The sequence below is a fragment of the Akebia trifoliata genome, chromosome 7, assembly GCF_017979445.1.
Source record: "Akebia trifoliata isolate Shusen 1 chromosome 7, ASM1797944v1, whole genome shotgun sequence".
NCBI lineage: Eukaryota > Viridiplantae > Streptophyta > Magnoliopsida > Ranunculales > Lardizabalaceae > Akebia > Akebia trifoliata.
Window position 1 is genome coordinate 27,692,583 of NC_141381.1, and position 72,089 is coordinate 27,764,671.

Genomic DNA, 72,089 nt, shown 5'->3' on the forward strand with positions numbered 1-72,089 from the left:
TGACCTTCCTGTATGGGAAACTCCTCGTCGTCTCTTGGCCTCTCTATCTTTTGAGGATTACTGTAACAACAATGCTGACAATACCTCAATGTAATTTTTCATCTTCAGTGAGTTATCTATCTTCCTTTGCCACCAAAGTTTCATTGCTGTTCACTAATCAACACAAACAACCAATGGTTTCCATTGCTGTTCCACCAAAGAATGCTTAAAAACTGAACCTAATCCATCGTAAAGATGGATGTTGCAGTAATGCCGCCAATAAAACTAAAGAATTTAACTAACTTAAGTTGATTCTACTTGTTATGGAATTTAAGTCTTTCTTTTACATGGATTGCAGATAATACAAGTAGATAGATGTTCATTGCCTTGTGTACAACATTGGATATTCTTTCATTTCTCGACTATTTCCAAGAATGATTTTCTAGAAACCAAAATACTAACGAGCAGGAACTGTGAAAACTCTTGTATGGCTAGATGGTAGGCTCAAGCGTGGAGCATTAGAAAATGGTAGACATGACCAACTGCTGAAAGAACTCTGCTCTCTGACTTCTTTCTTGGTAATCCTGTTCTTGATCTTCATCTAATGTAGATACCCTTGTTCTGCATCCACACAAAAAAAAAAAAAGCAACTTGTGTATTTAAATCACCAGGAATTAGTATGCAAGTGTAAGAGATAGTCCCTCATTGCCTAGGTATCAAGACTTTGGACTATATATAAACCTGGGGCAACCCTCACCTTGCAAGCCGGTTTTGTGAGGATGAGTTGGTCCCATGGGCTTCTACAGAAAGCATGTGTTTACATGAGATTGACATGTCTCGGTTGTTGCCAGGGAAAGGTTTTCTTCAAAGGTGCTAACTCTCAACCACTGAAGCATTTTTTTTTTTTTTAATGAAGAGTTGTGATCCAGAGCGGGGCCCATTCCTATAATAACATATGGTGTCTATGAGGCATGTTTTGGTCTGAGATTAAACACAATTGGGTTGCATGCAACGTAGAAAACGGCTTGGTTAGGAGCTCGATGTATTTTAAACTCTTACTAAGGTGTCATGTTCTTGTAGAATAAGTAAGGCGTCTATGTGGCATATTTTGGTTAGAGTGTAGAACACATTGGGCTCCTAACAAGGCCATTTTCTGTTTGGCATGCAGCCGATGTGTTTATTCTCCTATAAAGCTGGAAGGGCATTGTTAGAAAGGAAGAAAAGAAGAAAGAAAATAAACTCAAAAGTTTTCCTTGAGATTTGAAGATTAAATTCCAACCTCTTTATGTGGGGGATATACTTCAGATGCTTGCCTAGACCGAAGCTTTTAAGTCCCTAAATTATGGACATAAAACCTTTTAAGTCCCTAGATTATGGACATAAAACCTCATATAGATAGCCTAGGAACCTTTGTCTTTCTTAGTACCACACTTGCTGTGAATCACTTCTCTCCAATTACCGCAGCAATCAGGCCCAAACCTGCTGTACCAAACCTCAAAAGAGCTATTTCTTCTCTCTCTCTAAATCTCATTTGGCCTGAAGCACTCATATTCCATACAAGTCTCCTTACAATTCCACTTAAGACTAAGACCTGAATTGGTGATTTAAAAAAAAAAAGGTAGCCCATACAGTGTTTGTTTTTTGTTTTTCCTGAAATTATTGTTTCTGAACTAGATATATCATACCATATCAGATCATTACATGTGCTCCACAGACTTTAGTTTTATTCAGTGTGAAACACTGATCACAAAAGCTAGTCGCATAGTTGATAAATTTCACAAATATGAGAAGCATTTGTAGACCACTTTAGAAGAATAACAAGATAATTAAAATATTACATGATCAGATGAATTTTGAATTATATCCTCCGGATATTTGGAAAAGCAATATTATTTGATAAATAGCAATATAAAATTTGTTATCTTCTCCCATATGTTTATTAACAAAATGATAGAAGAAAACCATATATTCAATCATGTTAAACTTCTTGGACAGCTATCATTTGGTAGGAAAATACCTTTTAATGTCTGAAGGAGTTGATGCATCCTTACTGGAGCATGTTTCTTGGGTACCTTTGGTGTCTGGAATACCAACAGTGGAGAGAAATGGTGAGAGCAGTGGATCTGTTGCAGAATCACGTTCGTATCCCCCATCATTTTTCGAAGTTATTCCAAGAAATGAGCATAATTCTCGCAATTCTTTGCCAATCACTGCTGAACTATTAGGCCATAGCCCCAATCTTTGAGATTTTCTCCTTCGCTGCACATAACATAGTAATTAAAAAGGTCAAATGTAAAAAAGTTCTGTTTAGTTGATCCATAAATTTTTAATTTATGATCTCACACTTTTGCTTGACACCTTTAACATATGCGAGTGCTGCCCTATAAAATGTCCAATCATATCCTTGCCTAAATTCGCTGCACACAAAGGGCATACCTGCAAACCGCAACATAACGACAATGTCTTTAGTCTATAAAGCTCAAATCTAAATAACAAAGACACCCAACACCAAAAATACGTAAGTGCATTAGGCGAAGATTTAGGAAGTTAGCTAGAATGCTAGATGAATCAAGGGCATGTATTGACATATATTATAACTATAAGATGAATGTTCTGTTCAGACAATATGCCTCATGCATACAGATAAATAAGATCTTCCACTCATTTAAGGTTTTCAATCTGAATGGCTAACTACATGTTATGCTAGACATGGAAATTTGACACTATAGGTCTGCGGTCTGCCTTACATTCATTCACCATAGCAATACCATTGAATGGACCTGCAGAACAAGAAAGCAACAATCTGCCCATGATATATGCCTGTTGATAGTAATATAGTAATTTATCTTACCAAACCAGGAGGCGATGATGACCGGCATTTCATCAAGTATTACTTCACCACTTACATGTTACAATGGAGTCCTTTTTGAAATTTACCAGATATGGGAGTGCTTTAGAAGTTGGTGAAATATCAATTTTACGTGCTTTGGGAAAAAACTTAAATATAATAGGATGGACTAGTACTTGATGCAAAGCACACAGCCCAGTCAGAGTAGACCAGTATCTTTATTCTGAAATAATTCTTAAGCTCACAAAAATGTGTTTGATTCTTTTGTACAATGTGGTGATTTTGATGAGTGGAATATTTGTTGGTTGTGCTCCACTTAGTGATGGTATTGTGTTGATCCCCTCATGTGTGATAAGTCGCTCAAACACATCAGAATTTGATGATGTTCCGATAAACCTTGCTCCACCTCACATGTGTTTGATGTGAGAGGTGAAGACACTGAAGTCTAACAGAAATAACTATGAGCAACTGTGTTTGTGTTCCTATATGTGCTCCCAAAGTAACTAAAATATGAAGATGAAGAACCGTGATAATATGACACTCCCCTCTGACAAACACCCCCATCACAGAACCGTAGATCAAATGCCTTGGGATACACAAGAAAAATATTTATGGTTCTGTGATGGAGGCGTAGGGGGCATCATATTATCATGACTCTATGAAGAAACCTATCACCTAAAAAGTCCTACAGAGGCCTTACATACAAAGTGGAACATGAACATTTTTTACGTACCGAATTTTTTACATCGAAGCAATGCTCTTCTTGTAGATGGGTACATAGCAATGAAACTTCAATATCCACATAACAGAATGGACATGGGAAGGAAGCTCGGGCAACAACATCTCCTTCAGAATCATCCAAGCTTAAATGATATTCTGTTGGGTATTGAAACATCTCTCAGATGAATAAAATGATTAGAGAGCCTATTAACTACAAACATACACAGCTATGGAACACAGTTTTACACCATTCTCTAAAATAAAAAAATATTTTTAAAATTACAATACCCCTCTACGTTTTTGAGAATATTTGAGATTCCCCTTTATGTTCTTGAATTGAGGACATGTCTCACTTGAACTCAATTTCTGAGTTTGATTAATAGAAAATGACCTGAATGCCCTCATGTTTAACTTGTAGCCAAAATCCCTTGATTTTTTTTTTTTCCTCTCAAAACCAAGTTATCTTCAACTTTAAGATTATATCTACTTCAACCTTCAACCTTCAAACCTCAAGGCAAAGGATAGAAAATAGATAATTTTCTACAAATGGTTAATGCGAGGTTAAAAACAATGGATTAAAGATATGGTTGAATAGATTAAAAGAAATTTACCATAGAGGTATAATAGAGCTTGAAGAAGATGGATTTTGTGAGAATTTTTTTTATTAGGCTAGAGGTTGAAGATAAGGGTAATAGGTCATTTAAGTTAGTCTATAAAGAAGACTGAGGTCAAAGGGGCATGTGATCAGTTTGAAAGGATACATCATATACATGGTTAAAATCTTGGAATGTATTGAAATGCATCGGTCGATACGTATCGGTATCAACCAAGACCTATACGAAACATTAAATGTTTCAGGAATGTATTGGGTATGTATTGGTTTGTATCGAATGTTTCATTTGACACCGTATCTCTTTTTTCATTAACCAAAATATCCAATCGATACGATATTTTAAACCATGATCATATATTAACCAAAATGTTGACAGATGTCTAATCACCCATAAATAAAATAAAATCCCTGGTTTACATTTTTATGAATAACAACCAAATCCCTTGTTCAATTTATGAACTCTTATTGAAGATTATATGATATACATCAAGAAATCCATGATTTCATAGAATCCAGATTGATCAATTATAAGATGACGCATAAGGCATGTATTGAGAGTATCCCCAATTTACAAAAATACCCCTATCAGGAAGCCTTCAATACATGCAACGTCATGTGATTGGTCAATCTGGAATTCTATGAAATCCCAGATAGAAGTTTTTGTGGGTAATTTTTTATATCAATATCTTAAAACCCATGATTGAGCCGAACCACTCAAAAAAGGAAACCATGTTAACTAAAGTTACTCAAAATTTTGAAACCCATACTGAAATTCACTCAATATGAACTGATAATTGAACTTAAAAGTCTCATAAATTCCCCAAAACAGTCACTTAAAGGTCTCATAAATTCCCCAAAACAATCTTTCAAAAATAGCATCTCAAACATTAAATTCACATAAATTCCCCAGAAGAATCTTTCAAAAACAGCATCTCAAACTACGAATTAACTGTTTCTAGTGATTAAAATAATAAATAAATAAAAAACACTACAACTTAGATTTATAAAAAAAAAAAAAAAAATCATTCGAAACAGAGAATTTTAATTTTCTGAAATGGAGTCAATCTTCTAAAAGCAGTAAGAAAAGAGACTGTACCAGAGTTTAGTCTTGTGGCCTCCAAGGAAGTGAAAAGCTTAGCTGAATTAAGCCTTGAAGACAAGAAATCGACGTCCATGGCGTCAGTTTTACGGCAAAAATGTCTCTGTTTCACGGCTATGGAGTCAGTTTCCGGCAAGCGTGTGATGAATAAAAAGCTAAGAACCTCTCTTCGGTGTTGCTTCTTATGTATATTCTGTCTGACAATCTAAAACATTTTCCGACACATAATAGTAGATTTGAAAGACGACACGTGACATACCTGGTTACTAGAGAAGGACTGATTTTACCACACCATTATATTATAAATATACACTAATGAATGATTTTAAGACTATAAAATGAGATTTTATGAGTCTATCAACTACTTACTATAGTGTCATCTTATAATCATGGTTTAAAAATGTGATTTGACGTCCCATCCATGAACAAGACCAAATGAGCATTTCGATACGTTTGAGTTGTCTCGTTCAACAATGAGAAAAATGAATTTGACGTTAATAATTGATTCTCTTTGTTCTTTATTTGTTCCCCTTCAAAGAGGAAAATTATCTTTTTTTTGGATGAAAAAAATTTGAGGTTAATAATTGATATGAGATATATATATATATATATATATATATATATATATATAGAGAAAGCTAATTAAATTAGATTTTATATACAGAAAATTTTCTCAATTTCAAATAAGAATATAAAAAATAATTCATATTTTAAAACAATGTAAAAATATTTGTACATTTGACCAATGTAATCAACTTAGGGTTAAAGACACTAGTTAGCTTAGTTAGTAAAGTATGTGGGTGATGATACCCTAGGCCTAGTTTAAATTTGTATTAACATCAAGTTATTGATGATCTAATTAAAAACAAATTTATCAATATTAGAAAGAAAAAAAAAAAAGGACAAATTACTAATTCATGAACTGAAAATGAGTTATTTACGATTCTTGTTCACTGCTAATTTTAATTACCAAAATGTAAATAATCATGTTTTCTATAAAATAAAATAAAAAAGAAAAATGTTGGAATGACACAACGTATTTACTACAATTCTCACAAGTCTGATGTGAGATGTGCACATAACCATAGATGTGTTTCCTCACGATACAAGTAAAAATCATCTACGATACGTACTCATCTCCACATCAGAATTGTGAGAATCATAGTAAATCTTGTCACCCCAACATGACTAAAAAAAATTTAAAAACGAAATGGCTATTTTACAGATTTAAAATAAAATCTTCACTTTAAAAACCTCTGAATTCATAATTATTAATGTTTTGATAATTAAAATAAACAATGAGCCGAGCCAGAATCATAAATTCGTTAAAAGTTGATCGTTTTTTCGTAAATGTCAAAAAAATAAAAACCAAACAAACAAAGAAATTGAAGAATTTTTCTAATGTTTAAAAGTTTATTATGCGATGATGGTTCCGTAGTAAGAATGTGATCAAACCAGTTAGATTGATCTAAAACTTAGGAAGTGGTCCACGAAAATGACTGGTTGAGAAACCATAGCATGTTAGAAAAAGCCAAAATACAATATGTGAACTAAGCTGTGCATTACACATCAGAATGGTTAGGATGTGACTAGACTAGGGAAATAGAATTATGGACAGCACATTGACCTTTTTTTTTTAATAATGATTCGTGATTTCCGGACTCTCCCCCCCTCTGACATACTAATCATGCTCCCCTGACGTGGTATATACTGGAACCATACAAAAAATTCCTCGGGAAACAGAACATTATATCTCCATAAATATGTGTAGATGTGTATCCCGAGAAAAAAAATCTATGGTTCTAACAGATGCAACATCAGGATAGTATAAGGAGTATGGGTTCGAAATCCTTATTCTTTTTTTTTTTTTTTATCCCAATTTTATTGGCTGGTTGGTTCACGTGATGTGTTGTAGTTGGGTGGGATCAGCTTTTGTCGTGTAGTGGTGGAATGGTGGGTACTTCTACTTTTTTTACTACTTTATTTCATTAATTAAAGGCACCGACTGACGTGGCATCCCAAGAACTTAAGGGGGTGTTGCTCACCTTCCATTGCCTTTCGGCACCCTAATAAATATATTTACAATTTCACCCTTCCCCTTCTCCCCCTATAAATTTATTTAGAAAAATTATATTGCCACACCAACTTTTACTGACAACACACCAATCTTTTTTAAAAGTAGACCGTTTTTATCATATGGATTAGTTTGTTATAAACAAAAGATGGTGTGTTAATAGCAGCGCTTTTTTATATATTACTAATAAGGTATTTTTATTATTTTAAAAGTTTGGGTGGTCTAATATTAAATAAAAGTTGATTTAAAATCACATGGTCAAAACTTTAAAACGATGGAATTTTTTTTCTATGAAGACATGATCATCCTGACAGGCTATAAATGGGCCAGGATGGACGGGCCATAAATGGTCTATGCTAATTGAGCCCGTGGGCTGCGGCAGGTCGACAGGTCAAGCTTCTAAGTTAGAGCCAAGCTCTGATCATGAATCAGGCCTAGCCTAGCCCGATAACTAAACGGGTAAAGCAACACTATGCAAAACCGATCCACAATGGACTAAGCCGAATCAAAACCCGGCCCATTGATAGCCCAGTTGTAATAGATGTTTATTTAAATTTTAGACTAAAACAATTTGTTAAAAAAATATGATGTTGTGGAAAATATTGTGCTGAAATTAAAATTTGAAAGAAAAAAAGTTACGAATAATATCCTTATTAAATTATGAAATTGCCTTTGTATCTTACACGTATATCCAGATTAACGTACACTTATTTTGATTAAAATAATCTTACATCTTAACATAACAAAATATCTTTATATGTAGTAATTTTAAAACGTAAAGGTGGAAAAGTCTTAGTGTGATCTTTTTCTCTCATTTACGATGAACCATGAAAATATGACTACCCCTCGTGGCACACTCAATTGACTCTCCTGACGTGACACATTCGAGAATCGTGGATCTGTATGTCTCAAGATGCAAAACTGCACTTCCCCATATAAATGTGTAACCCGAGGCGTACGAATCCTTCATTCTTGAGAGTGTCACGTCAAGAGAGCCGATTGAGTATGTCACGTGGGGTAGTCAGATTATCACAACTCCTAAATGAGTCGTGATAAACTGACTACCCCATGTGGCATACTCAATCGACTACCTGATGTGACAAGTTCGAGAATCATGGATTTGTGCTCCTTAGGATAGACAGCTCCCTCGAGATACATTTTTTTATGGGGAAGTGCAGCCTTGTATCCCGAGGAGTGCAGATCTACGGTTCCCGAACTTTTCACATCAGGGTAGTTGATTGAGTTTGCCACGTGGGGTAGTCAGATTACCACGATTCTTTTTCAAAATCTGCCTCTTTTTCTTCCACTCTCTTTATATCTCATATCTCACATGTTTAATTACTCTTTCCTTTCTTCCATGAAACTCACCTTATCATTTCTTATCATGGGTGATGAGTATTGTGCTTTGGTCGACTCGACCCTTAATCAATTGAGTCGTACGTGATAATGTGACTCCCCCACGTGGCATACTCAAAATACTCTCCTGACGTGGCATGTGTTAGAACCATAGATTTTATGCATCGGGATACACATCAGCATCTGCATAAATTTGTGTAATTGTGTATCTAGAAGGAAAAAGACCTATGATTCTAGCACATATCACGTCAAGAGAGTATTTTGAGTATGCACATGAGGGAGTCAGAAAAGCATTACTCTAATCAATTATCTTTTAGGTTCAAAAATAAATATTTTGAATTTTTTAATATTCAAATAAAAAACATGTAAGATTCATTGAAGTTTTTAATATTTTTGTTGCATTTTAATTCACATTTCCATTTCGCTCACCTCCACTCTACTAGTTGAAAATAATAACGGTGATAAAACAAGCATTATACCAAAGCTTATAAAACCATGGTATGCCCTAGAATAATTTGAGAAATTTCCCAAAACACAATTAACTCTTGACGAAATTTTAATTAGGGGCTCACTGTTCATTTTAATTCCCAAAAACGTGTACTGCAAGATTGCAAATTTTTCAAGTGACGATCTCGCAGATCAAAGTGACAATCTCGCAGGTTTAATGTGACAATCTCACAGAGTTCAAGTGACCATCTTGTAGGTTCCCTACTTATAGTGAGATCGTCATCATTATATATATATAAACCAGCAATATTGTCACTTTGGAAGGAAAAAGTCAGCGAGATTGTCACTTTAAACCTACGAGATCGTCACTAGAAAAACCTATAATCATGTTGTTCACGTTTTGGGAATTAAAATGAACAGTTAGCCGGATCGGCATTTCGTCCCATTTCATATTTTGATTGAAAGGGTTTGTTGAACGCATGGGATTTCAACTGTTTTAATGGTGATGAGATCTAAATTCCTAAGTGCATGTTCTTAAGAATATAATTATCTTTAAAATTATATTGGCCACTCGACAAGTTAGTGTTGCTTCCATTGATCTATGGACTAATACATTCTAGCTTTAGAAGAGCTTGAGAATGACAAAAAAAAAATTTAGATAATTATTCTTTAAAATAAATAAAAAGAAGAGAGTCATTGTATAGTTGGTGGTCAAGATTGGCTAAAGTCAAACAGTTGAAGGCCACAAGCCCTATAAAGCCAAGGCTTTAGGCCAAAAGTAGCCAACATAAAATTCTCAAATGTATATAAAACTCTCTCTCAAATTTCAAGTATTATTTAAGTATTGTTACAGGACTATTATGCTAATCACTTAGACAACCAACTTACATTATCCACTCAAATGCATGTTTTTTTCTAACATCTTACAAGTACACTTTCTAATAATAAAACAATAATCCTAATAATTAAACATCATAAGCTAGGTGAGTAATAATGATGACTCTAATGACGACGATAATGATAATGGTGATGATACTTTTTCAAAGAAAACATAAATAAGAAACGGCGTGGATCGATCGGACCATGTTGCCTCAATTCCCCCTCCATTGATGATCTTCCTCATAATTTAACTCCTGGAGAACCTTCCAACTTCATTAAAATGAATTTAGAGAAGCTACCCATCTCATGAAAATGAAAGAGAAACCTAAACAACTGCTTTTGGAGAAAAGAAGAAGAGATTGGTGTGATTTGGAAGCTAAGAACAGCAGCCATGTCTGGAGAAGAGAAGTTAGTTTCCAAGTGTTGGTGAGGGTGTAGGGAGATACATATATATACATACAAGAACAAGAATAAATTATAAACGTTAAGAGAGAGAGCGCTTTATGTAGGCAAGTTGAAATATTACGGAGCACGCATACTACTATAGAAAGAGAGAGGGAGGCCCAATCTGATATTCCCGCATGCACGTTTCTTCTCTTTAATGTACAGTCTTTGCACGTTTCCAGAAAGAGAGCAAAGGGAGGGGAAGTGGAAATGTTTAGTGGTTTTGAAGGCAAAGCATGGTATCTTAAAGCTGGGATACTTTTTAAAGCACTCTCTCTCTCTCTCTCAAAAGTGTTGTGTGTGTTTATGTTGTTTGAATTTCTTCTCTTCTTTCTTTTCTTCTTTAGATTTTGCTTGGATGTAGTTTTTGAGCTGCCACGACTCTACTTTAATGATTCTGGGCACACCCACTATCTTACAAATAGCGATTGGTCATATTAAGGCTATCAATGGCTTGGGTTTGGATTGGATCGGTACCAAATTGATTTGGACCAGATAAGGAATTTATTAAACCCAATCCCCAGACATGATCTGATATGATATGTATTCTTCCGGATCCAATCCAAAAAATACAATACTTTAACATGAATCCTATATTTTTCAAACGAATTATACTATGGACCTTACTCAGATGAGATCCTTGATTCGGGCTTATCATTATAGTACCAAAATTCGAGTCTAATCCAATTGATCGAGGGACCTAATTCACATATTAATAAAAAAATTATTCTTTTATTGTTAAAATAGAGTTTGCCCATGCATATGGCAGGAGTCATAAAACAATAGGGGTAAAGACAATAAAATAATAGAGGTATTATTAAAAATAAATAAAAGGGTGAAGACAATAAAATTAGAATGATATTACAGGGAAAGGGTAAAGAGAATAAAGTTACGGAGGTATCATTGAAAATGGAGAGAAGAGAAAAGACAATAAAATTAAAGAGAATGTTCTTGAAAATGGAGGAGAGAAAAAGAAAATAAAATAAAATTATTCCTCGAAATTTGTAAAAAAATTAATCTCGACCCCTACTTATGTGAGGGATAAACATTGGTAAGAGAACCAAATCATCCTCTTTGAATTAATAAGGTAAATGAGAAAGAATAATAAAGTTGGAGGGGTATTTAAAGTTTAAGATAGAACTATCCTCGAGATACGAGATACATTCTTTGTGAGGTATGAAGATTGAGACCAAAGAATAAGGCTCAAATACCACTATGTTTAGTTATATAGATATCTCCATAAAAAGTTTAAAAAAAAAAAAAAAATTAAGTTAATATAATTCTAATATAATATAATCTAAATTTATCCTCATCTTCATGAGAACATGATTGGATGTATAATTCTGCACTTAATTACAATACATCATATACTCTAATATAGATAATGGAATAGAAGAAAAAAAAAATTGGTTGATGGAGTCAAATATGAATATTAATTGTTTAAAATATAATTATAAAAATATTACAACAAATATGGATGTCAACACAGCTTCATTTTTAACAGAAAATTAATTCAGACTCCGTGTGAGGGGACTCAATTTGAGTGGCTGTCCCCATACCATTTGCCAGTTTCTTTACGAGGACCACTCAATTGTCTCCTTCCATCAAATAATTAGTTTCGCCAACTTTCCATAGGAAGATCATGGATGTGTGTTGTGTCGTTAGAGTCGCGGGACCCACGCTCCCTCCGTAATTAGTTCAAACACAACTCAAAATATACAAAAATGCGATACGAAAATAGTTCTAGCATAATTTGAGTTCAGTACTCCAAAATATTTTTAAAAGTTCATGTATATATATCACGACTACCATCTACATAATTAAGAAACTTGACAAAGATACAAGAAGTTTGGTTGATTAGAGTTCACTCTTGCAAAATTTACACTCCAATTAATTATACGAAAGCGTGTTACAAATAAAACAAAGAACGAGTAAGAAATTAAATGCAAATGAAATAAAGAAAAAATAGAAAACAAAGGACACGATTTACGAGATTCGACAAGATATCTATGTCCACGGACAGTAGGGATGATCAATCCACTATTTTCAATAAGATTTTACAAAGTTCATCAGAAATCCTAATCCTTGTTACACACATTATCACTCTTTCTCTAGCGACTTTCTCTTACATTAAAAATGAATCCTAAAAATACCTATTATACAAAAAGCAGAAAAAACGGGTCAGATCAAAATCTAAATAAAATTGCCCAAATTTTCAGTCGGGGGCAAATTAATCAAGTCAAATGGGTCGTTAATGGATCATCAAGAATCCAAATTGAATTCATGACAATTCTCCAACACAATCGAAGTCCATGGATTTTGTATGGGTTTAATCTTGCAAAAATGATTTATTCTCTCTTTCCTTTCGTGAGAAGATTGAAGAAGAAAAGAAGGCGAATAGTTCTCTAGGACCTTGCCAATCAGAAATGTTACCATTGAGGAATTGGTTGATCATGTTCTTTGACTCCTCAAGATCCCAAGAGGGCAAAAGAAATGAAGGTAAACCGCTTGGATGAGGCATTGATAGAGTTTATTGTTCTACATTTTTTTTTTTGTCCAAATTAATTTTGAGCCATTTTGTTTGAGATAACTTGCTCAATTGATGATTATGATTCATCTTTATTATTTTCGACTTTGTAATTATATTTTTTTTTTGTCTATCATTTTAATAAATTTTTAAATCATTGATTTCCATTGTATTATTCTTTTTAATTAATTGTTAAGAAATCATTTATTTCATGTATGGCTTTTATCAAAACGTTGTTGATTGGATACTTAACAAGTCCATCCCAAACCCATGATCCACTAAAATAGGCCCAAGATGACCTAGGTCTTGAAAATTGAAACATGAGCAGAACTCCTAAAACCCTCCATCTCTTCCCACCAGTCACCAAATCCTCATTTCTCCCAGAGCGATCTAACCATGAAGAGAGCAAATGGAATCCTGAGGGCGTCTCTCAGACTCGTCAACTCGCTCCTCCTAACTCGTTCTCTTCACTACCAGGTGACTCAATACTCTCACCTCTCTCCATGTTTCTCTTCTTCTCTTGCAAAGCAAACTCATATCTATGATGCTTATAAAACCCATCAAAAGCTATACTTCTCATCAAAACCCAACTCACTTGTAGAACTCGTTTTAACCAACGAATGGTCTGAAGAGGTTGAACATGAACTAAGAAAATTCCAACCATCACCACTAACCCATGAAACTGTTGTTTACGTTTTGAAAAAACTCGATAAAAACCCACAAAAAGCTTCGGATTTCTTCAATTGGGTTTCGAATAAAAATGGGTTTAATCCCAGTTCTATGGTTTATAGCCTAATGCTCCGAATTTTGGGTCACAAGGATTCCATGAAGGAGTTTTGGATCATAATGAAGAAAATGTTGGACGAGGGGCACAATATCGATGAAGAAACTTACTTGACTCTTTTGGGTACCTTTGGAAAGGAGAAAATGACTACCGATGCCACAGCTCTGGCCCAAGCCTTCTCTAAGATGGTTCAAGAGAGTACCACAGATGCCATTGTGAAAGGTGTGGTTGAGATCGTTTTAGAGTCAGATTGGAATGATGGGGTCGAGAAGAAATTGAGCGAGCTCAAGCTTTCTTTATCAGAAAATTTCATATTAAAGATCTTAAAGGAACTTCGTAAATACCCTTGGAGGGCTTTAAGGTTCTTCCGTTGGGTTGAGGAGAATCATGATTATAAACACAATGCCGTTACGTATAATATGATTGTTAGGGTTCTTGGGAGGGAGGAATCGATAGAGGAATTTTGGAATATGGTCGAGGATATTAAGAATGCGGGTCATGATATGGATATCGACACGTATATAAAGGTCTCAAGACAGTTCCAAAGGAATAAGATGATGAAGGATGCGGTGAGGCTTTACGAGTTCATGATGGATGGCCCGTATAAGCCCTCGGTTCAGGATTGTAGCATACTTTTACGGCAGATCCCATTGTGTGCCACCCCGGATTTGACTTTGGTGCATAGAGTGGTTAGGAAGTTTGAAAAAACAGGGTTTTCCCTCTCGAAAGCGGTTTATGATGGGATTCACAGGTCTTTGACTAGTGTGGGGAGTTTTGATGCAGCGGAAAGAATGTTGGAGACCATGAGAAACGCGGGTTATGAACCCGACAACATCACGTATAGTCAGGTTGTGTTTGGACTCTGTAAAGCTGGTAGGTTGGAGGAAGCTTGTAAGATGTTGGACGATATGGAAGTGAAGGGATGCGTTCCTGATATCAAGACGTGGACCATTTTGATTCAAGGACACTGCATGGCTGGTGAAGTTGACACGGCGTTAACATGTTTGACGAAGATGATGGAGAAGAATTGTAGTGCCGATGCTGATTTGTTGGAAGTGTTGGTAAGTGGTTTGTGTGGTAAGAGGAGGGTTGGTAGTGCATACACTTTGGTGGTTGAGATGGTAGACAAGGCCCATTTGAGACCTTGGCAAGCTACATACAAACACTTAATTCAGAGGTTATTGGATGAGGAGAAGCTCGAAGAAGCAATGAACCTTCTTCGTTTGATGAAAAAACACAACTTTCCTCCTTTTCCAGAACCCTTTATTTATTATATATCAAAGCTTGGGACGGTGGATGATGCATTGGAACTCTTGAAGGCATTGAGTGTAAAGCAGAACCCATCTTCTTCGTCTTACCTTCATATTTTCCAATCCTTCTTCAGGGAAGGTAGGCATTCTGAGGCCCAAGATTTGCTTTATAAATGTCCCCATCATATCCGCAACAATGCAGAAATTTTGAAACTTTTTGGTTCTTTAAAACCTGGCAGTGCTTCAGCTTGAACTTGAATGGAAGTAATTAACGTGGAACTCATGACTGTTTTTTAATATGTTATTTTCGACATTCATTCTAGATACCTCTGGATGAAGGTTTTGATTCCAGTCATTTGAATACTGATTTATTGGGGGAAATGATAGGTGGTTGAAGAAAAATTATTGATATGTTAGTGAATGCTTCATATACTTCACTTTCTTCTCGTGTACTAGATTTAATAAGGCCTTTTACAATGATATTTAACATAAGTTTCATGGTTTAACATTATAGTTTGTTTTATGATTGTTGAATGGACAACTCTGTCTAACAGATATCAATGCTCTTTAATCTTCATTGAACTTGGTGTTTACAGTTAGCACACCTTTGAAATTTAAATTTTCTCAGCATTTCAAACATATATATATATATATATATATATATGGGTCACGTTCAATGGCAAACTTTTTGGCAAAACATTTTTCAAAACATGAGTTAGAAGTTTTGGAATGGGCTGATTTTTTGTGAGGATGATCTCTACGGTGAGGAGATCATCATCACCAAAAATCAGCCCATTCCAAAACTTCTAACCCCACCACAAACAGTTTACAAAAAATGGACGGTCCACGATTTTTCAACTTGTAAACATGGGTTAGAAGTTTTGGAATGGGCTGATTTTTGGTGAGGATGATCTTCTCACCGTAGAGATCATCCTCACCAAAAATCAGCCCATTCCAAAACTTCTAACTCATGTTTTGAAAAATGTTTTGCCAAAAAGTTAGTCATTGAACGCTACCCTATATATATATATTATTTTTTTTATAAGTAGTAAATTTACTAAAGAGTGGGAGGGGTGCAACACGAGGATTTTCCAAGAGGTCACCCATCCTAGTACTATCCTCACCCAAACACGTTTAGCATTTCAAATCTTAGTTCAAAATAATATAAATCACTTAACGGTGGCCACTATTTATTTATAATGGGAAATAATCCCCTAGTCAACTGGATGGTACAAAAATTCCTCAGATAAACTTGCATTGTTTAGTGTACCCTTTTTCGTATTTCAACCATACCCTTGTTTGACTTCCAAGATCATATTTCACTCATAACTCCTCAGATTGTTTTAGGACTTATATTCCACACATGTTCCCTGTATGGGTGCTATATATAATAAAGGACATTCATTAGTGAAGCTTTTAAGGAGCTTAGCTTACAAATATATGTTTTTTATATTATAAGCATCTTACATCTGGATCTATAGGTCACTCTGAGACAGACAAAATTTTCTTTTGACTTTTTGCATTCGTTAGAATGATGATCAAGGACAAATACTTAATGCAATAGTCTCCTTGAAGTTTGTTTGGTGATGTATGCAACTTGTGTAAGAGCCATGTCGGTTTGGAGTTTTTTTTTTATTTTTGATGGATAATGTCGGTTCGGAATTGTGAAACTATGTTTTATTTTTCTTATAGTAATCAATCTTATTTGAAACCTACCACATAACAAGAATGGATAGCAATGCACAATGTCTTACTGTATTTTGTGATTATATGTTTTTCTGTCCAATTCAGGATTGAAATTTTATCTGTTTAGTAATTACATTAAAAGAAACGTACATTTTTTTACAAGTGGAATCTTAGATAAGTAAGAAACATTAGTCATTTATAGACCAATCAATGCTAGAAGTGGAGCAGCTATAGCTGGCAGTGGGAGGTCCTTTGGAATTGTAGATGGCCGATGTAGTCAAGGGCTTTGAAGGGGTTTTCTTCAAGGATTTACTTTTAGATGGGTTGATCTTTGTTCTTAGTTGGTGTTCTTAGTTGAGGGCGTTGTTTTATTTTCTTCTTTTCCTTTTCCCTTTTCGTTTTTTCTTTGATCTTGGTGTTTATCCTCAAAATCATAAATCTTTTTCTTGTGTCTCCCAAGCAAATGTTCTATGATTTTGTGATGGGGCCGTATGTCAGAGGGGAGTGTCAGATTATCATGACTTTTATTAATTGAATTTTTTACTTAAAAAAATAAAAATCCTGCAACTAAACACGGATTGAAAACTTGATGTTTGGTTGGTTAGCTACTAATGCTTTAGTGACAACATGCTGAGACAAATGATAAGCTGAAGATAACATATATTTGCATTCATATTGTAGATTGGTAGATACAAGACATTACTTTAGATGAAGAAACTCACACATATCACATTCTCTAGGACCATGAAAAACTAGATTTATTGCGAGATCAAGCAACTTTCATGTCACATTCTTCCTTCTTTAATTGAATCTTTTTATATCGAAGTGTTCTTCTCTTGGTTGGTGGCTCTTGGAAAAATTCTTACCTTAGATCATTTAAGGGTAGGGGAGTGTCATTTTTTGTTTTCTTTGCAAATCAACTAGGGAGTCTGTTAATCACACTCTTATTCACTACTCATTTGCTACTGATGTTTGTAGATTTTTCTTGATTAACTGGTCCAATGTGATGAATCTCTCCAACGATGCTTGCCACACAAAAACAAAAATCTTAGAGGGAACTTTTACACCCTAACATAAGAGACTGGGAAGGTGAAATTGGGAGAGCAACGCTCTGATACATACATAGACCTCACCGAGTAAACCCCATCTCTCATGCCATCCCAATGCATAACATCATCCATGTCCTTGCCTATAATAGTATTCTCGACCAATTCCAAAAGCCTTCTCACACCAATTCCGAGAGCCTTTATAAATAAAGAAATTTGATATCTAACGGCAGAATAATTAGTTAAGTTGAAGGAGATGTTTTTTTAATATGAAATTTGTAGTGTTGTAGTCTTATTGGCAGAATAATTCGATATCTACAGCGCCTCACCATCTCATCAACCCAATCATTTGGAATGATCTCAAATTCTAACTGCTTATAGGCCAAGCTTCCAAGTTTTCGCCTGATTTGTTGAAGATACTATGTAGTAATGTATGACAAAAGAAAGGGACGTGATGTTTTATGTGCTTATTGGTGACTCTCATCGTAACATGACTTCACACCACCTCATCGTTATCAAGTAATAATTAATTAAAAGTATTGGAGACGCATGGCTTGGCTGAAGATATGGGATAAAAATGGAACCTGACTCATCATCACCTGTGCTGTCAAATGGGTCATGAACTTAAGATGCTTACATCAAATGTATATGCGCACCATAATTCCTAGTGGATGATCATAAAATGAAAACTGTTGAAGGCTCGAAAGAATACCAAGTGCCACAAGGCGCCCTATGAGTAGAATAACGAGAGTTTGACCATTCATCGGCAATTCAATGCCACATGGCATTGTTGTTATTCTCTTTAATATGATAGTACACTTTCTCTTCTTGAATAAACAAATAAACTATACCTAATGAAAATTAAATTAAAATAAAATTCACAAACACTTATATATACGAAAAAAATAGAATTTTTTTTTTTAGAATGAAATCAAGACTAGAATTTGACTCTATGTCCTCAAGACAATATTCGCCCCGCACTGATGTTCTCGGTCTTTGACGACTGTCTCTCAAGATATAATGATCTTCTTCTTGTGATAGTTGCACTTCAAACCACAAGAACAACAAAATAATAATGATTTGCACACACTCTCTATGAAACTAGTATAAAGAATAATCAAGAAAATTTCTATTAAAATGCAATGAATGATGGATTATAAATAGAAGAAATAAGACATTTAAACACATATTCATGGAAGGACATGATTGTTGGAAATGATACTACACTTATTAACATTTAATACACCTCTTAGAAGAGGTACATAACTCTTTGAAAATGTATTGAAACTATTACCATTTTATACACTTCTTTGAAGAGATATATATAACTCTTGAAAATGGTACATTTAACATACATATTTGAAGATGTACATAATTCTCGGAAAAAATATTGCTACTCTTAACAATTTTTTCTACACATGACTGTTATGAATAGGTTTTGTAACTACCCATGTGACTATTGCTATGAACCTAGATTTTGAGAGAAACTCAAACTCTAATTTATCATTTATTATTCTAACAATCCCGGTCACTGGAATGACACTAAGATGAATAGAGAACGTGGCGAAGACCAGGTTGTCAAGACTACGTCTTAACAAGTTGGAGTACTGCGGTTAAGATGTTATAAGGTGATTTTGGATCGTTAAAGATGAGACAAAAAGGAATGATTAGCGCATACAGACACGATAAGAGATAGTTGGAGGCCACCTTATTACTGAATGACACGTGAAAATAAACCAATTCGACTAACAAGGAGAAACTGGACCAATAAAAGGACACCAACTGCGCTTGCCACCTGATGGCATCGACGTGGATTATGATTTATTTTTGACAATTGCCAAGATGTAATTGGTGGAAAACCTTTATAAAAGGAAAGGAAAAAAAAAATTATGATTAAGGGGACCTTATCCAATTCTAGGGACCACTTGTGTGAGTGATTCTACTCCCGATTCCATTTTTTGAGGAAATCTATCACGTAAAGGTACTGATCCCGGCTCATTTTGCTTAGTCCTCAGAATCAGAATATGTCCATAAACCCATGACTGATGGAACAATCGAGTTGTAGGAGTCCATGTGTATCTGTTGAGAAGCTCGTGACCCCATCATATATTTCCTCTATTTATGTCATGATTTTAAATCTCATTCGAGACCAAAACGACTTGCCTGATACATTTTGTTATCGTCCACCTATGAGACAAATAAACAAGTTGATGTATCGGACGAGATTTAATACCCAATTTCATTTTTCTCATTGTTGAACGAGACATCTCAAACGTATCCAAAAACTCGTTCGAGACAACTCGATCTCATTCACAGATGAGACAAGACATTAAAATGAGTCTTACAACCATGATTTATGATCACCAATTTCTCATAAATGACAACGATGCTTTAATTTATCAAAGATTGACTATATTTTTTTCTTAGTAGTACCAAACTTCCCCTTAGTCATCATTAAACTGCCTAACTTGTGGATCTCATCTATAAGATTTTATTAATGGATTCAGTACTATGAAATGATCTTAACCATCAAATTTATAATACTATTTTTCAATGGCCAAGAAATAATAATAATAAAAGAATGAGTATAATATTGGACGGTTAGGATTATCCAATGAAGTTGATATTTGATTAAATAAATCTCTTTAATGGGTCCTTAAGTCCTTCAATACATTTTAAGAAGTAAGATGTACACAAAGTACTAATGTCCTCTGCTAAACTTAAGGGTCAGTGTACCAATCCTAACACCTGTACATGCAAACAAAACAATTTTGATCAGACCCATGAGATAATCAGAACCGTAGATTTGGATTAAGCAGTCTGATTTTGGACCATCTCTGGTTGAACAAGACGATGGTGGTCCACAATCATCCAACGTTAGACACGTGTGTAACATAAAAAAAAAAAGGAGAGAGAAACTAATGTCCACAGATCATGACGTTACGCGGTTCCAGGGAATCAAGAAACTTCGACAAAACTGACAGGTAGTGTTGCCTTCCACACGGCTTCATCTAATAGGCTTGAAATAAAGCATTAGTGATACGTGTCAACTGTAAAATGAACTTCGTTTTTAAAATAAGCCAAGTCAGTTCCACCAGATTCAATCATGAATGTTACACGTGGCTCTATGCGTAAACCCTAACCCAACCAAGGTTAGTTTCTTGACCATGGTTACATCTAGATCTCTAGTTAGGGCTAGGACCTATATTTAATAGGTGCTGCAAGTAGGTGATGACATTGAGCTGCTTGTGTTCTATTCTCTTATATTGACTCATCATTTCGGCTAATTTAGCTAAGATTCTCTGCTAAATCTAGCAGAAAGATTAAACCTTTGTGAGGGGATTCTGAGGAAAAAGTGACGAAGATGGGGCTCTCACACTACCCCAGTGCAGCTGAAGGAATGCTTCCAATAATAGTGATCAACACAGTTATAACTGTAAATCTAATCAAGAGTGTGGTGCGAACAGTGCTTCAATCAATGGGTTATGTTGAAAATCCTCCAGATTTGGAGGAATATCGTCCAAATGAAGAGGAAGATGTGGGTTCAGAGAACATGAGAGAGAGGAGAATATCGGTCACTATGTTTAAATCTCTTTGTAACAATAGTCCAGTGGAGTGTTGTGTGTGTCTACATGGATTTGAAGGTGATGAGGAGGTGAGTGAATTGTCTTGTAAGCATTTCTTCCACAAAGGTTGCTTGGAGAAATGGTTGGATCACAAACACACTACTTGCCCTCTTTGTAGATCAACCCTTTAATAGAGTTAAATTGTTGTATTTTTTTTCTACCCTTTTTAGCAAATATATGAGTGGGGGATTTGTGTTGTCATATTGTCAAAATTTTTCTTTTGTTGAAGTTCATGATAGATTTATATCCAAATAAAGCTAGACATGGAGATTAAATTAGGTTTGATAATTCCCTCATCTCTGCAAATTCAATAGAGTTTTGAACCTTTCATCTCTAACAAAATTATACCCAATTTTGCAATTTTGCAATCTAATCCAAAATCATCATTAGAGAATCTGATCCATGTGTGTATGATCCAAAATTATACCCAATTCCCAACTTGTATTTTTCTTATAGTGTTTGCAGTTATAATCACAAACATGTGATAGAAGATCTCACTTGTAATATTGGAGATACTTCACATGGAAATTAAAGGAGTTGTTATATTAAAAGAACAGAGGTCAGTTAGGTAACTCAGACACCTCTCTCCTGGCAGTCTCTATCAATGTGTGCAAGAACTTGTTAGGGTCACAACTGTAAGGGTTGGCAAGGCCTGCATGAGCTAAGAAAGGAAGCTTTCTCAAAGTCCTTCCACTCAATCCCTGGATAAGAATGGGTGTGAGTATCAAAATTTTGTTTATTGAAATAATTACTAGTAAAGTATTGTGCATCTAAGGAACAAAGTTTCTTACCTCACATATTTTTGCAGCTTCAAGTAGTTGTTTAGGCAGATGAAGTGAATCCTGAGACTCTTGAGCCTCGGGCGTGTTAAGCTTCTCTTTTAAGCTTGCATAGTTAGAGAGAGAGAGGTGGTCCTAGACAAATACATAATGATAGATTAGGATTTCAAGTAAGATTGAACCATTCATTAGAGCTAGACCGTAATGGAGCATTAATTTTCAGAAATACCCGAGAATCTGCTAAGATTCCAGTTCGTATAAGTTCTTGTAAGCAAGACCGTAATATTTCATAGCGTGCCTGAAGAGTAGGAGGGCCTACATAAGCCTTGATATCTGCTCGATCGACAAATGCAATATCTACATTCTAACACAATTGTGAGTGTACACTCTTATAAAATGGAGAATTATCAGCACAAAATATTATTGTCAAACATATAATTTAACGGATGTCTTGTCATGGAGATAATAACTTGTATTATAAGTGCAAACCAAGAGTCATGAAATCGTCAGTACAACCCTATTTGAAGAACACTTATGAGATAGATTAACAAATACTGGTGGCAAGTTCCGCGGCACATCAATTCATAAATCAAGATAGGGAACACACTTAGGAGGAAGGAACATTCAAAGGTTTTGGAAAAATTAAAATAATAGAACATTAGCAATCTGAGTTTAAAGGGACTGATAAATAATTATAAGTTGGAGAATTACTTTGAGCAATATTGGAAATGATATAAAATTTTCAGAATCTGAAATTCGTCGTAGGCGTACCAATTGCAGCTGTTATATTTGAAGTTGTTAGGATGATGACGTTAGGTGAGGATTTTAATTTGTCCATCTGAGTAAGTAGAGCATTAACAACCTGAAAAATACGACAATCAAGTTGCATAATGCGTCAAACTCCTTGACCATCAATTTATGCAACATGGAAGTGATTATATTGTATTTAGTTCAGAGGTGCAAAAGCACAATACTCGAATAGAGTCTGATGGTTCAGATCCTGACAAAGCAGCCTTTCTAGCAGCAGCGAGGCTTTCGACTTCATCTGCAGTGTCAGATTTCAATGTTAGAGTAAGAAATGTTGCTAAGATGAGTTGATATTTTAGATCAGAATTCCCATATTAGAGGCATATCTTTTGTGACGATGAGATCATATTCACCAAAAACCATACCATGATGAAGTTGTTACCCAGTAAAAAACAGTCAGAAATGATGGTGGAAAAGACAGCCCACGAGTGTTTTAACTTGTGAACCAATGTCGTTAGTGTTTCAAATTTCAGAATAGAAAGATTTTCACTGTAGATGATCTCCAATTCTCCATAATAAATAGATGCAGAAGCTCTGATACCAAAACCTAAACCAGGACAGCGTTATCTGTCACACAACTGATGTCATGGAACTGTGTCCATATTTTTTGAATAATGAAAAAAGAATAGAATAGGAGAGAAGAAAACAAAGAGAGAGTAGAGGAAAAGAAAAGAAGATAATAAAGAAATGGGGAATTGGAGTGTCACCAATTAACTTGGATGGACTAAGTACAAAGGTATTTATTTATTGCAATGAGGCAACAATTAAGGACAAGAGCCCAAGAGAAAAAAATGGGAGGCTTCACAACTTACTGAAAGGCTTCAAAACCCTTACAAGTTACAACATATAACTGAACTGCTCAACATTCTCAAAACTCTCTACTGTAAGTATGAGTATTTATAGTGGATGCAAAACAGCATCCCCAAAAATTAGACACTACTTCCAAAAATAGGTTAAAGGACTTCATCCACCAATAAACCCTTTAATTGGTAGCAAGGAACACAAATAAAGAAATAACGTCTGTTAACAATAAAAACTCTCCTAAGTGACATGCCAATTTTAGGGAACAACAGAACAGGCAAAATTGTGGCACCAAATTTAGATATGCATTCAATCTATTAATGCATACTTGTAAAGCACAACCAAGGCTTTGGAATTGATAGGCCACAAATGAACATTGTAAGTTCAGAGGCCCAAAGAGGAGCATATGATAAATTATTTAAAAAACTAAGCTTACCAATCAAAACAAATACCAGGTTGTTTTCTTCCTCTACCATCTCTTGAATTTTTTGGAAAAGTTTAGCAACCTAGATCAACAAAGAAAAAACATTAGAGTAAATAGTATGACTCATACATATTTGATTGTATATGAACATGTACATTGTGTACAAACCATTAAAGTTAAGGTAATAGCATAATTATAATGTGCCTTGGCAAAATTGCATCTTAGCTATGTATCAATGACATGGACACTTGTCGATGTTCAACATAGATACGAGTTGACTAGCGTGACGCCCTTGACAAGTCAGAATGTAAATGTCCATGCAGATGCATTACAATATAATATCTTCCTAGAAAAAGTTAAATTACTTCATAATTAAAAAGGGAAGAAAAAGAAAAAAATTCCATAAAATATAGAGGTATGCAATAACTTAATAAATATGAGTACCTATATAAGAGGGAAGATGTATGCTTATACTGGAAAGCATATTTATAGTCAAGGCAGGGATTGAATGGTGATGGGTTAAATGGGCAAAAAAAAAAAAAAACCTCTAAATCGAATTTCACAATTTGACTTTTCCACTTATGCTGTATTTAAAATCTCATTACATATACCTCAATTACGGATCATTCAACAGTGACAGCATGCTAGAGGCATATTGCATGTTACTTTAGTGTTATGGTTACAATTAAGTTCATGTGATGAGTTATTGTGTATGCGATTTGATGAAGAGTTATATCTTTCGGGAACATAATTGTGCTAAAGGATATAAGAAAATATATGTACATACAAGTCTCGACTGAAGATATGGCTCCAGATAGACTGGAATGGCAAAATAGGACTCATATTCCTTTCCCCAATTTTGGGGATGAGGAGACATGGATCATGCACTTTGTAAATACATGAACATCAATTTTTTACATGATCATTCAAGTCTATGATAATAAAATAACCTAAATGTGAAATTATTTCAGAAAATTTCAAAATGTAAATTCTTCAATGGAGCATGCACCATTAAGCATACTGAGAATTCTAACTGTACAAGCATATACTCATATTAAGGCATGTCCCTCTGAAAAATGGTTTTTGAACCTATGCTGAGACTAGACTGAAGTTCAGATTTTTCTAGGTTTTCAGGCCCAAAACATAAAATCTGCAAAAAATTTAAGTTTTTGATGTATCCCACAAGTGGCCCATTCTAGAGGCCATTGCTGTTGTCCAACAAGCCTCGAAGTTTAGCCGATTCAAAAGAATTTTGAGATATTAAAATAGTATTATATTGTATACCATATTACCATTTGCTAGGAAGTTTTAGTATTTATGGTGACTTTGTATTTTAAGAAAAAAATCAAGTTAATGCTGGTTTTTCTTCTGTGCTGTCTCCACCTTAAATTTCATTGCGTCAAAGATTGTCAAACCAGATTTAAAGCCATCCTTACATTCAGATATGTCTTTTTGGAGATATGTCGGTTCATTTCTTAGCCCTTAAAGTCCTATATAGTTTTCTGATTTTTGTCTGTAAAATCTAACCTTTAAATCAATAAATCTAGCTCCTCGTTCAAACCCTATTTCAAATGAAACTAGTTGTCCTACAACAGTTTGCTAACATTATTGTCCTGCATCAAACCATCTCCCTATGGTTACAGGTTCCTGAACCAAGCTGAGATGAATTACAAATTTCTTAACTTACAAAAAATAAATTATAAATTTCTTGACAGAGAAAAGCTCACTTCCATGAGGTGAAAAACGAGCAATTGTGGAAAATGAACAAGTAAATTAATTGATTAAGCACGCTTATTTACAAAAGAACGAAAGACAATAACTGAAAAACATATTGCAAGAGTTTATAGTACAGTAGTACATACCAATTTGCCGCTCTCCGAAAACCATTTACTGAATAAAGAATGTGCATTAACCTCAACCAATTGGCACTGTGGGTATCTGCTTTTGAAATCAGCAACCGAAGAAAATCAAATCAAGAATGTGAGAATTCATATGACATCAAGATATGATTAACCACCAAGCAAATTCTTTAAACAAACCTTGTGCTAAAACGTATGGAAAGCTTTTGAGCCAATGCTTTACATAAAGATGTTTTTCCAGTCCCTGGAGGTCCATGTAATAGGATGATACTGTAAAAAATAGAATAGTGCATCAGAGCTCTTGGAGATAACATACAGACTCTTAAGCCAATGCTTTACATAAAGGTGTTTTCCAGTCCCTGGGGATCCACATAACAGGATGATACTGAAAAACAAATAATAGGGCATAAAAATTAAATTAATATATAAAAAAAAATAGCTCTTGTAGTTGTGGAGTAAAACAAGGAAAATTAAACTATAATCTGTGTATTTTGACTGAAACACACACAAAAGATTTAAGGGTTTTGGATGCCATTGAAATATGCTCATGCTTACTTCTCTCTTTTAATTAAGATTTGAAATCAAGGCCGCCTGCTTACCAAACAGGTGCCATAACTGTCATAGTTATGAAAGATTTGTACATCCTCATGGAAAATCAAGCCCAGAAAAATAAGTAAGAAAAGCTCTGTGGTTAATTTCTACCACCTATATGGCCTGTCATATTTCTTGTGATAGATTTTGAATTCTATCTATATTCCCAGCCTCTTCTCTGGATCTCTCTCATCTCATAAGAGCATAATGAAATACAGCATCAGTTAGTATCTATAAAGTAAAACATGCATAGCAATGTCTAAGGCTTGTAGAGAGATTTCTAAAGGTTCATTCTTGTCTTGCAAACCCTTTCCATATGACTGCCTTGACCAATGTCAGTATGACCAACACAATTTAAATAACTTCAAATCAAACAATTTAGTGTCATGAGAAGTATATTGAAGATGACTGTTTTCATATTTTAATAACACTGCAAGATGGCATAATAAATCTTCTTCATTCCCAAAGTCTACCAAAAATGCCACTGCAAGCAAAGAAACCCTTACAGATTTTTTGGCCACCGGCTCTGGGGCCTTTTAGCGAGGGCATACATCTTTCATCCTTCCATGTTACGTACATCACAAGTATAAAGAATGACGTAGAGAAACTAGTGCAATTGGTTGTACATGAAGGGAGTACAAACCAAGTTCATAAGCATGTTGACAATAGAAGCAAAACAATAATGTGTTTGGTGTATCATACAAATACTTAATCAAGTTCCCACAATGAAGAAATTCAATCTTATTGAAAATCAAAATTTCTCAACAAAAACCTTCTTTTCTCATGCGTTAGTACTAATCCTTAAGTAGAGAAAGTAACGTTGTGTTTGGATTGGGGGAAATGGAAAGAAAAGAAAAACTGTGAGTTTCTCTCATTTGAATTGTTAAGTGAGGAGAGAAGAGAAAAGTAATGGAGAGCGAAATGGGTCAGTTTTTCCTCTCTCCTTTTCTCTCCAAATCGGAGAGAAATGGAGGGAAAAAAATGTTCATGATTAAAAAAAAGATTAAAAATTACAACCCTACCCTTTTTTTCTCTCCAAACTTTAAGTTTTTCTGTTGTTAAACCAAACAAGATGGAGAGAAACTGGATTTCTTTTATCATTCTTTTCTTTTCTTTTTCTTTAATGAGTTTCTTTTCTCTTCATTACTCTCAATGCAAACAAAGCATTAATGTCACTAGTCCTGTGAATAATATGCTTACCGGTTCCATGACACAAGGTAAGGATCAACGCCTTTCTCAGTAAAGAGTAAAGCACTTGCAGCATATCGCAATAACCTTTGCTTGAGACCAGTTTCATAAATTAAGCTGCATAAGTAAATATAATGCTTAACCAATAGTTATATTTATCAGCAACAAAATCCAAAAACTAAGATAGATATTGTTGTGCAACAAACCTCTCCCACATGCCATCAAATTCTTTTGCAGGAAGAGTCCATTCATTAAAGCTAGAAAGCTGCCCATCCCCACTTAATTCTTCACCTGGACCTTCCTCATTGAGCTGTCCCACAAATTCCAATATTAGAAAAGAAAAATAAGCCATCAGTTAATGCTAGGCAAAAAAATTAAAATAAAATCACCTGGAAGACATATACAACAGGTCTGACTTGCCAGAACAAGAGAATATCATGTTTCTCCACCCATTCGTCTACAAAACCAGTATCTTAAACATTACAAATTAGACAAACAACAAAGCAAATTAATATGTTTGCAAAGAATGAACACAAACCTGTGTCACAAATACGGATTCTTTGTACATTTTCTAGGAGAAAAGAATCATCAAAGGGCACTGGAATAGGACCATCAATGTAGCTCAAGCTCCTCTTTTCAAGCATTCTAATCTTCAATAAAATCATAGAAATCTAAAGGACTTAGAAGAAATAAAGAGGTGTAAAGGTTGACAACGAAAATCAACAAATGAAGAAGCCAACACTATGCACATTTAATTTTCCATTAGCAAATGCTCAAGAAGAATAAACTATATAAGCACTACTGCCTTGAGAATACAGATGAAGAAACCTAAATGGATCAAAGAACAGAGTATTCTTAGCTCTGTCGTAGAAGTATTTGATGTTTTTAAAATCTCTCAATAATTCTAAGAATCTTCAAAAACTAATAAATCCAATTTCTCATATAAAATCAAGGCTCATACTCATCTAATCATAATTCTGTCCCCAAAAGGATATTTTCAAAAAAATTTGGGGAAGAAATCCATTTTGTCACAAAAAACGACAATCCAATCTAGCTCTACACAAATTACCCGAAACTGGTAACTTTTTCTTTTCTTTCCTCATTATAAGACCTGGAAAAGGCTCAATGGAGCACAATAGTTGATTTCCCTAATAATTTTTTGTAAATTTTCTACGATTTTATTAAAACTTCCTAATTTACTTTACTTTTTTTATTATTTATTTTACTGATAAATTACTCCCATATATCTAAAGGTTATCTTCCTCCAAATAAACTTCAAAGATCCAGCTTTTCCATACTGTTCTCATTATTACTAATTAAAATTTCAATCTGTCGAAAATTAAAACAAATATCTTTCAAAGCTTCCACTAAGGAATTGAAACAAACAGAAAAGAGAAAAAAAAAATTGAAATGAAAGAGAAAAATTCAAAGCTGGACCTCTCAACAGCTTCCTGGACATCTCCGATCCGAGCTGTGCTCGAGGAGCTCAAGCAGACTTCAACTGCAACTCCATACCGAAAACCTCGAATCAAAAGCATGAAACCAGAAGAAAATTAAAAAACCAAACAAAATGGACAAAGTGATTCATACCAGAAACTTGAATCTTTTCCTCAGAAAAGAGAGGTGAAGGAACCGAAACAGAAACTCCATTCGGCTTACTAGTCTCTGCATCAGTGGCATTTTCCAGAGAGATCTCCATGGGAGCACTAATATTTTCAAGAAATCTGGGACAATTTTCTGGAACTCCATTCGGCTTACTGGTCTCTGCATCAGTGGCATTTTGCAGAGACATCTCCATGGGAGCACTCATATTTTTTCAAGAAATTTGAGATAATTTCATGTAATTTAGGGATTAAAATCAGAAGAGATCTCTGGAAGAGAATCAATCCAAAGAGGAACCAATTTTTCAAGTTCTAATATCCTAAACTCTGTGTCTCTGCTCCCAAAGCTGGAAGTTGAAACCCTAGAAAAGGACCAGACCGGTCTCCCTTTTGAAAACAAGCGGGAAGAAAGGAAAAGAGGGTTACTATTACCACACCAACCTTTACTAACGCCACACCAACTGTGTGCATCCTTACGTGATTTGCATAGGAATCGGTGTGGCATTAGTAAAATTTGGTGTGGAATTAGTAAATTTTGGTGTGGCAATAGCATCTCTCATGGGAAAACAGGGCTGTGCGTTGGATGTTTTACTATTCCTATTTGCCCCTGCTCATATTATATAAATGATAATTGATGATTTGTGAAATCTACAATTTTTATAAAATATAATCAATTATCAACATTTTTTGAAGAAAAATTTCTTTGTAGATAAGTCATTTCTAAAATTAAAAAAGTCATTGACTCAACTCTATGTTTTTTTATTTTAGTGAGGTAATAATATCAATTCTCGTATCTCGAGGTGGCACATGTGTTTTGAAAGTCGGTCACAGTAAGATAATACACCATTGTAACAATCCCAGACATGACGCCTAACGTAGCCCTACACTGCTATAACGGATCTTCTTTCTAACGGAAATACATAACGGACCCCATAAACCTTGGAAGAATCTTTTCTCTCTCTCTCTCTCTCTCTCTCTCTCTCTCTCTCAAACCATTAATATGGACTCCCCAATGAGACAAAAATAATCTAAATGATTTTGGTGTAAACTATTTAGAAAAAACAAACAAATTCATCTCCATCCAAGTCCAACCCACCTTTGGCCCTTATCCCAGGCCAGGCCTAGTGTTCCTCAATTTCATCAACAAATACAGAGAGATGCAAAAGGCTTATCTATCCAGAAGAGAAAGCTAACATGGGCCTCTCATTTACCAAACACAACATATGGCCACTTTTGGCCTTTGTCTCTAGACCAAAACAATGAAGAAAAAACAAGAGCTTGAAGAGCATCAAGAACTTGAAATTCTCAAGGCTGTGGCACAAGCCTGGTATGGGCACTCAGGCACCACTAGACCCACCAATGAATTTGATGCATATAGAAGCCATTACAAGCCGAAACCTACTCGTTTCAAGCTCGAAGCCATGAACAAGTTGTCAAAGGAAGTTCGTAGTGCCAATTGGGATTTTGCACAGTCCTTATGGGATTCTTACGAGATCGTGACCTTATCAAAGAGGTTGGAAGCTGGACTCGTTTTGGATAACCCGGTGTATGGATCAGAAGGTTCTAGTCGGGTTATTAGGAGACGCAAAGAGGGTAAGAATAGTTTAAGAAATTTATTTCATCGAATGTCTTCAAAGAGATGTACATCTGATGATAATTTCCCGCGAAAAGATGATGTTCAATTTTAATACAAAATGAAATGAAGTTTTAGTTGCCTTTTGATTTGAATTACTGTAAATGACTCCAATTAATTTGCTGCAAGGCTATTGATCCACACCACCAGAACACATTTTAATTTTGTTTTCTAAATTTGTACTTATGCTTAGATCATAAGGTATGGTAATTTTAGTCTTGTGTATATCGAGGAGTAAAGATAGGTACATAAGAAACACTAGTATTCATTAGTAAATATGGCGTAGTTTTACATGTAGTAGGCGTAACGAAGACATTATTTAGTAAGGTACTTAAGCCTGCATAGCATTCAACCTACATAATTAATGGTCTGACATAAGTGTCACTTAATGCGATTTCATTGTCATCCATTTACATAGTGCAAATCCCTTATGCTTTTGCTCAATGTACTCCGCAGCGTCAACATCAATGTTTTCTTCATGAACTTCATTGTTAACTTGCTTTGGTTCTTCGATATTGTGAGTAACCTTGTTGTTGAAGAGCATGTGAAGGTTTGGGTAGTGAGGTGCATCAATGGTACTCGGCATACGTTCCATCTTAGAAACGTGACCATGGAAGTCGTCCTTAGAGGTTTGCGAACCCTGAGACATGTTGTTTCTACAGCCCTTGTTTGCCTGTTCAAGTAAAATTTGTGGGAATTTTGGGACACACTATGACTAGTAATCCTAAGTGCATTTTATAGACCGATGTTTATTCCCAATCGATGAGATTGAATCTAATGCCCTTTACTTTTACAATTTGCAACATCACATCTTCTCGACTTTTCTTGGATGAATGACATACAGTAAGACATAAGGGCTTATAGATTTCTAGATATATGGGCATCGAATTTTCAAGAAGAATATTTTGATCTTTAAAGCAATCAAACTTTATTCTTTACCAAAGATCCTGAGAAGATTCTCCATAATGATCATCAAAGAGGGACGATTCAGGACTTGTTTGGTAACAAGTATTAAGTTGCACTCCAAAAAACCAACCTGTGTAAGTTGTGCAAGAAAATTTGTGTTTTGTGTGAGATTTCTCTGAAGTGTCCTAATGTTCAAACTGATCTGTGGACGTAAGCACACTGCCGAACCGTGTTGTCTTGACAGTGGTTGTTGCATATAGACTTCTTCATGAAGTGTGTTCAAATGTAGAAAAATGTTCTTTAGCATCGAGTTGCTGAAACTGCAAGAGAAGGTTTCCTTGTAGTGATGCAACCTATCAATGAAAGCCTTTGGCCACAAGCCAAGCTTTATGACGTGTAAGTGTTACATTAACTTGACATCTTACCTTGTAGACCCATTTGCAGCCGAACACACTCATGTTGTCATCAAAGGGAACCGATGACCAATCTTGTTCCGTAGCAAAGCATCAAATTCATCAGTCATAGCCACACACCTTCTTGAATTTTGGACAGCCGGTGAATAGAATTTAGGTTCGTGATAAGAGGTATTGGCCATGGAAGCTTGGATGTAAAGCAAGAGAAAATGTCAGCTAGAGAGCTAAATTTTAACTTTTCGGGTGCCGTCACGTGACCAAGTGATCATGTGATGAGTAGATTTAGGAGATTAGTGGGTCAAGGAAGACAGAGGTGCTGAAGTAAGGGACTGTTGATCACTACAAAGGGGGGTGAAGGATTGGGGGCAGGTGGTCATCAAGAAGTGAGGACGGAGCATAAGAAAGTGGTAAGTGTGAAAGATAAACAACAAGATAGACAAACAAAAAATGCACCCAAGAATTTACGTGGTTCAGCAGTGTGCCTACATCCACAGATCAGAACAATAACAATCACTATTTTCTCATAAATTTTACAGCCCTAGAGATCTCTATTTATAAAATCAGGAGTTGTTAAAACGCGCCTATCTCCCAGACTTGCGCTTCGCCCTGCACCCTCTCAACTCTGCATAGCGCCAACAGAATGCAAGACATCTCATACACAACAGTAAGGCCATCATTTCAACAATATCCGTGCTTGCATTTGGCAACCCCATTTTGCTAGGAAGCATGAGGACACAAGAAGTGGTAGTGAATCCCTACATGTTCAAACAATTGTAGGAGTGCCTTATTGTCATATTCGTGGCTGGAGTCACTCTGAAAATTTTGATCCATATTTCATATAGGCTCCTAACCATAGCTTTAAAGCCATTAAACAATTGAAAAGACATCATCATCCATACATAAGAATGAATGACCTCAAAGGTATTACTTGAAGTTTACTTTTTTCCAAATTTGTTCGTAGAAATTTATAGGAAAATAAAAATGCCAAGTTTGAGGCACGGTATGGCCAAGTCGCTGGTGCCAAACATCTGAAGACACCACTTGTACTCACTGTTCACAAAATTCAAATCGATAACATACGTTTTAGAGTTAACATATTCTTATGCCGCTAGCGTATGCCATACGAAGATTGTCTTAAATAATGTAAGCAGTCCATGAGTTTTAATAATGGAGAGACCATCCTCATAAAAAATCAGTCCATGCTAGTCTGGAAAAATTGGCTCAGAATTGAGAAGTTTGAATCATTCAATTAAAGGTCATCTCTTCATATGGTATTAATAACTTGAATTTTACATCTTGAGGCAATTTTAATCCTTCATAGTTCTAAACAATCAAAATAAAACATCACAGAACACAATCTAACACTTCACTTTGAAAGAGAAGTTTATTAGTAACAAGCAACTTTATGTATTTGTTAAGCAACATACTTATAACAGGCATTTTCTGCCATTATTTAGCAGCATATATATGTGATAAACTACTTTTCTGCCATTTTCTCACCAAGGGCACCTTTACTTTCATTGGAGGAAACTATATTTCGGGTCTCCTTAAACTTTCATTGGACGAAATGATAAGTTACCATCTCACTATTTTTTTCTTTATGATTCTGGTCGTTACCCTCGTCTTCACCCCATTCTCCACAACCTCCGAAACATATTCCTCTTCAGAACTTCCATAACCATCGTCGTCCCCGTACACAACCTTTCTTAGTGTAGCATGTTGGTTTGGGACTTGAGGATTACCAATGCTTATGCTAGGCATAACAGGTTGGCTCAGGACTTGAGGTTTACCAACGCTTATGCTAGGCATTACATGTTGGTTCGGGACTTGAGGAGTATCAAAGCTTATGCTGGGCGTCCGTTCCAGCTGAGAAACATAGTCGAGGTAGTCATTTGTGGAATGACGACCATCTGGTTTCTTGTCTCCCTGCCAACCATTTCCGTGCTTGGCATGGTGGTTTGGGTAGCGAGACGTATCGATGTGTGGGCTAGTCATCTTTTCGACATTAGGAACACAGTACTTGTTGCGGCCGTGTGGGGCGTAACCACCATCCCAATGATTGGCATGGTTGTCGCCTTCTAAAACATAGCTCTGACGCTCACTTGTCACATGCCAACCATCCCAGGGCTCGACTTGGTTTTTGTATCCCAACCCATAATTACGTTGCATGATGTTTTAACTCTCAGAAATTTTATGATGGCCTACGTATTACACATTGGCCTCGAACTGCATTTAATGCACTCTTATTATTCTAAAAAGATAAGTAAGCATCTCATTCCCTCTCTTTTATCATTTTTGTGTATCAGATTCATTCAAAATATCTTATCTTTAACATGACCTAAAGATTCCTAATGTTGTGGGATCAAGGCTGGTAGCTGAAATAATAATGGTTTTCAAAATCCAAAACATATTGAAGCATAGAGAGGAAAATATGGGACTTAGTGCTTGTTTGGATGCAGTTCTTATCATGTTCTAGCCCAAATTATACGAATCAGGAGGATGGAATGCAAACTGTCTTTAACACAGATCGAAGTTGAATGCAGGAAGATTGGGTCAAGTGAAGCTCAACCCACTAACCAAACAAAAAATTAAGGTGCTAGCTTAGTTCTATCTTGAACTGCCAGGAGTATCCCTGTAACCAAACACGCCCTTAGGTCCACAGATCACTATTCTAATTTTTAGCGTGAAGTCCACAAATGGGTGGATCAAAGCATAAAGAGGAAGATTTTCCTTACTAACTTAGTAAAGATTTTAAGCCTTTAAAGGGTTGTTTTGCTCAAATGGATTACCACATTTGCAATCCAACACCACAGCCCTCTAGATTTCATGGACAAACTTAGATCCCAAAAAAATAAAAATTCAAAAAACAATTTCCTTTGGGTTTGATCCTGGGTCTTTAAAATGGACGACTACCGAACTTCCACATAACTCGATCTCAAATTAAAAATTAAAAATCAACAGAGAAAAATAACATTTTTTTGGAATTTTTTTTTCCAAAATTCATAGAATTTTGTCCTCTACAACCCCCTGAAGCATGGGATCATGGTTTTGATTGCTTCAAGTTGAGTCCAAAGACCATTAGTGAGGTTGAAATCCTTACTAACTTAGTAAGGCTAGTTGGACTCAAGCATAAACATCTATTAAAGTTATGGTGGGGCAGAGGAGGAAAATGTTCTGATGCTGATGTTATTTTATAGTTTGGCACCAAAAGAAAGCAACTTGGTCCACTTTTTCATGAGAATTGGCCACTATGAACGTTTAGCCCAACTCTTGGTTGACCCATAAACAGAAAACCAGGATTATTGATTTGGGAGGTAAATTTATAGGATCGGCATCGAGATTAGAGTTCTTCTAGATCAACGTCGAACATCCTTAATCGGATTGTCGAGAAGCAGATTAGAGATGATCGATATAGATTCTTGTACTTGTTGATCCCTTTTTTCGGCGAGTTTAGTCCTCCATATGTCTCTCATATATGTTTTTGCTCTTTTATTAAGCATGGCTAGTGGGCATTATTGTGCGATCAATTTCTAGATCGTTAACGTCTTCTTCCATATACCTCAGTGGTAGCTAAATCATAGATGGTTAGTCTTGCATTACAAAGATGAGTAATAATTTCTCGTATAGTTGACTCTGAAAGATTTTGTTCAATAATTTCTCGCATCGAACTAATATGTGACATCATATACCAACTATTTTTAGCAATTGAAATGGGTGAGTTTTACAATTGGATTTGAGTTTTTGTTTTTGAACTACTTGGCCGACCTAACTATTGACTTTTTATTACAAAAATTACTTTAGAGTTCTGACAATGAAGATTGCTCTACGAAATTGGTTACCCAACAAACCTTAGAGTGAGATCCACATCATAAATTTCAAATTGATGCGGTTAATTCATTACTTAACATAACTTGAAGTACTTAGTAACCGCATCAATGATCAACTTGTTACATACAAAAACATGATCTGATACCACAAAGTTGTAAATGAAAAACAAAAATCTCAGAATTTTGAAGGAAAACAAATTAAATTTTTTCTTTTGTATTTTAGTTTGAAATTTGGAGTTTGGTAGCCATTCATTTTCAATCAAGCTGAGAAAGGTTTTTTTTTTTTTTTCTTTTTTTAATTTTTAATATATTTATTTTGAATTTCAATTTTTCAATGAAATCTACAAGGATGTGATGTTGCATCTCCAATTTGATCATCCGTGTGGGCCCAATGATCCTTAGTAAATTTGAAAATCTTACGAAGTTAGTCATATTAACTTGATTCATAAAGTAAGATTCCTTAAATAACAAACTTTATAAAGTAAAGGAATTTTTTATAATAAAATTATATCAGATAGGTCTACCGTCTCTCAAGTAATCTCTTTTTTTATTTAGTTGATTAAAAACACTTGGAAAAAAAAAAAAAAAAAACCTTTGTACCATGGTTTTAAAACTCGTTTTGACATCTTGTCTTGTCAATGAACAAGATCGAGTCATCTTGGATGAGTTTTCTGATACGTTTGAGTCTTCTCATTTAATAATAAAAAAAAGTTAATCGCGATTTTAAATCTCATCCGATACGTTTGACCTGTCTATCCATCTCGTCATCTCGTTCTTGGGCGAGATTTAAAATCATGCTTTTTACAATGTTAAATTAGGTATATTGATGGGTCAATTTTGGAGAAATAAAAAACGTAACGTGGTTCTATTATTCTATAAAGTTAACTGCTGTATAACGTAGACATTAGGTCTGGCGCGTTACGGCATTAAAAATTATTGACACATGTAGCAATTACAATCAGTCAATAGGTTCGTTCAACATATATGATAACGTTGCGTGCTGAAGACGTGGTCTCGTGCCCGAACCAGCCGTCCAACAACAACAACAACACTAGATCTAAAACTCGACGAGTCGCATCGAATTTACTGAGTTGACTCGGTAAACAAATTCGAAACAAATGTTGATTTATCTGGTTGGCGAGTCTATCCACTCGAAAGCTCATTGAGTTGAATTGGGAACTGAGTTATACATGTTATAATTTATATGATAAATGAAATACAAATATCAGTTTGGAATGTTTAATTAATATTGACTCGCCCGTTAGAATTGTTGATCAATGTCTACATGGCACATTTTCATTGGAGTTAAAATATATCGAGCAGCGTGCGTGATTGGGTTAAGAGCCCCCAATTGTTTTAAACTCCAATTAAAATGCACCATGTAGATACCTTACCTTTATTATAGGAACGGAACACCGTTTTGAATCCTAATTCTTCTTAAAAATTGGGCAAAAATTACTTGTTTGATTAATTGGATTCTTATTGAAGATAATATAAAGTATTGAATATTTTTTTATAAGTACAGTGTCAATGCTTGGAAATGAAGAAAAAAAATATAAGGCAATTAGTTTGGCTGCATAGTAGATGTTGAGGTGTTGGCTTGACAGAAAAATTCCCCACAACCACTAAAGATGTGAAAATTTTGTCCAATTTAATGTGTATTTTGGGGTGGGTCTATTGAAATTATTCCTTTAGATTTCTCATTCAATTTATAAATTTGACTTGAGGAAAAACAAAAACAAAAAAAAACCTGCATGGGCGAAAACTTGAAACTTTATTTGATGGTAGCAACATGGTTTTAAAACTCAGTTTCGCGTCTCGTCTCATCTTGTCTCGCCCATGCCAGATACCGAGTCATCTCAAACTAGTTTTCCGATACGTTTGAGACGTCTTGTTCTAAAATTTGAAAAATGAACGTGTTCGAAAAATTGACTTGTCCATTTTGTCCTTGCCTGATATCAAGACAACTTGGGCGATATGTCTCGGTCTCGGACAAGTTTTGAAACCATGGGTAGCAATGGATATGTTCATAAATGTGTCTTTTGAACTTGAATGTTCATTTAGTAAAAATTTATTGATTTTTTTTTTTTTTGGATATTAAAAGTCTTGAATTGTACTTCGATTTCTAGTGTAAATTGAATTGATACACTATGCAAAATATTTAAAATTCAATGACGAGTAAGGTTGCGTTTGTTTCAACTACTAGCTTTCGTGGATTTTTATGAACATTTTTCGAAAACACCCAAGATTTTTGTAGGAAACTACTTTTATTTATTTTTGACCAATGAAATTTTTTTCATTAAATAGTCATATAAAGTGTAAATTGGTTTCTCGTTTGAGCAATCCACTAAGAGACAATTAGGGATGGCGTAACCTGGCCCCGATTAATAGTGTATACCTCGAATACCTGATCTCGACTCGTATGAATTTTTTAACTCATGCCTTCCCCTAACGGTATTTCTTATACCCGTTCACCCTGCTTGTCCCGCCCTTTAGCACATTTTTTTTTTTTTAATTATAAATTAAATTGGGGAATCTAATTTTTTTTACCAAAGTAAATCTTAATAAGATTTTTGAACAAGTACATCCACATCTCTAAATTTCTTATGAGGGATATATATATCTATATACACGACAAAGTATATCAAAATCATCCCCGCTCCAAGTCCGACTTGATTTTTCAATTTTAATATCAAAACTGTCCCCAACCGTTTAAAGGTGTGAAAACCCAACCCTATAAGGGAGGGGTGGAGGCAACAATAGGGCGGGGCAAAATTGTCATTATCTTTTAGAGAATCGTAGAACTCATTTGAGAGGTATTCTCTACATTGATCTGAGTGGTAGCTTGATGGATTCATCCATGTATTTTCTCATTTCTCATACAAGTTTTTCTTTTAAACAAATAAAATAAAATAAAAATTCAAAGGCATTTGATTTGTGGTATAACAAATAGGTATAAACAAATCCAAACAAGTCGTTAGTGAATGTGATAAACTACCAATTTCATAGTGATGTTCGTTCATTACTTTATATATATCACTATCTATAATTCTATTGTTGCACCCTTATATCAAGATAAGATCTCTTAGTTATTTTACCTTTGAGTCGTGACTCGTAAGTAGGACTGCCAACGGATTGGTTCAATACCTCTTCAAAACCGATTCAATTTTTTTTAGTTGTCATATCTCCGATCCAATTGAATTAATGAATGTACGAATCAAATCCAATCTGTTTCATTTCATCCTTAATTCGAAACTTATCCCAACACATTGTCTTATTTCCAAATTATCAATGTTCAAAAAATTTAAAAAATGTAATTTTTTTATATTTAAATATCCACTTTTCAACTACAAATATAGAGAGAAATCTAAAAGACTAAAATGTGTTATCTATATGTATTTATATGAAATTATGAATAATAATAAAATATTAAAATATATTTAGATCGGATTTTTTCATAACTGATTGGGGTACATTTTTATTCGATCTGAAATCGTATCGTATATGAGATTTCAATCCGAATCCAAACCAAAAATCCAATTTTTCTTATTTTTCAAATCGGATCAGTTTGGACCTCATATATATTTTGGATCATTGCCAACTCTGCTCATAAGTTAAAAAAAAATGATTCAACCTTAAATGATCGCAAGGGATCATTCTTCATTAACATTTTTATTCTATCAAGGTTAATGTAATTAAGACACAAGTGCTAAAGAGAGTTGATTCATTGAATTTACTCTTGGGTTCAATGCATTGGGGTTGGAAGGATAAGTCATATCAACATTTAATATAATGTCATTAGTCAATAATGGGAATGTCAAATATAGACCGTTCATAAGATTGCTAATAGCACTAACAACTCCACTCCTCTTTTAATAAAAGCAATTGTAGTAATAAGCTAGAAACAATCATAATCACCAAGTCGGGGTTTTGGAATACGTAGGCAAAGAAAAAAAAAATGAAAAAAAAAAAGAGAAAAAATCGAAAGTGTTAAGATTATATATATATTTTCTACCAAGTGGTGTTATCATTTATATCATTAAATCATATTTTTAACGTAAGAATAAATGATCTTTGAAAAAATCATTTTTCTTGTGTATTCTGAAGAAAAAGATCTGTGATTCTGTGCACTTACCACATTAACCATGTACAGACCGCATATATTTTAGAATGTCATTTTATCGCAGCTCTATGAAAGATAACCAAACCTTCGTCATAGGGGAACGTATTTACAAGGGAAATGAGGAATATTACTTTCCTTCTTTGAGTTGAAGGGGATCCAAGTCACTTTTAATTAGAGCATAAGCATGTGAGGGTGCTCTCACTTATGCCTCAATAAGGCCATAAGGTCCAAGGTTGTTGGATCACTACAACCTTTTGACAAATTGCTCGATTTTAGTGACTTTTTCTATTACATGCACTAGTTTCGTGTAAAATCAATAGGTCAGCCGACCATCTACCCCGTCAAACTTCAGTCACCCTTAGTCAATGATGACATATGAAGAGTCCCACATTTCCATTAGTCCAAGATTCCATAATATGGAGTGAGAGAAAGTAAACATGGATTTGCACTAGAAATTGATAGGTGGCTCAAATGTTCTCGAACACTAATGACTTATGATTGTATAAAACAATATCTCATCCATGACGAAATTCAAACAAAAACTAATTGAGAAAAATGTATTAGTGCGGGCGTAAGATATTGACAAGTGTTATTGATATTAATATTACGAGTAAAACACCAATGCATGACTAAAAATGTACTTCACAAAAATTAGAAACCACAATAGCCTAAGATCGAGAAAAACTTTATTGGTATGATCTTAATAAAAATAACAGATCAAGAAAAATCTTAAAACAAAGCAATGATTAAACCTATAAAAAGGGTAAGAACTTATTTGATTCATTAGATTTTTTTTTATTTTTTGATAATCAAGTGTCCTTGTAGACGATGGATTGAGCTCATATATGGACTTTTGCTTAGGTCCCGAGGCATGTGCAATGCCCGCATATTATATACATCAGGTAAATGAGACGACACCCTTATAGGTGGCCCCCTGAGGAATTAATGCTCATACTAAGTATCAAACTCACAAATTATGAGCATTAACTATTTATCGATCCAAAATTATCATTGAATCTTCATTAAATTTTGATTGATAATATAATATGAATTTGACTTAAGAATTCGAGGCTTTATGATAGATACTCAAAGACAAAGAAGAAAATTGATTTTGCCTACATAAGAGATTTCGAGGTTCCACTTAGAGAGGAACATTAAAAGAAAAAATAATTATTATTATTAACTCCCACCACCACCACCATTGATGTCGTATTTGGTACGGTGAATAGCATCGAGCATTTTGGACAATAGTGCACTAATATACCCTTTTAAAATTCTTTAATACCTATTGGTCGGTCCGACCAAGTTGAACCACATCCAACCATTTTAACAAGTTAACGGTTCATTCGTGAGCTGTCCTAAGAACATTGGTTTCAGTGGAACGTTGTTTCCATGGGACCCACTTTTAACTGTATACAGCACTAAATGACGGAAATACCCATCACATCATGCTCTTAAGCCTAAGCAAGTAATCAAAGGCTACGTCGGTAAAATAATCAAAATAAATATTTTATTAAGGTTTTAACTTTTAAGAGCATCGATTGTTCTTATAATTGCAACTGCCACGCGTTACAGAAAGGCAACAGGTTTTTTCTTCTTAAACTTAGGTTTTTTGTCTGGACGCGGAAAATACTGGTGGTTCTACGTGGCTGACGTGGTAGGAAAGAGAACCATAGATCTTTTACTTCGGGATACACAGGAAAAAGATCAACGGTTCTGCTTTCTTTCCACGTAAAGCCACGTATAATTGTCGCGTCGAGTTAGCATTAGTCGTTTGTTTTATTTTGTAATTATTATATCCTAATTTTATTTAAATAAGAAACTTGGGTTTTAAAAGTCTTCTCTCTCTTCTGTGATTCAATTATTTGTGATTTTGTAAGAGAATATGTGTGAAGGTCTAAAAACCATCCAACGGTCATAATTGCTATTTCCGCCTGACATAGATAAGAGACAGACAGGGGCACCAGAAGTCGTAGATCTTCTATTCGAAGCGATTTTTATTGTTTTCATCCATATTTTGGAGTTGATTTACAACCCATTTCGTCGATTTGGTGATTGATCTGGATTTAACTGTCTGCGATTGCTGACAGTGAGAGTGAGAAACTTAGATTAACAAAAAAGAAGGTTTTTTTTTTTGGTTTAATTGGTTTTTCAAGATGGCTGAAGGAGGCTATTATTGTTCGAAGAAGACGGATGATATCTGTGAAAAGTTTTGTGGGCAGGTATTTTTGCTTTTTTTCCCCCTTTTTTGTTGATTCTTCGTGTTTATGTATCTGTCTTCTCTGTTTGGATATTTGATTTTTTTTTTTTTTTTTAAAACTTCTGGGAGTATTTGAAGTTGTTCTTGTTGATGGGAAATTTTCCTTTTTTTTTTTGGGCTCTCTATAGATGTCCCTAGATGTCTAGTTTCTATCATGTCTTTCTGAACCCTAATAAACTTTGATGAAAAGCTTAAAAATCCCATCTTTTTGTTGTTTTCCCCAATTTTTTATGTCAATTATTCTTGTATGAGATAAAAATTGTATCTTTGGGACGAAATTTTCTTATAATATAAAAAGGGATAATGTATGTAAGAGAGATGCAAGAATTTATGATTTAGGGATGTTGTAGATCTCAAAATTGGTTAAAAATTGTATCTTTGGGACGAAATTTCCTTATCATTTTAAAAGGGATAATGTATTTAAGATAGATGCTAGAATTTATGATTTAGGTATGTTGTAGATCTCAGAATTAGGTTATGTGAAGCTCTGCTCCTTTATGAAAAACAGAAGAAGAAGGGATGCAGTTTCCTTTCTATTTTGATTGCCACGGTGTAGGCATTATTTCATTCGTGAACACAGTGAATGAATGATTTGGGGCCTTTTCTCTCAATTTTGAAATATATGTTTTAATGGGCGATTTTCTTGTCGATGCTGTGCCAGGGTTTAAGAACCAGGTGTTTCATTTAAAGAAATAAAAACAACTGTTCTATGGTCATTTTGAAGATGGGATGATTTTGTTTTTGTAGATTTCCCTTTATCTATTCTCTATGTCTTATACAATCTATGATTTGATATGTAGGAGTCGAAAGGAGCGTTAAGTATGTCAAGACTTCGCTGCATTCTGCGAGGATTGGATTTGAAAGCCTACATCCTTTTATTCATCATTGTTCCAACATGCGTCCTTGGTATTTATGTACATGGGCAGAAGATCTCATACTTTCTACGGCCGATATGGGAATCTCCTCCCAAACCCTTTCACGATATTCCACACTATTACCATGAGAATGTCTCAATGGAGAACCTTTGCAAGCTTCATGGATGGGGAATCCGTGAGTCTCCGAGGCGTGTCTTTGATGCAGTGTTGTTTAGTAACGAGCTTGAGATCCTTACTATCAGATGGAATGAGTTATACCCTTATGTCACACAGTTTGTTCTCCTCGAATCAAATTCCACTTTCACCGGCTTGCCAAAGCCGTTGGTTTTTGCTAGCAATCGTGATCAGTTCAAATTTATTGAGCCTCGGCTGACTTACACAAGCATTGGGGGAAGATCTAGGAAAGGGCAGAACCCATTTATTGAGGAGGCATATCAACGAGTAGCACTAGATCAGCTCCTCAGAATGGCAGGCATATCCGATGACGACTTGTTGATAATGTCTGATGTTGATGAGATCCCAAGCAGCCACACCATTAATCTCTTGAGGTGGTGTGATGACATCCCTCCAATCCTCCATCTTCGGCTCAATAACTACTTGTACTCTTTCGAGTTTCTAGTTGACAATAAGAGCTGGAGAGCTTCGGTTCATAGGTATGAGGAGGGTAAGACAAGGTACGCACACTATCGACAGACCGATGACATCTTGTCAGACGCAGGTTGGCATTGCAGCTTTTGTTTCCGCCGTATTAGCGAATTCATATTCAAGATGAAAGCTTATAGTCATTTTGATCGAGTGAGGTTTTCACGTTACTTGAACCCCAAAAGGGTTCAGGATGTAATATGCAAAGGGGCTGACCTATTTGACATGCTTCCCGAGGAGTACACATTTAAGGAGATTATTGGAAAGTTGGGACCCATTCCTCATTCTTATTCGGCCGTTCATCTTCCGGCATATGTTTTGAATAATGCTGATAAGTATAAATTTCTATTGCCTGGCAATTGCAAAAGAGAGAGTGGCTAAGTTTCACCGAGTAGCGTCTTATTGACAATTGGATACTTTGGTTTGATACTATATATGGATAGAATGTGTAGCCATCTAATTTAGACCGTTCTTTAGAAAGACGTTGGAGTGAATTGAACGGGTTCTTGCACTTTCGGGATTCGACTATGTATATTGCCTTTTCTGGTGTTTTGTTTCGTCCAAGAGGATAGGAGTTTGCAGAGGCGGACGTGGTGGTGGTGGTGGAGGACAGCTAGTCATTGAGGAAAGGTTGTGCATAGCATCTTCTCGGTTTGGTGTGATACCCAAAATGAGGGGGAAAAAAAAGTGAGATATCCTGAGCTTTACCATGCCAATAATTTTGTTTTCTTTGAGACTAACTTATTCATATATTCTTAGACTTGTTCTCCGTAAATGGAATAACGTGTAGACAATAACAATTTTTAACATCTTGGTCAGCATTTTCGGCTTCTTCATTTGTATAATCTGATTGTTTTGGATATCTCTTGGATTAAATTTCTTATTTCATTCTTTCTCGATTCCATTCTAGAGGTGAATTTGCTATTGGTATTTATTGTATCCATGTTTTACAGTTTGTGTTAGTCGTCACTTGGTACATTTATTCCATGAAATCTGATGCTAATTTTTCTCAATCTCGGGTCGCTTATACATGTATTTGGTTTAATTCTCCATTGTCATAGAGGTCTAGAAGGTAATGAAATTATGGTTTTACAATCTCTTATTTGCTATCTGTCTTGCTCCATGAAGAAACATTGTAAACTAAACAAGATTTAATTCTAGATCCTGAAATCAGGAAATAAAAAAAAAAAAACATTGTCACCAAACAAGATTGTGGATTCTGGAAATACGTTTTCATATTCTGATTTTAACCATCAAAAAAATCAAACAATCCAAAACATCCAACTCTCTACTGGATTCTGAAGTATTGACTTGTAGGGGGCCAACACAATGTGGAAAAGCACTGTTGAAAGATCTTGTATGCCTCTTTACCGATCTTCATTGTATTTTAGCCACCCAAAATATTGGCCGCTATCTGGACTGTGGCCCATGCACGCTTCTCCGAAAAGAGATGACTATAAACCATAAAACCAAAAACAAAGACAACTTTATTCAATCCAGTTAATCGATTCTCTTTACAGCCTTTACATCTTGTTCACAGTTGATCGTTTCTCTTTACAGCCTTTCTTCTTCTTTTCTTTTCTTTTTCTATTTCTATTTCTTCATCATCTTTTTTGCCAAAATAAAAAATAAAAAACAAATCTAAAGCTTATTTTGGATTGTTGATCGAGGAGGTCCTTGAAAGGGCTTCTTTAATACAGGACAAATAAATTATGAGCCTATTTTGATTTTCAAATGTTGGTCTGGCCCATTCCTCAAAAGAATCCTTATCCACCAAAATTTTCACTTGTGTCTCCGGAAGGTTGACAAATTTGATGGTCCAACTCAAAAATCAACTGGCAATGTGTGGAGAGGCCCAAGAGCTTATAAGGAGAGAGACAAGGCAATGAGTATCTGATGTGGGACTAAACTTAACAAAGTAAATGAACTTTGATCATGTGGATATTGCTATATAATTGCCAAAATCATTTTTTTTTTTTGGGTTAAGAGTGAGAGGCTTGGATTTATTGGTAATAATCGGTAGTGGGCTCAAGCCCATTGGCAAATAACTTTACACATTGATTTGAATTTATCAGCATTTTAATCTAATCACCAAAGGTATAATAGCAATATATCATTAAGAACTTGGGGGTTGGCTCGACGGTAAAACTAGTCAAAGGGGTTTGCTCCCTTTGGTCATTTTATCGAGACTAGGTGACCTCCCAATTTACTCTGTCCCATGTTGGAAAACTTTCGTCGGGTTAGGGTATGTGACTATAGGGATTAATCCCCTCATCGTGCAATTGCCGATTGTGGTTGTATTGGCTACAAGCAGAATGTAGGCGATTTATGTGTGTCGACTATGCACTAGAACATTCTGTAGTGCCATATGTATGATAGAGGTGATGTGGTGATTGATCTCAATCCCTAAGGGTGTGAGAATACCTTGCAAGGAAAAGTGTTTTGTTCTTCTTCTGTCTTAAGGTTAGTCCTGCTCCTATCCTAGGATAAAATGATGGACTTAGGTTGACTACACCCACTTTCATTTAAAATATTCTCAGCCGATGAGCCGGTTTGGTTCAACCCATGATACTTCAAGTATTTTTTATTATTTCGGAAGTGTTATAATTGTTGACAAAGCTATGACATAAATTTGACACTTTGAGAATAATTTGTTAGCAATATGTGGTAGCTATGTCAAAACATGTTACACATAACGTATTTTTGAAAACTTTGGTAATTATTTGGGAAATTTCCCATCCAAAAAAGAAAAGAACTCTTTTTCTCGAAAAATGGAATAAAGAAAGATTTTTTTATTGCGTCTTTGAACATTTTTTTGTGTGTTAAACTTAAAGGTCCATTATTAGTTGGGGGCATGATTTCAAAACTTGTCCGAGACTGAGACGTATTGTTCAAGTCGTCTCGGTATCAAGCATGAACGAGATGGACAGACAAGTCAATTTTTTGAACGGGATTTAATACCCCACGTTCATTTTTCATATTTTTGGACGAGATGTTTCAAAAGTATCGGAAAACTCGTTCAAGACAATTCAGTATCTGCATGGACAAGACGAGCCGTGAAACCAAGTTTTAAAACCATGGTTGGGGGCCTTATTAGTTAGGTTTGAGGAGGTTCCAGCTTGACCATGATCCCTGTTTATTTCTCAATACTCGGAATTTCCATTTTTGGAGCAAATATGAATTCTGAAATGTTGTCACTTGGCGAGTAGACTTGGAACTTAGCCAAGTTGATTCGACTGGATTGCAAGATGACTTGGCTGCAAAAACTCGACGAAACCTAATCGTCCAGTCAACTCGGTAAATTGTTGGGTCTGTTGAATCTGCTAAGAAATGTACCGAGTAGGGTCAGAAACTCAAGACTCATTCAGCTAGATATCATATTTCTGTGGAGATTTTTTTATTTTTTTATATTTTAAAATATTAAAAAAATTCTAAATATTAATAAATGTAAAATTTAAATATTTCTTAATTTGATACATTTTTATTTGACTCATCCAAGTTGACTGACCAGTAATTGACTTGACTCAATTCCATGGACATTCGAGTCAAGTTGGATTTTCGAGTTTTAAAACTGTGGTACCAGCTTCCTTGTGACCACCTGATGGACTGGACTATCAAGACTATGAGATTACATGTGAGAACATTAATTGTACAGGCCCTTGTTATAATAGCCCAATAATAACTAAAAAAGGATTTTTTTTTTTGGAGAGTGAGGCTTTGATATAGACAGTTGGATAAGGTCCCCTCCAAAACAAAAACAAAAAAAAACAAAAAAAATGCTATTTGACGTACTTTGGGTCTCCCTCAATTCCTTGAACATTTGGTGAAACACTTATTAGACACCCAAACCAAATTCAGGGTTATTGTAGACTTCCAAGCCATTGGATTTGAGCTTTTCATGTCATGGGCTTCATGATAGGCCCATCAATGGTTTTTGATGGTGTAGCTGGGTCGTCCAGGGCCTCCATGATCATATTATCAGTGGGCCTGAAAGAGTAGGTGGGTGGTCCAGGGTGTCCACAATGTCAGTGGGCCTGAAAGAGTTTCTCATGTGGCATTTTTAATAAAACTTTACAAAAGGAGAACTTCTATATTCTTTTCTATTTTAGTACCAAATTATAGCTCTTGTTATTTTTTTATGTATAAGGATTTTAAAACAAGATAAAATCTTATTTGTATCGTGGTTTTAAAATTCATTTTGATGGCTTGTCTCGTCCATGAATGAGACCGAGTTATCTCGAACGAGATTTTTGATACATTTGAGTTGTCTCGTTCAACAATGAGACAAATGAACCATGGTTTTAAATTTCGTCCAATTCGTTTGACTTGTCTATCTGTCTCGTTGGTGGATGATACTGAGATTTAAAACCATGATTTGTACATGCTTTACCATCTTGTAACACACAGTTGAAGTTGAGATCTCTTTGAAGTTCTTGAATGGATGTTTTAGGGTTATATCCTCTTTTTTTTTTAGAATTTTCTTTCGAATAAGATTAAGAGAGATATTTGATGACTTTGTTTATTATTAAGAACCGACTAGTTGCAAATCACCTACTACGGGTTGCACTCCATTACTTAAAAATAAACCATATGCATTCCACAAGTATAATTGCACTCCAAAAAGAAAAGTTGCACTCCTTTTTTTTTTCGTTTTCTTTAAAATCACAAAGGAACAACGATACTAAAGGTTCATAAACTTTAGATTCAATTTTTAAATCTTCTTGATATATATGGATAGAAAACGAAAAGGAACAACGATACAAGAGCTTTTACTATGATGGGCCTTTTACCTCATTGGTGTAAAATTCTTTCTTGGGATGCAACAAATATGGATAGAACAAAAACATTCAAAAAGGAAGAAAAAAGAAAAAGAAAAGAGAATTGTTTTTAGGTTGGAGTGCAATGGGTACCGGGTGATGTGCAATCAGGCGATTCCTTATTGTTATTTTGTGTGTCTTATTTAATCTTTGATTAATGATAATCTGACGCTCTTTTTTCATACGCCCCCATACGCTTCTTGACCTGGTAGCTATAGAACCATAAATCTTTTTCTTGTGTATCCCAAAGCAAAAGATCTATGCTTCCATGATGGGGATGTACTGGGGGTGTTTGAAAAAAGTTTTTTCATGAATAACTTAATTTTCTTTCGAGTCTAGAAGGTAGAAGCATCATATATGCATTCTCCCTTGAATTCCAAAATATTTTGTCCAAGCAAATTTCATCAATTTTTTTTTTTTTTTTAACCTACAAATTCTTATTTCAAATGATCCCACAATATTATTTATCCCCAAAACACACAAACACCCCTCATTCAACATGGATTCAGAGACTTGTTCAATTGTTTTGTAGATCTAAAGGAGTTGGAAGCTTTTATGTCCAACAACTAATAATGAGAAGGTTTTGTGAAAATCAAAGAAGAGTTATTTGGTCATTTGGATTATTTTGTGTCCAACACAGTTAGAACCTAAATGTTAAATGGTCAAACTGCCTCATGTACATAGGTTGAATCACATATGTGGATGTGACTATGTGACATGGATAATTGAAATTTTTTTTAGGAAATATAAAAATTAACAATAAACGCATTCATAAAAAAATATACGTAAGAATCCAATAAGCGATAAACTAAAATAATGTTGAATGAGATGGTTTGGGCACCTTCAATGAAGGTTGATTACAATTCCATTTAGAAGAAAAGTACAAATTGAAGGAACTAAAAAGGATAGAGAAAGACCTAAAAGAACGTAATCGAGATAATGAAGCACATACGAATATATTTTTAATAAAAATATATATGTGAGTCTACTCAAAATTCATTTAGCTAAGGCAAATCTTTGGGCTATGACTTTGTTGATGAGAATGGATGATGTTAGTGTTGAGAAAAAACATAAGCAATGGAGAACGAAAAGTGAAAAAATAAGATGCAATCACATAGCTTTTACTTGGTTCCCTCTTGATTGAGATACGTCCACAGATCACACCGATTCCATTGTGCAGAGAAAATTTGTAGTCATAGATTACATCCTTTCACAAAAAATAAATGTATATAATCCCAGGAAAATACCAGTAAAATTATGAAAAATACCCTTAAAAAAAGCTTGATCGACTTATTCACTATGTAAATGATGGTCCTTCCTAATCAGTAACATCAGATTCCAGACATAATAGCATTTAGTTACAACAAAACACCCAATATAGTTAAGAACTTAAATAGCTATTCCATGCCACATGTTGAGTGTGTATTTTCCTCCACTCTCGCCATATATTCATAGTTCTCCCCTTATCTATCAGATCGGTCGTTTAGAGTAGTTGGTTGGTTAACATGGTATCAGAGCACTAAGTTCGTACCCTAATTAAGCCTTGTGACCCTCTTGTATTCATAGTTCTCCCCTTCTCCATCAAATTGGTCTTTTAGAGTAGTTGGTTGGTAACACCACACACTATACTCATTTGAGCCCATTCACCTAGTAATACTTGAATCGTCTCTTTTGCTAAACAAGAAAAGCGAAACTTAAATCCTACTAAAAAGATAAATGGTAACCACGCGAGGTAATTCTTTTCCTCTTTTTCTCTAATAAATGTAATAGAAGTTTAATGAAAGAGAAACAAGGCAACTCACTTTTGGTCTATGAAGCAGATTTTCTATTGCATTATAGGAATTATAAAAATTGTAAATCATGTTGATTTATGATTAATAAAATTATCTAATAATGAAAACCATTTTAAACATCTCATCAAGAAAATTCTGAAAGATATTTATTGCAAATGGCTTGAGAGATTTATAAGGCTCTCAACTAAATTGTTTTTGAAAGCAATGTGAAAGAAGACAAGCATGGCTATTGCTTTCAAATGAAAAATAACATATAATGAGTTGATTTTTTTTAAAAGATTTTTTCTTGAAAAATGCATAAATGGACCACTGGCATTAAAGAACGCGCTTTCGCTATAAGTACAAGACAACTACACCAAATTTCGATCACCCGATGAGATTTGTCATTAATATGAGAACGACATTAGGTCCACTTTTAGTTATGTCAATTGATTCTCTAGAAAGTGAAGAGTGTTACGGTCCTACAACAACAAAAACATCACAAAAATTGGCTAATTAAGATGGTGTTTTCTTAAATTTTAGGATCCAATTATTGTACATAATCTTATTTTAGATTCTAGAAACCTATGGTAGGCTTTGTTTGTATTATAAAAATGATTCTTCCATAAGCAAAATGAAAAATAAGCTAAAATCATAAGTGAATAACGACATGTATCTTGCAATTTTGAATTTTGCTACTTGTGGTTTGTCGCTAAAGTGATATTTCTTGCACTTAGGTATATAATGTTTTATATCACAATTATAGAAATTGGACAAGCAAAATGAGATTATGATTTTAGATTTTGAAATCAATTTTTAGAAACAGTGTAACGAATTGAGATTTTTTATTTTGAAAACCACTTTTAAAAATCAGAATCTAGAATCAGATTCTAAAAATCCAAACCAAATGCCCCAACACATATCTTATACGTTTGAGTTTTGCCCCACATGGGACACTCATTGCCTTGTCTCTCTCCTTATTAGATCTTGGGCCTCTCCATTCATAGCCAGTTGGTTTTGAGTTGGACCCCAAACTTATAATAGTATCAAGCGGGCTTTTCACTCATCCATGTCACCCAGTTCATATCTCTACGTGCTTTGATCCAGTTCGACTCACACGTATGGGGGTATATTGAATGGTATCAAGCGGGCCTTTCTCTCCTCCACGTCACCCAGTTCATATCTCCATGTGCTTTGGTCCAGTTCAGCCCACACATGCGGGGGTATATTGAATTTAGTCCCACATCGGACACTCATTGCCTTGTCTCTCTCCTTACAAGCTCTTGGGCCTCTGTACTCATTGCCAATTGATTTTGAATTGGACCTCCAAATTTATCATTATGTTTTACAGTTATGATATGAAATATTATATGCTTTAAGCTTTAAAACTTCAATTTAATTTAAAAAATACACCGAAACAGATTTCAAAATCATAAGAAAGTATCACTAAATAATCCAAACAAAACATAACATCATTGCTTGGAATGGTGCCAACCACTCGTACAAACAAAATATTCCCTGTAAATCGACTCCGTATCACAAATTGTTAGACCATCTAATGTTATTTTCTAACTTCTGCTTGAGTAGTACTTTTAATTGTCCCTTGCTTATTGTACTTTATATTCTTCTTAGAAATCCATGAAATCCACAGAGAGAAAAACAAAGTGAGAAGAATCAGTTTTTATTTTTATTTTTTATGGGTAAGTTGGACTGGAATCCACGACCGCAAAGTTGTTTTGCAATGTGTCAAACCAACTGAGCTATGGGTCTAAGCCCTAGTGAGGAGAATCAGTTAAGACAAAGCTTCACATGTTCTACTTGTTTGACCTCTCATTAGATGGGGGACATGAAATATAATGGACAACTTAGTTTGCTTGTCTTTACCAATCAAGCGCCATCCATAAAAGGCTTGATGATCACTAATGCCTCCAAATTATCTCTGGTTATGGACTACAAAGTCTATTATTGTGAGCCATTTTGGTTCCATCTTCCACATGGGTCACAACTTTTTTTCCCCCTCTTTTCAAACATAATAGAGAGAACTTTTAGCACATTGGAATAAAAAGAAACAAGGCCGAAAGACAAATTAAATAATAGTGTCTTTGTGGACTATTACTTTAAACCAACGTAACATAATTATTAAATATATAAAAAAAAAATCATAAGAATATTAATTCAGAAGGCTAAGAACCATAAATAATATTACTACACCTATCTTTTTTACTGATCAAATGAAATCTCTGAGGAGGTAAAATTATTTGGAGGTTGCTTCCTTTGTTGGAACCTATGGAAATATAAAGTAATAAGAGGGCTTTCTTGGGAAGGAGGAAGAGTTACATGATATTAGTGCCATTAATATGTCTATTTGCTTATGGTTTAAGTTATTTTGAGAGCTATTGCGCATTAATGTCTTTGGGAATGTTTGCCCAACCTCTTAAACTATTATAAAAGTTTTATTCTAATATTTGTACATTAGTTGAAAAAAAAGTCCATATAGAAATGGAAAATTTCCACATTTTCTTTATGATGTTGCATCATTTGCTAGAAGACTAAGCAAGATGAAATACTTGTAAGCTACTAATGGTTGTCTCCATAAAAAAAAATTCCTATAAATATTTCAAAGAAAAATGCCATAAAAATAGAGATTTTTTTATTTGTGAAAAACTTTTTTCATTAATTTCTATTGTAGCATTTGAGAATATGTCTAGGCTTGTCCACTCCAAAAGTGCTTTTTAACAGCTAAATTGGTGTTTGTAGGAAGTTGGGAAAACGTAGAAGCCAAAAGCTGCTCAGACCAACTTTCGACTTTTGACATTTACAATAATTTGACAAAATTAAAAGTTCTATTTTTTGGATTGTAATCAATATATTTACCAATAAAGAAGACATTTCCCAAAAAGTACTTAAATTCGTCTCACTGAATGATAATTTTGCAACCGCACCAGTCCATGGAATGCACCTTGTTCCTAAAGAGGCTACATTTATACATTAATTTCAATTAATAATTAAAGAAATTTTTTCTTATGATATGTTTTTAATGAAAAAAATCCAATTTCCTTTAAAAAAAAAAAATCAAAGCAACCATCCTTTGTTCTTAGATTGAAGAGGATTCAAGATGCATACATTAAAAATAAAATAAAATTAGAAACACAAAATCCCAACCGTTAAAAAACAAAATTCAAGATTCAAAACAAAACACATATCTTAAGGATATATTACGTAACTTGCGTCATCCTCAAGATACATCCTGATCATTGGATTTCATGTTTTAAATGTCAAGATTATGTGTTTTTTTTAATAAAAAGAATCAACATATCTCAACCCATAAGAAAAGGAGTCATGATGGAGTGACCTCAACATTGTACCGAATATCACACATCTTAACATGAAAGTGTGTATCTCGATGAAAATCATCTATGGTTCCTACACACTTTCACATCAGGACGTGCGATATGAGGTACAATCTTGAGGTCACTTCAAAATTATTCTTAAAAAAAATTGCGGAAGAAGGCATTCTATCATTTGGGTTCTGCACCAATTAGGAAGGAAAAACTGAACCAAATAAGGGTTCTTAATGGGTCATCCTGAACCAGACCCAAACCCAAAATCAAGATAGACCCAAAACAGACAAAAATCAAGGATTTCTGAAGATGACAGACACCACACCTAGCTGTGGACTTATTGTATAGTGTCACCATCAGACAGGTAGCGGTTGTGATTTGTGAAATTTCAACCACAAACATATTGATCCCAAATGCCAGGTCAACACTAGGAATTTCTTTTGAACTCTTTTTCCAAGAGTTAAAGATGACTGAGGTCCCCTACCTTTTTCTTTGGTCCCTTAGTAGGATAATCTTTCTTTCTCCATTGTTTTAAACTATTAGTTTATGTGAATCACGTTGGCCGATACAGATTGGAATGTTGAATCTCCTCCACACCATAAAAGGCAAACTTCATAATTAGGAATTCTAATCCAACATCATTACTAAACCTTTTCTCTATTCTTTATTTTATTAACCTTTTTTTTTTTTTTTTCTAAGTTTCTCGAAGTTTATATCATCAGCCATGTAAATGTGGACAGATAATAGAGCTTGTCGTCGTCGTCATCATCATCTAAACCTTATCTCACAATTCTTTTTTGACTGTCTCAATGAATCTGTTTCTGGATCGATTGATTCTGTCTAAAATCATTGATTCTATCAATTCGAAACGTGTTCTATCAATTCAAATGTGTTTGAATTCCCTTTCGTTACCTAAATCTTTTGACTATTGTAGAACCTTTAACTTGCATATCGAAGATTGACATAGTAACGCGGTGTGTGTATATATATGCATGGGCACATATACATACATAAATGTATGTCCCATTGGACATTAGTAATTTAAATAAATACATTTTGATCTTTTGATATAAATACTCTTAAAGAGTTTTACACAAAGATGATGATATTTACACAAAGTACCAGTACAAAAATACCAAAATAGCATAACCTTTATCACTAAAGACAAAATAATTCTGGGTATTATTGGAAAAGAGAAGTAGTGTAAGTTGTTAACATATTAATAAAACATGGGATGATAGCATATTTGATTGAACAAAGTGCAAGAACTAACTTTTAATTAGAATTAAATAGTCTTACATCCCAAACCAGCAAGAACAATCCTAAAAACCATCCCTCAGGCAAAAGTCTGTTCTTAATTGCAAATTCATTTCTGTCACTTATGTTTAAAGGGTCCCGTTCCCCACCCTAAGCTTTACCCTACACTTTAACAAACGTGTTTTGTCCTACATGAGTTAGAAGTTTTGGAATAGGCTGATTTTTTGTGATGATGATCTCTATGGTGAGGAGATCATCCTCACCAAAAATCAACTCATTCCAAAACTTCTAACCCCATCAAAAATGATTTACAAAAAATGGACGGTCCACAATTTTTCAACTTGTAAACATGGGGCTAAATTTTTTGGAATGAGCTGATTTTTGGTGAGGATGATCTTCTAATCATAGAGATCATCCTCACCAAAAATCAACCCATTCTAAAACTTCTAACCCATGTAAGACAAAACACGTTTGTTAAAGTGTAGGATAAAGCTTAGGGTGTTGAACATTTCCCATGTTTAAAATCGTTGGTTTTTGTTACCTAGATTTATTATTTATAAGGATTGAAAGATTGAAGAAGATCTTGCCCATAAAATCAAAATTGGATGAGTAAAGCAGTAGTGAGCTTAGAGGTGTCAATGGGTTGATTTTGATTCGGTTCTAAGGCACTTAAAGCATAACCATTTTTTTTTTTTTTCAATTCTGGTTCTAAAGATATAAGTTGATGATTTTTTTTTCAAAAATAAAAATTTATCTTCTTTAAAAGTAATAATTTTTTAGAAGAGATTGCCCATTTAAAGCTCCAATCCATAGTTTATATGAAAAATTGAAGAGCTTTATATAATAGGCATTAATTTAAAAATAAAAGAATACCTTAAATCATTCAAAAGAAATGACAATAAATGATTTCGAGTACACGTGGGTACCTGTCAAATAAAATCTAATGGTTTCGGTTCCTATCGGTTTCGTTCCATTTACACCCGACTCTAATCGGTTCCAATAAAAAGGGAACCAAAAACGGGATTTTCAATTCGATTTCGGTTAAATGGGTACCCATTGACAACCCTAAGTGAGTTTCTAGAGTATTATGTGACACTCATGTACACCACTTTAGGGGATAAGTGTTTGAAATCAATTATGAACTCACTCTTAATAATAAAATGCTTGGCTTTGGGCAAAGTTGAATGAAGGAGCAATATTCCTTTAGCTGACCCCAAATTTTTTAGATAAGACTTTATTGATCAATATTGTTACTATAACAGATTGAATGCTGACATCACATCTAGGATGAGACTATTGATGATGATGGCGATGACAATCATCCAAAACAATAGTTAGTTGATCAGATATTCTAAACAACCTTCAGATCCATAGTTAGAATGGATCACAGTTCAAACCATCTCGCGCAAAAACATCATCGTTGAGTCAGCTAGCCCTAAAGTGCCTCGAAGAGATTAAACAATAACAAAAGAATTAGTTTAATTTTTTTGTTTATGAATAAAGAATGATTGGAATGAGCCTTGAATTCAAAAGCTAAACAATGCTAAAAAAAATGGACTCTTAATGACTCACAAGATAATTCTCTTATCATCAAAGTAGACACTTCTCAGCCTACCCTACAAGAAAAAAAATAAAAAATAAGAAGTCCAAGGATAGTAGGTTTGAATCTCAACTTCCTACCTTAGCTATGTATTAGTTGTAAGATATAATCAAAGAAGGACAGCAGGACCCCATTGTAGAAAATATTAGATGATAGACCAAGCTTCTACCATAAAAAAGTTTGAGGTAATCGATCAACTTAAAGTGCTAAACCCACCTTAAAATAAAAGAAAGAAAAGATGGATAGTAGTAATCATTCACCAAACACATATCTAAATCTCAAAACCCTTTACAAACACTAATGAGCTAAAGCTAAATTGATTTGTCCCATCACTCTTATCGTGTCTAGCGTGCTTAGAAGGATGTCTTTTGGGAAAAAAGAGAAGAAGAGCTCAAGAAACACATAAGCAAAACACATAAGCTGTGGTTAAATCTTAGCTCATTTTTGACTAACTACAAATACTTGTTTGGTTCTTGACTTTTGGGTACTTTTGATGGTTAGATGATAGTATGTTTATAAAATGGGGAATGGTTTCCCAAACCATGTCCTACACAATGATGGGTAAACCATAATTGTTAAACTCATCGAGCCAAGTCGAACAGAACCTTGTTGACTCAATTGGATTTTACAGTGACTCGACCACTAGAGTTGATTGAACCCTCTCACTGAGTCAATTAGGAAAACCATCTAGTCAACTCATCAAGTTGGCTGAGTTAGATTTAAAAACAAAAACATCAATTGGGATTAAAAACTAGTGTAATGATTTTGTAACTCAACCTGACAAGGTGACTCAAAAACTCATTTGACGTGTACCTTGTAAGAAATGTATATTTTTTTCCTTCGGGATACACCACTGCACATCCCCATAAAACATTTTCAATTGTGTATCCTAAGAGAAAAAATCTACGATTCTTGCACCTGTCACATTAGTGAGTTTTTGAGTTACACTGTCAGGTTGAGTTACGAAATCAACACTCTAAAAACTATAATGAACTATGCAATTATAATTAATTTTTTTTTACAAGGAACAAAATCAAATATAATAATAATAATTTATTTTACAATTCTAAGACCTATTTTTAAATATTCATAATTTTAATTAAATTTTATTTGACTTGCTGAAATCAACTTGTAAGTTGTGTAAACTTGAGTATAAAAATGTTAAATTCAAAGATATTTCATTGATATTAAGTACATTAGAAAATGGTCAAATTCTATTAATTTTTTTTATATTGTTAAATCCACTTAAATTAAAATTAGTAACTTAGTGGTGACAAGAATCAAACCCAAGTCTATGATATCATCACCGATAGCTAGCACCAATTTCAACCATCTTCCATCTATCTTCTTTAAAGGGTTAAAATCTTTTTAAGAATTTTCTTTCTCCAATGCTAAATTCATAAAGACTTATCAATAGCTAAATTCAATATTTTATTGCTAAATATTGATATATAATCTAATTTCTAATTACAAATTTGGGTTTAATTTTAACATTCTACAACCTTAATAATTCCATGTCATCAAAGTAAAAAATTTGAAAATTTTGATGTTATTGAAGACCAAATTAGGTTATTAATAGATTCTAATAAATTTGGATTATTAGCTAAACACCAACTTTTATAATTTGAAATTGAACCATCATTATAAAGAAAATCTTTTTCCAAAATTTTCAATTGATAGAAGAAGAGATGTTTACAATTATATCTAGAATAGAACAAACATATTGAGTTTTTGGTCAATGAGCACTAAGAAGACATTATGACTTTTTCATGGCTTATCTTTGACTATGGGATTGAATGATTATCTCTTATTATTAGAATCTTTTTAAATTATGTAAGCTTTTGGGTATTATAGCAAAATCCAAGATATGCATCCTGACTCAGTCAGGACCAATCAAGATTGATAATCACAATCACGTTATGAGATTGGACGGCCTGCATAGGCAGCAGATCCAATGTGATTGGAAGGGAATCCAATGTGGACTCAGTAGGGAAAGCCTTCCCTCTGCCATAATGCTTTTGTTTAGTAAAAAAAGTGAAGAAAAAGACAAGACAAAATACTTGTCCCTGTATTTGTCAGTCAAGGATTAACATGTGGCACACTCTTTTATCCAATTTAACGTTGACACACATGGGGTAAAACAAAGGATGTGGGGGTGGGGGGCAGAGAAGTGGGGAATTTACTTAATGAACCTCATGGAAGGATTTATTTTCAAGAACCCCAAAAAAATTTAGGGTAAGTTGAGAGTCAATTTTGAGTGTGTTAGTGGGTACCCAGTTATTTGATCTGATTAGCCGATGTACCTGAAATCAATAAGTCAATTTTGAGTCTATTATTATAGATCTAATTATTTTAGGGTATGATTGTCGGTAGTCATTTTTGGACTTGACAAAAATTGAATTTCATTTTGGTACCCGACAAATATCTGATGGATACTAGACTAGTAAATTTATTTTATTTATAAATAAAATTAATAATTTAGAACTTAGACCCATAGCTCATTTGGTTTGACACATTGCAAAGAAACTTTGAGATTGTTGGTTCAAGTCCAGCTTACCCATCACAAAAAAAATTATTAATTTAAATAAATACTGAATTAGAGATATCTTGAGTTGATTAAAATTTAAAATGTACAGAGAATTTGATGTCTTTGTGTTTTTTTTTTTACCTTCTCTCTAATTAAACGTTCATTCAAGTTTCACATTCACATTCAATTTCAATAACAAATAAATGTTTTAGACCAATCATAAATATATATATTTTTAATTATTCTCCAAAATTTGATTTACTTGAAGAATTTGTTGTTGATCTTAACTCTTAATTGAGAAATTACAATTAGATATTTTACATTTATAAATAATTATCTATTTAATTGGGTACTCATATTTCTATTTTTCTCATTCAAGAAAAAATATATATATCTTTCTTAACAAGTATCTGAAGAGAATTAAGTATTTATTGGGCCAATTTAATTCCAAGAATCTCAAACCTAGAATCAAAACTAATAAGAATTAAAATCAAGAATTAATTTTATTCTCAATTATGAGTATATGACGTAGAACCAACCCTTTAACACTCTTATTCTATTTAGTAAATTTTTTTTCTTCTTCTTTCAAGTGCCCTTCACCTTCTTTCAACTAGTGAGATCAAGGATTCAAATTGTCACCATAGATGATTCAAATAATTGGGATCAAGGTGCATTTGGAAAGGCATTCCTATCCCGTGGTCTAAAAAAGAAACCTTGATTGGTGATTGGTGATTGTCCACCTAGGAGTGGGCCCAAAAGTTAATTGGTTCGGTGAACTAGTGTGCCACGTAAAGCCCAATTAGTCAAATCTTTAAATTTCAAGGTGACGGTGTCAAGCATCAACCAAGTTTAATTCCTCAACAGAGTCAAAAGAATTTGACAAGAGCCCAATCAACATCACTCCCATGAACTCCTCTGACGTCATTAACGATCAAAACCTACTCTTAGTGGACTACAATCCCCTCTAGACCAAGTGATTCCTGGCTGTACAATTGCCACTTGTACTACTAGTGGGGTCATAATTAGGTAGACTTTTGTAACTTTGCCTACAATTCATGATAAACCCATGGGGGCCCATATATAAATCAAGTTGGCAGTTATGAATTGGGCCCACTTGATTGAAGCTGAAAGGGACTATAATTTGTAATTGTTCGTCTTAGGGATACAACTCGAATGTTGCCATCTATAATATGTATAGGTGTAGGAACTGTTGGCATGCGTGCGTAGTACCAAATCACTGAGAAAAAAATAAAAAATACAAAAACAGGAGAGATTTTAATGTCAGTACCTAACAAGACATTTGATTTCGGATTGTAAGATTCAGATCTATTCATTCACTTTGGTAGACCTAAAAGATTAATGTGTGGGTCACCTCCCAACCAAGGCCGACCAGGGCTCAGTTGGTGCGTCCTTTCAGCCATAAGAGGAGTCAGATGGTTCACGGGCTTGACCTTATGAAGCTAAACATTATAAATACATGGACCCCCCACTAATTGCCTTTCTTTTCTTTTTTTTTCTTTTTTGTGTCCGGCTCATGTATTCTATTTTTATTTTTTTCATTTTCTTAATGATTATATTCCATTTTAGTCGTGGCACGAAGATGGTTCATGCCTTGTGGAGTGATAGTCTAGATATCTTCACTAGAGTAGCGGGGGTTCCCTAGTCACGTCCACGGCTAATGCCGCCAATCTAGGAGATAACAAATTGGATTCACTCGAGTTTGAATTGTTACAATTGGAATAAATTCAACATCATATCATGAATCTTAGCAATTTTGTCTATTTGAGAGTCTACCTTGAAATCATTTGTTCTCTATCAACTTTCTGAATATATGTTTTAGTAGGAATCATATGAGACAAATATAAAACATATGCCTAAATATCACTCGTTGTGATTCAGTAGTTCAACGGAGTAATAGAGAGTTTTGCAAATTATAGGGGATAAGGATAAGGCTAGGAACAATGTATAGAGATTGTTCAACTTGGTTAAAAGTTGGGTAAGGAGTTTCTAATTTTTGAAAATCAAAGGTCGTGACTATTTTTTTTTTATTGTTACATCTATTAGGGGTGAGGGATGAAAAATGAAAAAAATTGTGAGGGAGAAAAAAGAGATGATTCGACAAAAAATGATGAAACTACCTTAAATTATTTTTTTTTTTATTTAAATGTAAATTTTTTTAAGGGTGCATTCATTGTTGTCCAACCACATCTTGTAGTAAAAATTGTGACCTCCTCTATTGCAATTTTAAAGGTTTATTCATATAAATATGAAATGATGTGAAAGGACCATAATATCTTTAATTCATTATGCTTAGTCTAATATTATTAATATGTATCAAGACTACAGTACATGTGACGAATGTGTTAATCTAACAACAGAAGCTATGCATAATACTAAATCCTTTTCACGAGCGACCTCTCACGCATTGTAACAGAATAGGTCCCCTGATATTCTCGTGTGATCTATGGGTCTCCTCCCAACCAACCGAACCTTATTTTATATCATGTCCAATGCATTGATTGGGTCCATATGATATGTTAACGAGTTAATGGGCCCATGCTACAAGAAATCAACATATATGACCAATTATGTTATATATGTTATGCATAATTGAACAAGGTGACGCGAAGACATAATTGAGCACGTAATATGAGTTCATCATATGTGGCACCTCGTATGGTGGTGTTTGATTGGGAATATGTGAAGATCTCGGTGACATTTTGGTGGTCCAATTTGATAGACATCTATCAAATCAGATCACATGGTGCATTACCATAAATTTAATATTTAGATTTGGAAATAATTAATTTTTCCCATTACCTTAAAACACCACTACCATGGTTTTGCCATATTTTAGAAGAAATTAGTGGATGTTCTTGCCTATAGCACGGGTCATCTGCTCACGTGCATATGGTAAAGAAGAAGAATGAGGAACTTACCTTCATTTGATTCTTATCAAGTCTATTGAGAGATCAAAATGAATCCCTTCAACTTCTCAGGAACCAATACAAATTGAAGATATAAATTCGAACAAAATTATAAATGTGGAGGTGCGATTTTTTCTCTGAGGCATAAAAGATAAACACCAATCAGTGCTTTAAGGGATGTTTCCGATATTTCTAAATTTCTTCTTCCTCCATGAAAACCCAATGGTTTGATCTTCTTTTTCTTGTCTATTTCTTTATTATATTCTTTTAATTTGTGGTTTGTGTATTATTCTTGATTTATTTCCTAGGAAGATAGGAGAGTGCATGGTTAGGGGTGGTTTCAAAGAGTTGAGTTGATTATAATGGGTAGCATTCTCCATCGTTGGATCTTCCTTGATTTATTACCTAGAGAGAGATGGGAAAGTCCACCTTTGGATATTTCTTGATTTACTGCCTAAAGAAAGATGGGAAAATCGGTGAAATAGAATATTAATGTAACTTTATCAACATATTTTTGTTGCAAACTGTTTTATGTCAAATTATAACGTAGAATTAAGTACTAGTTTGGTGTATATCAAAAACATAAAATAAAAAGAAGATACATGGGGTGATCACAAACCAGGATATTGGCTAGCATCATCTTTGACTACTAAGTTCATGCTTCTCGACATATTTTTATTATTTATAAATAAAATAATTATATTTTTCAAATGACTAAAAAAAGAATATGTTAACATTATTAATTGTTAAGTTCCTAAACATGTGTATTTTTTCATTATTTTATAAAGTACTTAATTATATTTTCTAACTTAAAAATTACGATTTTTGCATAAAATCATGCATGATAGTTAATTCACTATAAGGTATATTTTATTCATTAAATTACATCTATTTTCATGAATTTCTAGGGTCTAATTATATATCAATTTCTTGTAGGCAAAACTAATGGAAATTGAAAAATCAAAGAGTGAAAAAACTATTAAAGTCAAAGTTTAAGGTCAAACATGTTCCAAGATTTTCGATAATTTCAGATTGACAAAATCAAGTTCTCAATTGGTCACGCCATACTGTTTTGCCTATAATTTTTAATTCCCTGATCAAAATAAGATGAGATTTTAGAATTAGAAAATTGATTCAAAGGAGAATAAATTTATATTTCACAAAGCAAAATTCATTCGAAATTTTAATTGGTCAAAAATGCATAGCAAGTCAGAAACTTTAAGTTTGTCATGTTTCACTATTTTGGGCATAACTTTTGACTCAATTATCAAAACACAGTAAAATTAGTGAAGTTACCAATGTAATTGAGAGAGAAACATATTTCTAATTCTCGTAGAAGACCAAATTAAAATAAAAAAGGGTAAAAACGTATTATCAAAACAATCCTAATTTTTGTCTATGAAAAGATCTTAACTCTCTAGTTTTTTTGTTCTCTTTTTTCTTTCTTTAATCTCCTTCTTTCTTTTCTCCTAATTTATTTATTTTCTCTTTTTATGTTAGGTTTTATTTATTATATTATATAAATTTAAAGACAAGTATATGTTTAAGATTTATTTAAGATATTAATAAAAGATAAGTTATTTTTTTATCTATTTATTGTTGATTTTGTAAAATGAACCTTCACCAATCTCCCAATCTAAGGAGATTGATGAAACAAAGATGTTTAATTAATTTCAATTTTTATTTTTGAAATTCTTGCATCTTTATCAAATTAAAAGATTATCTTCTACAAACATTATTTCTAAAATTTTGTTATTTATTTCTTCTTATCCCTCATTTGGGACGTGATTCGTACTATTGGAAAGAACTCATTATATCTGATGTTTATTGCGATGTAAGATCATTGGACGATAAAACTTTTGAATGGAAGAAATTTTAGTAAATTCTTAGACTTAAAAAAAAAAAAGATTTTTATTGTTATACTTTCCGAATTAGGAACATTTATCGGTTTCTTGATTTGAGTAATTCAAGAAAAATTTGAAAATAAATTGATTTAACTTAATTATCTTGGGTGGATTCGTTCTCCTTAGATATTTTTCAATTCAAATTTTATTTTTAGTTAATTTAATTAATTTTTAGTTTAGTCTTCAAATCCATGTCATTTTTTTCCTTCAAATTTCTAAAATCGGGAATAGTAGTCCCCTAATCCTCAATGAAATGACCCTACTTAGCAATGTAAAGTAGGTTTTTAATTTTAATTTATATTTTGTTCTTCTCCTTTTCATATACATCTTTACACGACGAACATTAATATTGTACATCGATATTCTATACCTCCATTTGGTTGTGTAAGATTTTCTCTATTTTAAATTTTATTATTCTATCAAACTTTAAATAATAATAAATAAATAAATAAAAATTAATAATCCAAGTTGTTTAAGCAAGTTATACCTAACATGTAATTATTTCCTACACAAAGAGGAATAATTGGGAAAAATATACATGAAATTAAAGTTATCTTCAATTTTTGAAATTACAATCCAAAAAAACTTTAAAAATCTTTTTTTTTTTTTAACTGAGCTATCTTGGCCTCTTACTGCACCCGATAATCCTTGGGGCATGTGCAATTATCTATAGAGTTCTTATGAGATCCAATGCATTAGTGCTAGTATAATCGCACCCATTTTTTTTTAATTTCTTTTACTCTTCTAAAGCATCATAATAAAAAATCGTTTTCATTCATGAATAACTTGATGTAACAAAATTTTCAACATTCAATCGAAATGATGATCAAATTTATTTTTTTAATTTCTCTAAAAATTGATTTCAATTAAAATATATTGTTTGTGAAGGAAGATAATATCGAAGTAAAACATATATTTCAATTACTTGAAATATTTTGATCGAAAAAAAGAAAATTTTATAACTAGATATTATAATAAATAGTTCAAAATTGTTCATCAAAACATAGGTCAAAATAAAAAAAATAAATATATTTTGATGAAAAATATGTAAAATCAATCATAACTAATATTCCATATCCGCTCCTTTTGAAAACGAAAATATTTCAAAGAACTTATTAAAAATTAATACTTGAGCTTAACGTATGAATTATTTTAGATAGATCCTTTAAACAAAAATCGACCCCCCGAATTTGGATTCTGTGGTGGTCATCAATTTGCATTTATCTACGACAAGGAAATCTCTTTCATGGGCCCACAAACATGGATGTATGTACAGCTATCTGATCAAATGGTGATGGAGTGTGATTGTGTGCATGGCTGGCCCCACATATCAAATTTCAACAACCCAACACCAAAATGGACCCCAGTTATATCTCCACCCACCCTACACCAATGGGTTTCTCTCTCTAGATGTGTTTGTCAACTACCTAACATCTCTCTTTCAATCTTAGAAAAATCAAGGTTGTTCTTACTTCATTTCCTCTTGTGCAAGACACAGTGGATGTGTCATTTAGTCAAAACGACACAAAACCTAATCTAATCTGTTGCACCAAATGCCTTGACATGGATGCCATGGAAGAAGAGAGTTGGGAGACAACCAAGCATAGAAACTAATGGGTGTTGGCCCACTTGAAGTTGGATCTAGTTAGAACAATATGTAGACCATCTGATTAAAAAATTTGAAGCCCAATGAAACTCAAATCTTTGTTATTATTCTCGGATTATGCACAATCTTATTGCAACCCGAATCATTCTTAATAGAATCGTCGATATACTTTATTAATTTTAATAAGGAAATAAGAATAGTTGAACTCAATTCTCTCTTCGGATTTTGTCATTTATCTTCTTTTCAAGTCATATGAGACCTATATATACATAGGTCTCAACATGTCTCTCGAAGATCTGGTTTGAGTCGGTCCAAATTAATATAACCCTTTACGGATGAATAATGATTTTCTGACATATTCTCCCTATACTCTTTTAACATGGCATGTGCTAGAACCATAGATTATTTTTCTCAGTATACACACTTACACATATGTCAGAGAGGGGGATACACCACATCCAACAACTAGTACGTGCGTCTCAAAAGCGTTCAAGTGCATTACATTACCGGGCTTGTGAGATTCCGGCCATGCATCTTTGAACAACTAAGAATACAAGGTAAGTTTCTATATATATAAGTTAGATAGTCTATCTTTACTTGTCCAATATAAGACTAAACGTTAGATTAAAACAAAAACAAAATTGACTCTCTCTTTTTTTTTTTTGTTGAAAAAATTGAAGTTTCCACCAAATCTTTTGATTAAAATAAATAAAGCTAAAAGAAGTTGAGGGTTCAGACCTTTCAAAAGCAATGAGCAACCTACCAAAATATTTATTTACTTATTTATGGAAATAAATTATCCAATCCTGATTGATGAGTGGGACCATTGAGTAAGCACCACATGGCTCTCAAAGGAAGCCTTGAATCCTGTTGCAACCCATCTAGCCCACCGAGTGTCCATGCCTAGAGCTCTTAATAAAATGGGAGGTACAAATAGGGGATTGGCCAGTTGCACATCACCTAGTATTGATCACTCTTCTATCCTTTTTTTTTTTTTTAATAAGAAAAATTCATCCTATCCTTACTTTTACCCCATGAAAAAAAATGTTTCAACAACATTGAAGTTAAAGAACATGTCTTTAGTAGGAGTTCTAGTAAATTTTACACCCAACGTATCATTAATAGGAAAAATCCTGTAGATTTTAAACTTATTCGTAGATTATGAAACTTTAAAAACTTAATTTAAAGTTTAAGAAACTTTGATGTCATGGTTCATTTTCTTGATTTTCAGGAGTGCAATCATAATAATGGAATACAAGTGATTTTTTTCAAAGTGATGGAGTGCAACTGTTACTAGGTGATGTGCAAACTAATTGCTACCAAAATAAGAAAGAAAAAAAACAATAACAAGGTAGTAGGTCATGGGCATGATATCTACATAAGGAGAGAAAAAAAACAAATCAAATAATAATAAAAAAGGCTATGGAAAATAGTACTTGGGGGAATATATCAAAGATAAGTTAAAGGTATGTGCCATTGCCTTTAAGCGAGTGACTTTAAGTGGTCTTAGCTTTAGATATTCGCTGTGTGGCACCACTAGGTGTGGAGGGTCCCTTTTACTGTGAGAGGTAGAGAGATAGAGAGAGAAGGGTCCCACCTAGAGAGAGAAAGAATGGGTCCCACTATAGTGACAGTTGTCTCTTGGCCTCCTCTATGATTAGCAGCGAAAACGACTCGTACAGCGTGCGGATGGCTCCATCTCACAAAGTAAGGGCATCAGTTCCCTTTGTGTACCCAGCAGTTTTTGATTCATATTTGCCACTCTTTCATTTCTAAAATATCAAAAATGCCATTTTTTCAAACAAGATTGAGACATTGATCGAGCCAAGACAAGTTGTGGTCTCGGTCCCCAGTGAACACTGATCGAGCCAAGACAGAGAACTGGCCCAATTGTTGCAACATTCAGGTCGACAATTGTGTCCCCCACCCCCAAATACTCCTAACTTGGTTTTAGTTACTTTTGACAAAATTAATCGGCCTCGTTTCATTCAAGAGAATTAAAAAACAGAGAATACATCATCATTTCTGATACATTAGTGTATCAAGGCCCCACATCACATCTCCATCATTGATTGATGCTATAGGGGTAAAAAGGTATCATCGTATAATTTATGCGTGTCAACTCTAGATTGTTTAACCCGGATTTCCAACTCCATAAACGAAAATATGTTCCTACAATTTGACTTCTTGGGTAACACCTATGTGTTGAAATGAACACAAATTATAATGAAAAAGACCCCCCCTCTTAAAAAAAAAAAAAAAAAATTATGGCAACATTGGGAATGATTTTAGGTAAAATCGAAAATAAATGTGTAGTTCATTGAATTAATGTATTGTAATTAAATGTAGAAAATCGTAAAAAATAAATGTTATGTATAACAAAAAGTCAATTAAAGTTTGGTTAATTCAAAGTCTATTGGGGTAGTTTGTGGGAATGTGGGCAGGGGAGAGGACAATGGGTACCCATTTAACCGCAATTACAATTGTAGAGTTGTTTTTGCTAGTTTACCTCGAACAACTCAAATCTTCTTGATGATGGATTCTCTTTCTTCACACACACAAAGGACATCGATATGGTACTTACCAAACACTCGACTCAAATTGAAATAGAAATTGTAAAGAATAATAGTCAGTAGTTTTGACCACCTTCCAAATGTCTTTTCTCTCAAGGCCTCTTTTCCTATTTTTAGGTCAATCTCTTTTCTTAATTATCATTTTAGCCACATCATCACCTATCTTGATTCATGAGGGTTCAGGTTTAAACAAACTTATCCTCTCTTTAAAGCCTAGGTTCATCAATATACAATTTATCTATAATAGGAAGTGATTCATTTGTGAAAGGATATGATTGATATGGTCCATCACTCTAAAATTCTCAGGATTCTTTTCCAATTTGAACTTTACCATAATAATACAATTCGGGATGGATAGCCACTCAACTCACTCGATCAAGTTGTGCCATGTGAACCTACTTAGCTTCTTAAGTACCAATTGTTTGAGCAGTGATGGATACTCCCTCTTGCTCGACCATCGAGCCATTTATAGATCCAGACATGTATAGGGTCCAAATTTACCCTATACAAAAACCAATATGACAGTTCTGGATCTTTTCTTATTTGAACTAATTAGAATCAATTCTCTTAAAATCCAACTGATTAAAGATCAAAACTAATTGAAACCAGTAAAAACCAAGAATCATAACTTTTTTTTATATAAAATCGATCAATACCATCAACTTAAGACTTGTTATTAGAATTGATATAAATTAAAATTGAGAAAATAAATAAATCAAAACAGAGATTGATTTGTTAACCCCAATTAGGGATAAGAATAACTCAAGCTACGTCATGGAGATTAGCTTAACACCAACTATTACTCAATCTAATCTCCTCGAATGCAACAAAGGACTTTTCTGTGCCACTATGCTTAAATTTTTATTATTGTTTTTATTGACTTGAGATTGTGCTATCTCAAGTTGTAAGAAATAAATCTTTCTTCTAAAAATTTGCCAATCAAACACTTGATCTCGACCAAAATAAAGAATCCAATGCAAACTTAGTCCAAAAACACACAAAAACAGTCAAAGTAATTCTTTTAATACGATACTTTACGACCAAAAGCCTTCACGTCGTCATACTAACATCATTCGATAGCTGTAATCTCTCGATTTCAGTAGAGGAGACATTCTTCCACCATATTTTGTTGGGAAAAAAGGGGTATTTTGGTTATTTTAATGAAACACAACGTTAAATTGGTCTGTGGTCATTTATATAATACGTACCAGACTTGATAAAGCTATTTTTGGATTGTAATTAATATACCCATCTTTTTTTTTCTTTCACCACCAAAACCACCTTTTACGCTTAAAAACATAATTATTTTATTTTCTATATTAAGGATTAGTTTCTTATTATTATATTATATTATGTAGAAAGAGAGTGAGAGAGAGAGAGAGGCGTACGATGTTGCGTATAAAATAGAGTTTCGCTAAAATAATCCATTGGGGTGAAGAATAAGAAATTGCAAGAGCAATGATGAGGGAAGGGAGGAAGTGGGCGCAGGTTAAGCACGTGCGCGTGGGGGAGGTTTAAAGTTTAAACATCATTAGAACTTGAACAACAGAGCTGAAGTTGCAAAAGAAGGTGGTGGCGTTTTGATTTTCCTACTAGTGATTGGTGTTTCTACTAATGGGCAGAATCAAAATCATGATTTTAAGGTTATTTTTTCATTTATTTATCTCTCTCTTTTAAATTTTTGAGATTGACATGAGATGAGATAGTGGTGGTAGAGCTCTGTTTTCTCTGTATTTCTTTGTTTTTTATTTTTATTTTTATTTTTTATAATTTAGATGGAAATCTTGATTATTTGAGAAACAACCCTGACTTTGATTTTCAAATTGGATGTCTCAATCAAAATGGGTTTTATGAATTTGATTGAAATGACATCAAATAATCACAATTTGATGATCAACTAGAATGTTTGATCTCTCTTTGACCAACTCTGCTTTTTTATGTGTATATAAATTTAATATCTTTACAGACTGACTGATTATAATTTATTACAGGAAATGGGCGTTCTTAACTACGCCTGTCTCTAGAGAATCAATCTTGAATTCTTGATTGTTTGTGAGAGAGGATGTTTTATGAAATAGTGGTTGTGGTGTAGTTGAATCTTTGATCAATCATGGAGGTGGGATGCATGATTCTACCATGTTGAAGAATTTAGATACCCAGATATGAAGTTTATGAAACTTGGATCTCGGCCGGATACTTTCTATACTTCTGAATCTGTAAGGTAAAGATCATCAAAAAATAATCTCAATTTTTCTTAGAGAATTTTTTTTTTCCTTCTTGGAGTAGATTTGTTAATTTTTTATATATATGTCAAAGTAGGTCTGTCTCCACAGAAGTCTCTAGTGATCTCATAATTCATGTCAAGGGAAGCAGATATTTGCTTCACAAGGTAAAATTACAAAGACCCATCTTCAGAATTTTCAATTTATAGCTTCAATTTTGATATTTGATGCTTCATAAGATAAAATTACAAAGACCCATTTTGAGAATTTTCAATTTATATCTTCAATTTTGATACTTGATGTAATTTGGTTGAATGATGTTCTTTGCTTATCCTATAATTGATTTGTTTTACTTCTTTGTCTCAGTTTCCCTTGCTCTCTAAATGTTTGCGCTTACAACGATTATGCTCCGAATCATGCAATTCGTCCCAACAACAAATAATCCAACTTCCTGACTTCCCAGGCGGAGTTGAAGCTTTCGAGACTTGCGCCAAGTTCTGCTATGGAATTACCATTACTCTCAGTGCCTTCAACATTGTATCAGTCCGATGTGCCGCTGAATACCTCCAAATGACAGAGGATGTAGAGAAGGGAAACCTCATCTACAAACTTGAAGTCTTTTTCAATTCTTGCATCCTTCATGGGTGGAAGGACTCAATATTGTGTCTACAAAGTACAAAATTTTTACCTTCGTGGTCTGAAGATCTTGGAATCACGAGTCGATGCATTGACGCCATTGCCTCGAGAGTCACAGCACATCCCACAAAGATGAAATTGTCTCACAGTTACTCTAGAGGTGGTAGGGATGATGTTTCATCATGTCAAGGAACTGAGAGCCATAGACACAGAACTAAAGGTTGGTGGGCTGAAGATATAGCAGAATTGGGGATAGATCTCTATTGGAGAACCATAGTAGCTATTAAATCCGGAGGAAAAACACCCGCGAAACTAATTGGCGAAGCATTGCAGATTTATGCATCACAATGGTTACCCAATATTTCTAAAGATGGGAATATTATTAAACAAGTGGGATCAGATCCGGGGTCGGACCCAATTGGAGAGATAACATCGAGGCATCGGTTACTCTTGGAATCAATAGTAAGCTTACTTCCAATGGAGAAAGGCTCTGTCCGTTGTAGTTTCTTGCTTAAGCTCTTAAAGGCCGCAAACATATTGGGTGCTTCTTCTTCTTCAAAGATAGAATTGGCAAGAAGAGTGGGAACTCAGTTGGAGGAAGCGAAAGTCACTGACCTTTTAATTCCCTCCTTATCATACACAAATGAGACATTGTATGATATCGACATAGTCATGACGATATTGGAGCAATTCATGTTGCAAGGGCAGAGTCCCCCAACTAGCCCACCGAGAGCCAAGTTGGGTTTCCAAAGAAGAAGGTCTCGGTCTGCGGAGAACGTTGATTTTGAGTTCCAAGAGAG

The 72,089-nt window shown here is 34.1% G+C and overlaps 7 protein-coding genes across 11 annotated transcripts in view; 5 read left to right on the plus strand and 2 right to left on the minus strand.

Moving 5' to 3' along the window:
- Window positions 1-272: 272 nt before the first annotated feature.
- On the minus strand, window positions 273-5,540 carry LOC147398725 (protein DEHYDRATION-INDUCED 19 homolog 5-like). 2 transcript variants are annotated; one of them, XM_086448006.1, is made up of 5 exons: window positions 5,257-5,540; window positions 3,561-3,703; window positions 2,323-2,415; window positions 1,997-2,238; window positions 273-600 (listed from the first exon to the last, which is right to left on the minus strand). In XM_086448006.1, exons 1-5 carry the CDS (start codon window positions 5,333-5,335, stop codon window positions 498-500), a joined length of 660 nt encoding a protein of 219 aa, XP_086304132.1. In that variant the 5' UTR covers window positions 5,336-5,540; the 3' UTR covers window positions 273-497. The 2 variants fall into 2 exon arrangements, with proteins under 2 accessions (XP_086304132.1, XP_086304133.1); XM_086448007.1 differs by having other exon boundaries at window positions 2,338-2,415; window positions 5,257-5,533.
- A 7,793-nt stretch (window positions 5,541-13,333) lies between these two features.
- Window positions 13,334-15,526, plus strand: BIR6 (Pentatricopeptide repeat (PPR) superfamily protein). Its single transcript, XM_086448008.1, has 2 exons — window positions 13,334-13,463; window positions 13,806-15,526. Exons 1-2 carry the CDS (start codon window positions 13,383-13,385, stop codon window positions 15,270-15,272), a joined length of 1,548 nt encoding a protein of 515 aa, XP_086304134.1. The 5' UTR covers window positions 13,334-13,382; the 3' UTR covers window positions 15,273-15,526.
- A 5,590-nt stretch (window positions 15,527-21,116) lies between these two features.
- Window positions 21,117-21,509, plus strand: LOC147398727 (RING/U-box superfamily protein). Its single transcript, XM_086446757.1, has one exon. The coding sequence runs from the start codon at window positions 21,117-21,119 to the stop codon at window positions 21,507-21,509; it is 393 nt and encodes a 130-aa protein (XP_086302883.1).
- Window positions 21,510-21,590: 81 nt separating this feature from the next.
- Window positions 21,591-29,811, minus strand: LOC147398728 (pachytene checkpoint-like protein). Of its 2 annotated transcripts, none has more exons than XM_086448010.1 (14): window positions 29,418-29,811; window positions 29,265-29,328; window positions 28,366-28,472; window positions 28,217-28,299; window positions 28,034-28,137; window positions 27,840-27,944; window positions 26,229-26,318; window positions 26,052-26,127; window positions 24,202-24,271; window positions 23,132-23,202; window positions 22,929-23,019; window positions 22,387-22,514; window positions 22,170-22,292; window positions 21,591-22,079 (listed from the first exon to the last, which is right to left on the minus strand). In XM_086448010.1, the coding sequence occupies exons 1-14, from the start codon at window positions 29,635-29,637 to the stop codon at window positions 21,939-21,941; spliced, it is 1,473 nt and encodes a 490-aa protein (XP_086304136.1). In that variant the 5' UTR covers window positions 29,638-29,811; the 3' UTR covers window positions 21,591-21,938. The 2 variants fall into 2 exon arrangements, with proteins under 2 accessions (XP_086304136.1, XP_086304137.1); XM_086448011.1 differs by having other exon boundaries at window positions 28,217-28,284; window positions 29,418-29,809.
- Window positions 29,812-30,478: 667 nt separating this feature from the next.
- LOC147398729 (uncharacterized) lies at window positions 30,479-31,758 on the plus strand. Its single transcript, XM_086448012.1, has one exon. It carries the CDS (start codon window positions 30,688-30,690, stop codon window positions 31,114-31,116), a length of 429 nt encoding a protein of 142 aa, XP_086304138.1. The 5' UTR covers window positions 30,479-30,687; the 3' UTR covers window positions 31,117-31,758.
- Window positions 31,759-42,159: 10,401 nt separating this feature from the next.
- LOC147398730 (uncharacterized) lies at window positions 42,160-45,016 on the plus strand. The gene is made up of 2 exons (XM_086448013.1): window positions 42,160-42,552; window positions 43,391-45,016. The coding sequence occupies exons 1-2, from the start codon at window positions 42,487-42,489 to the stop codon at window positions 44,486-44,488; spliced, it is 1,164 nt and encodes a 387-aa protein (XP_086304139.1). The 5' UTR covers window positions 42,160-42,486; the 3' UTR covers window positions 44,489-45,016.
- A 24,834-nt stretch (window positions 45,017-69,850) lies between these two features.
- LOC147398731 (Phototropic-responsive NPH3 family protein) overlaps window positions 69,851-72,089 on the plus strand; it is a 3,917-nt gene continuing 1,678 nt past the window's right edge. The window contains exons 1-4 of one of the 3 annotated variants that reach the window (XM_086448015.1): window positions 69,851-70,142; window positions 70,423-70,652; window positions 70,748-70,820; window positions 71,020-72,089. The exon at window positions 71,020-72,089 is cut by the window's right edge and continues 190 nt beyond it. In XM_086448015.1, the coding sequence (XP_086304141.1) occupies window positions 70,594-70,652; window positions 70,748-70,820; window positions 71,020-72,089 (1,202 nt within the window). In that variant the 5' untranslated portion in view covers window positions 69,851-70,142; window positions 70,423-70,593. The remainder of the gene's footprint in view (window positions 70,143-70,422; window positions 70,653-70,747; window positions 70,821-71,019) is intronic. The other 2 variants (XM_086448014.1, XM_086448016.1) reach the window with 2 other exon arrangements.

Bases quoted from the DNA above. Each gene is read 5' to 3' on its own strand.
- LOC147398725 (XM_086448006.1), bottom strand. From the start codon at position 5,335: ATGGACGTCGATTTCTTGTCTTCAAGGCTTAATTCAGCTAAGCTTTTC. The intron at 2,239-2,322 runs GTGAGATCATAA...TGTTATGTGCAG, and splicing joins TAAAGGTGTCAAGCAAAAGT to CGAAGGAGAAAATCTCAAAG. The intron at 601-1,996 runs GTATTTTCCTAC...GTGTGGATGCAG, and splicing joins ACTCCTTCAGACATTAAAAG to AACAAGGGTATCTACATTAG.
- BIR6 (XM_086448008.1), top strand. From the start codon at position 13,383: ATGAAGAGAGCAAATGGAATCCTGAGGGCGTCTCTCAGACTCGTCAAC. The intron at 13,464-13,805 runs GTGACTCAATAC...TTGGGTCACAAG, and splicing joins CTCGTTCTCTTCACTACCAG to GATTCCATGAAGGAGTTTTG.
- LOC147398727 (XM_086446757.1), top strand. From the start codon at position 21,117: ATGGGGCTCTCACACTACCCCAGTGCAGCTGAAGGAATGCTTCCAATA.
- LOC147398728 (XM_086448010.1), bottom strand. From the start codon at position 29,637: ATGAGTGCTCCCATGGAGATGTCTCTGCAAAATGCCACTGATGCAGAG. The intron at 29,329-29,417 runs GTATGAATCACT...ATGGAGTTGCAG, and splicing joins GGAAAAGATTCAAGTTTCTG to TTGAAGTCTGCTTGAGCTCC. The intron at 28,138-28,216 runs GTGATTTTATTT...TTTGTGGGACAG, and splicing joins CTGTTGTATATGTCTTCCAG to CTCAATGAGGAAGGTCCAGG.
- LOC147398729 (XM_086448012.1), top strand. From the start codon at position 30,688: ATGAAGAAAAAACAAGAGCTTGAAGAGCATCAAGAACTTGAAATTCTC.
- LOC147398730 (XM_086448013.1), top strand. From the start codon at position 42,487: ATGGCTGAAGGAGGCTATTATTGTTCGAAGAAGACGGATGATATCTGT. The intron at 42,553-43,390 runs GTATTTTTGCTT...TTTGATATGTAG, and splicing joins GTGAAAAGTTTTGTGGGCAG to GAGTCGAAAGGAGCGTTAAG.